The sequence below is a fragment of the Thamnophis elegans genome, chromosome 10, assembly GCF_009769535.1.
Source record: "Thamnophis elegans isolate rThaEle1 chromosome 10, rThaEle1.pri, whole genome shotgun sequence".
NCBI classification, from domain to species: Eukaryota; Metazoa; Chordata; class Lepidosauria; order Squamata; family Colubridae; genus Thamnophis; species Thamnophis elegans.
The window spans coordinates 54,069,438-54,133,361 of record NC_045550.1 but is presented as its reverse complement, the minus strand read 5'-3'; the positions used below and the strand labels follow the sequence as shown (position 1 = coordinate 54,133,361).

The 63,924-nt window shown below is 41.4% G+C and overlaps 1 protein-coding gene across 3 annotated transcripts; it reads right to left on the bottom strand.

The window, feature by feature from the left end:
• Positions 1-9,430: 9,430 nt before the first annotated feature.
• GPR160 (G protein-coupled receptor 160) lies at positions 9,431-45,673 on the bottom strand. Of its 3 annotated transcripts, none has more exons than XM_032225288.1 (3): positions 45,388-45,673; positions 43,313-43,409; positions 9,431-10,716 (listed from the first exon to the last, which is right to left on the bottom strand). In XM_032225288.1, the coding sequence occupies exons 2-3, from the start codon at positions 43,395-43,397 to the stop codon at positions 9,656-9,658; spliced, it is 1,146 nt and encodes a 381-aa protein (XP_032081179.1). In that variant the 5' UTR covers positions 43,398-43,409; positions 45,388-45,673; the 3' UTR covers positions 9,431-9,655. The 3 variants fall into 3 exon arrangements, with proteins under 3 accessions (XP_032081179.1, XP_032081180.1, XP_032081181.1); XM_032225289.1 differs by lacking the exon at positions 45,388-45,673 and adding an exon at positions 44,650-44,726; XM_032225290.1 differs by lacking the exons at positions 43,313-43,409; positions 45,388-45,673 and adding an exon at positions 26,283-26,586.
• Between the last annotated feature and the right edge of the window lie 18,251 nt (positions 45,674-63,924).

Here is a 63,924-nt window from a genome sequence, read left to right as displayed (position 1 = left end):
TTCAGAAATAAAATAGCAACCAAGTCTGTTGTTCAGTTCAGTATACGTTCCGCCTTAGGAACTTCAACAGTGAGCTCAAATCATTTACAGTAATCCAGAATTTTAAGAGACCTGATAAATGTAAATACATTTAATAGTATTTTTTTCTCCCATAAAATTAATTTCTGTTGCTAAGCTGTGCGGTCACCTGATGTCAGGCTCTACAACCGCACCACTTAATGACAATTCTGGTCCCATCACTTTCTGTTATAATCAGGTGCTTACACAGATAAAGAAGTAGAGGCATCCCTATCAAATATCCTTACCATGCAAGCATCCTACATAGTCATCACTTTCCAATCTGCGGGGGGGGGGGATGCATGTTAGGGCTGTGATTGCTCAAGAGCTAAAACAAGACTACACCGAATCTATCTGAAATTTTTGGGGGGATGAAGTAGGCAGTAAAGGAATGTTTAAGAGTAATATTGGGTTAGACTCGTTGGGGGAAGCTTCCACAGGAAAAATAAATATCTGCAAGTAGTCCTTGTTTAGTGGCTGTCTCAGAACAGATGGTGATGAAAAACTTAAGAAACCAATCCTTGTATTTACAACTTTCACAGGTCTGTAAAGTAAGGAAATGTGACATAAGATGGTAAGCACAATCACAGTTTTACTTAACTCCTACTTCATTTAGTTACCAAGTTGCAGGTCCCAATTGTGATAGCTAAACGAGGACTACCTCTTTTAATGCTGAGTAAAAATGTAAGATACTTTAATGTAGATTCTTAGTAGAAGTTCTAGTAACTAGAAGTTCCAGATGCACTCAGACCAGTGGTGGGTTGCAGGCGGTATGCCCCGGTATGGGCGTACCAGAGCCAGCCCGGAACACCAGATACCATTCTGGTATGGTGCTCCGGAGGGCCCACCCACCCGCCGTGCTCCTTACTGGTGTTTAAAGGCTTTTGCCCTTCCACGCAGGCGCATGGTACATACAGCACCTACGTGATGCTCCGCAGAGCAGCTGGAACGTCGCAGAGGTGCTAAGATGCATGCGCGTGCTGCACACATCCATGAGGACACCACTGGCCCCGTTCCAACCGTACCGGTTGGAACGCAATTTGCAACCCACCACTGACTCAAACCAAGTGACATTTGAGGGGAGTGTGAGAGTTGATTTGATAAAGTCATACATTTGTTGGTGCGATCCCATTAGAGTTGCAATAAAGATCATGCTCGGTTCCCCAAACTGCCATGTTGCACAAAACATCTAGGCAACAATATTCCTTAGCCCTTATTTGGGTTTCCCCATTCACACCAACAATTTCTTAAACCTACATGGAATTCAGATAAAATGCAGTGATATGACCACCTGGTCTCAGCGGAATTGTCTTCCTTGGAGATTAAGGCTGAGAACTACTCATTCTAGAACAAAAAAATACGAATTCCTTCACTAAGCAAATGTTATCCCAAAAGTGCTTTTTCAAAAGGCAACTGGATTTCACTTTTTGTTTTTTTGAAGCTGTTTCTCTTCTCATCCAAGAAGCTTGGTTATAGCTGAAGAAGCTTCTTGGATGAGAAGCAAAATATGGTCAAGAACAAAACAAAGTCCAGTTTCCTTTTGAAAAAGCACTTTTGGTGTCACCTGGTCAAGTGTCAACTGTCACCTGGATGACTCCATAGAAATTAGCAATAGTTCGTTCTTCAGCCTCCTGGCTAGTACTAAAATTGGCAAAGTGTGGCTTTTTAAAGCACGTTTTCCAAAGAAGATTCAGGTCTGGGAACTCGAAGAGTTTTTCAGCATCCTCATTGTCCTGATAGATCCACCTGTATGAATCTGCTACGTGGGGAAGAGATGAGAGAGGCATAGGAAGGGAAACCTTGAGTTATAGCTAGAAAATGGGAATCCTTCACATGCCCATAGCTACTCATGATTCATATCCACAGCTACCTGCAGAATGCTAGGATTGTTTTAAACACTGTTTCTAACTGGGACTACCTTCTGTATATAGTTCGTGCTCTCATCTAAAACCTCCCAAATTAACTTGACGACAGCTAATGTGGTTGAAAACCCATAATTTAGGATGATTTCAATGCTGGCAATAATCCTTGTTCACATACGAAGTAATTGAATGTATAATTGATCCTCATGAAATCAACCCAGACATGGAAATGGCTTGACTAGGTGAGATGGCTTGCACTGAGATCTGTCAATTTGGTAATCAACCCTTGGGAAAATAGGCTGTCCCCACCAGTGTAGTGGCTGTAGAACTTGGATAGCAATGGCACTTAACACTTAGACTTATATACTACTTACTGAACAGTTTACAGAGTCAGCATATTGCCCCCAACATTTTGAGTCCTCATTTTACCAACCTTCAAAGGATGGAAGGCTAGTCAACCTTGAGGTAGTCAGAATCGAACTGCTGGCAGTCAGCAGAATTAGCCTGCAATACTGCATTCTAACCACTGTGCCACCACAGCTCTTCCCTAAAAATACAGGTGAAACTCGAAAAATCAGAATATCGTGCAAAAGTTCATTTATTCCAGTAATGCAACTTAAAAGGTGAAACAAATATATGAAATAGACTCATTACATGCAAAGCAAGATAGTTCAAGCCACGATTTGTCATAATTGTGATGATTATGACTTGCAGCTCATGAAAACCCCAAATCCACAAACTCAGAAAATTGTGAAAAAGTGCAATATTCTAGGCTCAAAGTGTCCCACTCTAATCAGCTAATTAAGCCATAACACCTGCAAAGGGTTCCTGAGCCTTTAAATGTTCTCTCAGTCTGGTTCAGTAGGAATCACAATCATGGGAAAGACTGCTGACCTAACAGTTGTGCAGAAAACCATCATTGACACCTTCATAAGGAGGGAAAGTCTCAAAAGGTAATTGCAAAAGAAGTTGGATGTTCCCAAACTGCTGAATCAAAGCACATTAATAGAAAGTTATGTGGAAGGGAAAAGTGTGGAAGAAAAAGGTGCACAAGCAGCAGGGATGACCGCAGCCTGGAGTGGATTGTCAGGAAAAGGCCACTCAAAAGTGTTGGGGACTTTCACAAGGAGTGGACTGAGGCTGGAGTCAGTGCATCAAGAGCCACCACACACAGACGGATCCTAGACATGGGCTTCAAATGTCGTATTCCTCTTGTCAAGCCACTCCTGGACAACAAACGTCAGAAGCGTTTTACCTGGGCTAAAGAAAAACAGACTTGATCTGTTGCTCAGTGGGCCAAAGTCCTCTTTTCTGATGAGAGCAACTTTTGCATCTCATTTGAAAACCAAGGACCAAATATGGTGTATGGAGGAAGAATGGAGAGGCACACACTGCAAGATGCTTGAAGTCCAGTGTGAAGTTTCCAGTTTGGGTTGATTTGGTGTCATCTGCTGGTGTTGGTCCACTGTGTTTCATTAAGTCCAGGGTCAACGCAGCCGTCTACCAGGAGATTTTGGAGCACTTCATGCTTCCTTCCCCAGACAAGCTTTATGGGGATGCTGACTTCATTTTCCAGCAGGACTTGACACCTGCCCACACTGCCAAAAGCACCAAAACCTGGTTCAATGATCGTGGGATTACTGTGCTTGTTTAGCCAGCAAACTCGCCTGACCTGAACCCCATAGAGAATCTATGGGGCATTGCCAAGAGAAAGATGAGAGACATGAGACTGAACAATGCAGAAGAGCTGAAGGCTGCTATTGAAGCATCCTGGTCTTCCATAACACCTCAGCAGTGGCACAAGCTGATAGCTTCCATGCCACGCCACATTGAGGCAGTAACTACTGCAAAAAGGGCCCAAACCAAGTACTGAGTACATATGCATGCTTATATTTTTCAGAGGTCCAATATTGTTCTATGTACAATCCTTGTTTTATTGACTGCATGTAATATTCTAATTTTCTGAGATTGCAGATTTGGGGTTTTCATGAGCTTTAAGAGATAATCATCACAATTATGACAAATCACGGCTTGAACTATCTTGCTTCGCATGTAATGAGTCTCATATATTAGTTTCACCTTTTAAGTTGCATTACTGAAATAAATGAACTTTTGCACGATATTCTAATTTTTTGAGTTTCACCTGTAAGAGACAGCATAGAAAAGCACAGGAATAAGTTAAAGCTTATCCCTTGTGGAAGGTAATATCATGTTGCTTCTGCATCAGTTACACCAGTGGTTCCCAAACTTGGCAACTTTAAGCAGAGCTGGCTGGAGAATTCTGGGAGTTGAAGTCCACAAGTCTTAAAGTTGCCAAGTTTGGGAACCACTGAGTTACACCATTAGTCACGCCAGGCTAACCTTTAAAGAATGCACTCAGAAGCTGATGTGGCTAAAAGTAACACAGGAAAAGGTGAAAAGCTGGATGGACAGGAAGCTTCTGCAGCTTGTGCATAGCTTAACCACAGTAGTTTATAGAAAAAAGATTATATAGAGTAAGAGCATTATCAGGTAACCTTATCTTCTTAAGTTTATGCAAATAGTTCATAGGAAATTCTAACCAAAGCAACCAAAGCTAGATGTAGTGAAAAGTTGTTACAACTGCCAAAGATTAAGCAGAATTTATTCTAAAAAAAAGAAGAAAGAAATAATAAATAAATAAATAAATAAATAAATAAATAAGGGGAAGGGGCACTTAAAGCATGGTAGGGGGAGATGTAAACAGGCCAAGATTCACGTAGGGCTATAGGCAGCTTGGATAGGTTGTAAACCTTGTAGTACCCAGCCAATGGGGAGGCCAGGGAGGGACTAATTAGGGAATAAAATACTACTGAAATTTATCATAACGTGTGCCTACTTTGCTAGCTATTCACTCTTGCAAGAATGTATTTCACAATAAACTGTTTGCTGCTTCACTTAATGACTCCGTCCAATTTCTGAAGGGGTTATGACCCAATTCCCAACTATTCCCTAGAAGAAAACGGGATTTAGAAAACCATCAATCTTGGCCCCATTCCTCCATTCAGCCAATCTGCTTGAATATTAACCTTTTCCTTAATAATGTACAAGTATGAAAATTAGATTTCTGTCCATCCATAGCACAGGTAAGGCACCTTGCAATCATATTTGCAAAGCAAATTATTGGTGAAGCCAAGCTACTGATCAAATACCCTTCCTGCTGCTTCCAGGATCTGAATTTTCAGCTATTGCTTTTAAAATAGGTGGTAGTTCCACCATTATATTTTCCTCTCTGCTTTGTATCTGGTCTGGAAGTGAACCTGGATTTTAACTAAATTCAGTTTAAAAAAAAAAAAAAACATGGCTAAAGAAACTCTAGTTCGCCTAATGAGATAGTTGCTTTATAGGAAATAGCAAAACTGACCCACTTGGTCAGGAGTAAAAGTACTTTTATAAAAACAAACGGGAAGCCTTTTGGTCAAAATGGGGTGGGGGCAGTGGTGGGTTCCTTCCCAGCAGGCACCAGTACCACCCACCCGTGTTCCTTACCTATATTTGATCCGACTGGGCCATTTGTGCATGCGCATGCAGAGTATGGTGCCTGCGCGATGCTCCACCGAGCAGCTGGAGCACTGAGGGGGGTGGGTGCGCATGCATGCGCAGCGTGGGTGCCCGTGGTGTATGCTCGGCCCCATCACTGTGTACCAGTTGTGACGGGATCCAGAACCCACCACTGGATAGGGGGATGGTTATTTGTGGATTTGCTGATTAAAAAATAAGCTGAATATTTAAAAAAAGACATCTTTCATGTAATTTATAAAACGGATAAGGGATGCCTATTTGTATTAGCTGCAAAGAATATTAAATCTGTAACTATTCCTTTTTTTCTTTTAATTGTACTGCTTTCTTTTATCTTTTTACTTCATGTATTTTCATGTTTATCTTTTATCCATCTGAATATTTTCAATAACAATTTTATAAAAAGAGAAATTGTAGCTTTATGGTAGAAATGCTTCCATTAATGAAGAGTATTGCAGCTTGGGCCTGCAATGAGCTTACTCTAGGGCAGCCTTGGCAACTTTAAAGACTGGTGGACTTTAACTCCTAGAATTCTTCATCCATGACAATGGCCTCTTGTAGTAAAAAATGGCCACGTACTTTTCAATTCTTTGGGTGGGAGAGACTCACCTCTTCTCTTATCGTTTTCAGGGGTGAGTTCCGGCAGAGATTACTGATGGTTTGGTCAGGGACATGCTGTGTGCTTGCGCAGTACAACTAAAATTGCTCTGTGCATGTGCAGAAGCAATAAGCAAATGGCGGTGCCTATGCCTCCGCCAGGAGAACCAGTTCATGGGCGTGGCAGGCCTGGGTCCTAATATTTTCCTAATCACATTCCCTTCAGTAGGGATCTCTCCATTTTTCCAGTTTTGTGCAAATACATTTCTAGCTGTGGTTCATACGTGTGTAATTAAATATGCATTCCCTTTACTACACACTTGCTTCTCAAAGGACGACGTAAAGCATAGTGGTAGAGTATATCTGCAACACTTTAAATCACCTGAATATTTTACCGAATATTGCACCGTGTCTCACATCTGTTATGTAGTCATAGCAAAGGACAATGGCCTTAAAACATCTCATAGATACTTCATTCACTGCCCTCTGTGCTTCGGAGTACTTTTTGGAGATCAGAAAGAAAGGAGGACACTGTTCTATTTCCACACCTGTCCCAACATTGTGAAGGTGGTGGTGGTACTTTTCCATTTGTGAGAATTTGTTTTCTTCAATCCTTTGGAGAGATTTTTCCTTCTCTGACCACAAAACAGACTGAATGCCAATTTTCCAACATCCCCACTGGTCCTCTGGATGGTGTTTCTTCTCCGTCCTTCATCTACCATGTTTCCCCGAAAATAAGACAGGGTCTTATTTTCTTTTGACCCCTAAAGTAAGCACTTGGCCTTATTTTCGGGGAGGTCTTATTTTTGAGGTACAGGAGGCAGCGAGCGTAGTCACCTCATGACTGCTGCTGTGTTGCAATATTTTCAGAGAGGGATTATTTTGGGGGGATTATTTCAGCGCATGCGCTCAAACGTCCAATTGGGCTTATTATCCGGGAAGGTCTTATTTTCAGGGAAACAGGGAATCTAAGCCACAGGAAAAGGTAATGAAGTCTGTGGAAATCTACAGCATGAAATAAAACATGAAGCCAATGGCTGTGTGGCAGGTCTTAAGTCTCTGCCATGCAATATATAATGATGGTGGAGGAAATGAAGGAAGGTCCTTCACAGACTTCAATACAGGTAGTCCTAGACTTAGGACCACAAATGACCCCAGAATTTCTGTTGCCAAGAGAAACCATTGTTAACTGAGTCTTGCCCAATTGTATGACCTTTCTTGGCACAGTTAAGTGTATCACAGCAGTTGTTAAATTAGTAACAGGGTTATTAAATGAATCCCCACTGACTTTGCTTGTCAGGTCACAAAAGGGGATCAATGACCTCAGGACAGTGCAACCCTCATAAATACGAACCTGTTACCAGGCATAAGAATTTTGATCATGTGACCATGGGGATGCTGCAACAGTCATAAGTGTGAAAAATGATCTGGTTATTTTTTTCAGTACTGTTGTGGCTAAGATGCTGAGCATGTCAATCAGCATATCAAGGTCAGCAGTTCAGCAGTTTGAATCCCTAGCGCCGTGTAACGGAGTGAGCTCCCGTTACTTGTCCCAGCTTCTGCCAACCTAGCAGTTCAAAAGCATGTAAAAAATGCAAGTAGAAAAATAGGAACCACCGTTGGTGGGAAGGCAACAGCGTTCTGTGCTCCTTCAGTGCTTAGTCATGCTGGTCACATGACCACGGAGACATCTTCACTGGCTCTTCAGCTTTAAAATGGAGATGAGCACCGCCCCCTAGAGTTGGGAACGACAAGCACATATGTGTGAGGGGAACCTTTACCTTTACCTTATCGGTATCCATTTGTTGTGGTGGACCTAGACAGATAAAGGTGTTAAATTTTATCCATTAACCCTTAAAGGATAGGAAAATACATAATGCCATATAATTTGTGGTCCTGACTGTCAATATGTGTTCTGCTATAGTAGTGAGGCCAAAAATTGGTGACTGGTGCTGTCCTTCCTTTTTTAATGAGACAAGTTGTTTTTTTTTAAAGGCTTTGGAGTATTCCTCTGGCTCAGTTTCTCCTCATACTGAGTGTCACCTGCCAGTGGGAAGAACAAATATAATTGCCTGTAGTATGGGTAGGCTGAATTAGGTGAGGGTAGATGGGTGCTTGGAACGACATGTTTAGCTGCCTATTAAGTTGTCTAACAATTCACAGCCATGGAATATCTGTGAATGGGTAGTTGGGCTATTTCAGAACATGGGTCTATCTGGTGCAGAGTTAGGCAGCTATGCACAACTTTACGACCCGTGAACTTCAACTCCCAGAATTCCTGAGCCAGTGTGTACCTTTTTAATGCAAGCAGCAGCAAAAATGGATTAATGTCTGATATGCATTTGCATATCAGAAGATTCCTGTTCTGCTTTTTTAATTAATTAGAAACTGCTGTCTTGTTGTTATTTAGTTTTACCCTTTGAAAGACTCCATCAGAGTTGGCTGGCTAATAAATTCAGAATAAATAAATTCTACGGTACATTTAAATCATCATATAGTGAAAATACAGCACACCCCAAACCTACCTACTAACCTTCCTTCTTTCCTTCCTTCTTTATATGGGGATCTCCATTTTTATTTGTACAACAGCAACCTTATGAGGTAATTATTCTCATAGAAGGACTTGATACTTGTTGGGTTACATCTGTTGGACAAAATGTCCATCTGGTTCAGTTCCTAGTCAGGAAAAAGACACTGGAAACATAAGGCTGGAGGCTGATTGGAAAGAGGGTTTAATGGTGAAACAGAACCACCAAGCACATGGTCCTGGCGCAGCTGACCACATGGAGTTGGGAGAGAGGGTTATTTATACCCTTTCTTCGGCTTTGCACTTGAACTTCCTGTTCCTGTGCAAGAACATGTATTCTATTAGCTATTTTAGGGGTCATAGCTAACTTTGTAGGTTGTCTGAGTCCCAGATTTGGTTGAAGCTCGCTAGGTGATGCAATGTCCCCAGGTGATTGTGCCATGTGGTGAGCTCTGCTGCTAGATGGATTAATCCTATTATGTCCTGGATGTCCCTGTCTTAATCCCATCACCCGAGAGCTGGAGGCCTTTTGTCTTGTAGATAGGCTGGCCCAGTCTTTCTTAACAGGCAACAAATATCTGCTGGGGACTATTAAGAAATTAGGAGTTGCCCTCGGTCTCCAAGAGCATGTTTCTCAATGTCTCATCCAGGGAATTATAATATTCTGCCTTTTTAAATATTTACTAAAATATTTCATTCTTCAAGGAGAGGGGTGGCTGCTAACTTTCTACACATCATTGGTTAATGTTGAAATATTATAGTAACATGATTCATGAAGAAATCTGTTTGTGGTTGATAGGAATCGAAAACTACTTGATGGCACATAATTCATCAATCAATTGCAACACAGTAAAAACTCCCTTACACTTTATTTTGAAATAACAATATTGGAAATTCAACTTGGAAAACACATACTATTCTTTTATACAGCCATGTTCCTACACACGCAGCAGAATTTGAGAAAATGTTCAACCGATATCTCATTTGATATTCCTCCTCTCCTGTAGTTCGTCAACTTAACTTGCAGCCTTCTCCATTGACTGCAACCCAGTCTATATTATCCTATGGTAGTTCATTAACAGATTGTGATTTCGCTGTCTGGTTTTATAGCTTTTTCGGTGTTTGGAAAGCTGAAAGGTATAAAGCAAAATTTCCAGCTGACAAATGGATCCACATCCCAAGAATCTTCAGGAAACACAATGTCTTGGCCTCTCACCCAACATGCAATCCCAATAAGGAAGCTGTTGACAAAATAAAGCCAGGGGACGTTCATCTCAATGTGGGCAGGAATCTTTGCATTAAGTAACACAATCAGCATTTGGAGTATAACGAATGGTGTCCAAGTGCCCATGAAGCTGATCAGAAGTCTTGCCAAAAGACATTTTGAATGACCTCTGGAGCTGCCCTCAAGCTCATAAGGAAATAACAGAACACTGTCTCCCTCAAAAGAAATAAGCTTAGTGGACTGCACCATGTTTAGAATTTCTGACCAACAGAAAACAAGAACCAAGCATATTATGGTCAACATACCAAGTGAGAGCCAGTAAGTTTGGCTGCTGATGTAGAAAGGACATTGATGCCCATAATTGTCGTTATTTATATTCAGCCATAAAGAACTGTTCCGAAGATTCAGAATGTAACCAAGGGCAGAAATCCATGTGAGTATCACAGCAATTGTGTACAGTGCTTTCCAGCATTTGTTCTTATAGTTGGAAGTGTGGGCTATTGTAAAGCAATAATCCAAGCCAGCTATCAAAAAAACTGGGTAATGTAAAATTCCATAGACAAGGGAGATAATCTGAGGCAAAAGACAGATGTGATACTCGGTAAATCTAATCTCTCCAATCAAAATATTCCGATTGCAGAAAATTAGAGTCATCATCCCCAGAAGCAGCAAGTCAAAGATAGCTAGTGAAATGCAGAAATAGCTCATGAAACTCTGATGATGATTGTTTTTTCTGGCTTGCAACAGAAAAAAATTGAGAGATACTTTCCCCAACATGACAAGCAGCAAGGCTCCATTCGCTTCGGAAGGCAGGACATCATGACCATCTTTAAAATTCAAAAATAAAGAACTGATGATTGCAGCCATGATTATTTGGAGTGATGACAGCTGTTTCCAGAAATAGATCATACCTAAAACATCAAGAAAATATATTAATTAATCTTAAATTCTTGAAAAAATAAGATGAATTTTCCAAAGAGTGAGCTATCTACCTACCTTCCCTTTCAACCTTACCAGTCTTCATACATACTTACCTATCTCTATCATCATCTTATCTCTCTCTCTCTCTCTCTCTCCCTCCCTCCCTCCCTCCCTCCTTCCCTCTACCTACCTACCTACCTACCTACCTAATTTATATTGCCACCTATCTACAAATGTAACTCCGGGCAGTGTGTAATAAAGCCAACAATTAAAATATTGTTCATAAACCAGTAAAAACAATTAAACATAAATAGAAGCAAGATCACAATAGAATATATCAGGTTTGGGATTTTTCGTTTGTTTGACTCCTGGTGATTACCTTGACAAGTGCCTGCAGTTCGTTTATCAAGATTTTTCAGAGGTGGTTTGCACCTATGTCTTCTTCCTAGAGCTGAGGAAAAGTGACTGGCCCAGGTTCACACAGCTGGCTTTGCACCTAAGGCAATCGCCCAGTTGCTCGTCAAGAGGTTCAAACTACTCCCAGATAACAGGACAAGACTATGGTCAAGGCATCTCCGCGGGATGTACACCAATGCTGGCATTTAATTGGGCACACATCTGAGCTATTTTGTCCAACAGATGCTGTGAAAATTCTTCAGCATGGCCTTGCAGACAAATCTCGAAAGTCCTCCTTCCCCAACGGATCACCCTAAACAAGGCCACCGAATGGCATGCCATACGGATTGAGAAGCAATTTCTGGAACTCTTCTGGATTCATCAGTTGCTGGAAAATTGGACTTGCCTCCCTACATCAGGAATAGTGCCAGGGAATCTCATGGATACATAGCTTGATCTGACCATGACAGAGGAACCGTAGAGAGCTGTCACCAATTCCAGATCACACTGCCAGTTTTTGACGGTAAAACCAAATGAGACTTGTGACGGCTGCTGCGTGTTGAGGATGGGTGACCTGGGATAGGCCCATGGCTGCCGTAATGGCTCAGTTAAGCCACCTCAGACCCCACGCCTAAGGAAGGAAGATTAAAGTTCTCCAGGACCATCAACTCAAGGAACTCTACCGCCTATCCCCGAGACAGACTTGAGGCAGGCAGATTGATACACAGTAGGCAAAGTGGTATAACAGTCCCAACTAATCTGTAGAGCCCAACGTAAGGAACAGGGTCTTATTTACGGGGTGTATGAAATATGAAACCAACAAATAAATGAATGTATATAAGCACACAACTTTGGGAACTTGGTTTGGAGCAGTGTTTCTCAACCTTGGCAACTTGAAGATGTCCGGACTTCAACTCCCAGAATTCCCCAGCCAGCGAATGCATTCGCTGGCTGGGGAATTCTGGGAGTTGAAGTCCGGACATCTTCAAGTTGCCAAGGTTGAGAAACACTGGTTTAGAGGCAAGATTCAAACTTTTAAAAAGGAGCTTGAGAAGATGTAATTAAAAGTTGGGTTATATATTGGGTTTAGATTAATCCTGACAGGGGCAGGTTTAGGATATGTGTCAATTAAAACAAATTATACCCCCTTTTTAAACATTTTTTTTTTAAAAAGAATCTCATTTCTCATAGGATGAATAATACGAGAGAATTTCTCACTCATACAAGAAGGGAGATAACACTCATTGTACAAAAGAAACAAACAGAAATAATATTTCCCTTAAACAAAGCTCTGAACTGCAGATTTTTCTTTTTCTTTCCTTTCCTTTCCTCGCCTGTTCTCCTTTCCTCTCCTCTCCTGGAATGCTTCTTGGTTCAGCACCGTTAACAAACAAAAACAACAATGTGTCATTGCAAGCTAGTGCTTCACTTTGCTTGATGGTCCACTCCAATTTAAACAAAAATTTAAAAAAATAAAGATGAGAGGGAGCCTAGAGGTACAAGAGAAGATATCTTATAGTTGCCTGGTGGATAATACGCCTTTTTACCTCGCATGAAAAGAATATAAAAATTATACACTTGCTAAAACATAAACTCAGACAAAAAGAGCAGACCAGAACCAAATAGTATCTTGAGTTTATAAATGCAAATTAAGATTAATAGCCTGTAAAATACATCTGTTTATATACACAAGTGATCTCTGATATGCATCTGCCAAGTACCCCTCTCACGCACTGTATAAACTACTTTCTCAAACAAGCACATACATTCTCCTTCCTCTTTCTAGCAGAAACCACAAAAAACGAGAGCTGGAGGCAGGATGCAGATGGAGTAAAGGAAAGAGGGATTTGGGGGGAAAAAGAGAAGGGAAAACAAAAATGGGTGAGGATGACCTCCGACAAATGGCAGTCCAATCTCTTCCTGAAACCCTCCAGTGATGAAGCTCCTACAACTTCAGAAGGCAAGCTGTTCCATTGGTTGATTGTTCTCTCTGTCAGAAAATTTCTCCTTATTTCTAGGTTGAATTTCTCCTTGATCAGTTTCCATCCATTGTTCCTTGTCTGGCCTTTGGGTGCCTTGGAAAATAGCTTGATCCCTTCTTCTTTATGGCAGCCCCTGAGATATTGGAACACTGCTATCATGTCTCCCCTGGTCCTTCTCGTCATTAGACTATCCATGCCCAGTTCCTGTAACCGCTCTTCATATGTTTTAGTCTCCAGTCCCCTAATCATCCTGGTTGCTCTCCTCTGCACTTTTTCTGGAGTCTCAACATCTTTTTTATAGTGACCAAAACTGGATGCAGTATTCTAGGTGTGGTCTTACTAAGGCTTTATAGAGTGGTAGTAGTATCTCACTTGATCTTGATTGTATCCCTCTGTTAATACAGATTAGGATTGTATTGGATTTTTTGGCTGCTGCTGCGCATGGATACCTCATATTTAGTTGGTTGTCCACTAAGACTCCAAGATCCTCTCACACTTACTGCTATTAAGTCTGGTTTCACCCAATTTGTATGTGTACTTTTGATTTTCTTTGCCTAAGTGTAAGACTTTACATTTCCCTACATAGAATTTTATTTTGTTAGATAGGGCCCAATGTTCAAGACTGTCAAGATCCATCTGGATCTTGAGCCCATCTTCTATTCCTGTCAGCTTAATATCATCTGCAAATTTCCCCTTATATTCTTTCATCTAAGTCGTTTATGAAGATATTGAAGAGTACGCGGCCTAAGACGGAACCTTGTGGTACCTCACTGCTTACTTTCCTCCATATAGACGTAGACCGATTAAGGACTAATTATTGGGTACGGATTGTAAGCCAGTTATGAATCCATCTGGTGTTGATGTTATCTATCCACTTTTTTCTAGCTACCAAGAAATAGATTGTGGTCTACTTTGCGAACGCTTTGCTAAAGTCTATGTATATTATTTCCACACTATATTGCTGGCCTACTAATTTAGTCATTATGTTGAAGAATGAAATATTGATCAAGGCAGGGGTGAAATTCAGCAGGTTCTGGACAACCGGTAGCGGAAACTTTTGAGTAGTTAGAAGAACTGGCAAATACCACTGGTCTCAGAGTGGGGTGGGAATGGAGATTTTGTAATATCCTTTTCCTCAGGAGTGGAGAGGGAATGGAGATTTTGCAGTATCCTTCCCCTGCCACGCCCACCAAGCCACACCCACAGAACCGGTAGTAAAAACATTTGAATTTCACCACTGGGTTAAGGGTTATCAGCCAGCACAGTCCCACAGATTGTCCATATTCTGAACCAGTATGATTTGCAAACATCTAAAATTAGGGACAAATGCAGAGGTGCTGGATTAGGTAGTGGCCTGACTCAAGAAGTAATTTCTTTCATTGTCAAGGTTGGATTGTTGTAATTTGCATAGTTGCAAATCTGCTATTTGGAACTGAATTATAATCTTCCCATAAAAAAAGATCCTATTAATTGGGCCTATTAATTAAGTGGCATGATAGTGCACAATCCACCCTCAACTAAAATACATTTTGATGTAGTTCCTATAGACCAGTACAGCCAATATTGAAAGAAACCATTCATTTGGATAGATGCAGCCTTATTTATTCATCCAGACAGACTCTGCAGTCAGCAGAAATCAGCATTATTTCTGGAATAATGCAGCCTTTATCCATAGAAAGAGCTAGTCCCCATCATACATGGCTTAGAGAGTTGCATTTTACTACTCTGGAATCAGTGTATTTATTATTACCCTCTTTTTTTGTTCCTATTCTGATCCACACTCTTACCCTTTCAAATGTTATGACTCAGCTTTAAAAGACTCTACCTACAATGTCCAAGCACAAAAACCATTCTGTTTGCTTAATTTGTGGCCACAAAAATAGTGCAAAAATAATTATCATCAGATATTTGGGATCAGTGCTTAGTCCTGTGCACTCAGCTACATCATTACTTTTTATTCAAGATGACTTTCACATTTTTAAAGGAAGATTTTAATTTTCCAGGCCCAAAAAACCACTACAAGAAATGGGCTAGTTATAAAAGCAGAGATATCAGTCAATCTGATTATTGGGGTTTTTCTGAAAATGGTACAGACCTCACAAAAAGACTTATATTTGTTTTCCCCACGCAAAACTGTTGTGTTTTGCAAAACTAAACTCCTATCTTATTCTGCTATCATTACCGTAACCTTATACAATGTAGATTTTGCCATATTTTCTGGCTGCAACAAATAAAAAATAAATATTTGCAACTTATACATTGGTAATCTTCCTGTTAAGATGTCAGAGTTTATGTTCTATGTTTTGTATTTTACCTGTGTTCCTTTTTACTGAAATATGATGTGAATGTGCTGTACTGTTGCAGAAAATGACAGGCTTTAGACTTCTCAGGATACAGGAAAGGTTTATTTGGCAGCCAGGTTCAGAAAGTTAGTGAAATAGCTAACATTGCAAATTCTGAACCACCTTCATCCTCAAAGCACATGTTCTTATACATTCTCAAAGGCAGCATAACACGGAAACACTTAACTCATTTCTTATTGGTTACTTTGAGGAGAAAGCCTTATAAGGAGATGGGGTCTTACTTCTCCTTTTGTCATAGGTACTGAGTACGTGTCTCTAAACAAACTTTAGCTGACCCTTGTGGTCTTGTGAGACTATTGAACTCTGCAGTTAGGCACTTGCTTCCTGTTCTTTTGCAAGCTGCAACTCTGTCTATGTGGCTTTTTAATATAGAAGTAAAGGTGCCCCGAGAGGCTGTCCAGCCTGACCCAGTAAGTTTCACACTTAATGTTCAAATCTCACTTTACGTCCTACTTTAGTACGATAAATAAAATAAGCAATACTTTACTATTATTCTGTCTCTATTCTTCTTTAAGTTAGACCTATCTCGATATTGTTTTTATGTATTTTTAGGTTAACACTACGTTTTTATGATTTTAACTATTTCGCCTTTAAATCTTTCCTTTTCCATCCCAGGTCTCCAGCTCTGTAGCCAATTCAGTCCCTTTGGACATGAAATCCCTTGGTACTGTTGCTAAGTGAAACAGTTATTAAATGCATTTCGCTCATTTTACGACCTTTCTTGCCCCTCTTGTTAAGTGAATCACTACAGTTGTTAAGTTAGCAACATGGTTGTTAAGGGAATCTGGCTTCTCCACTGACTTTGCCTGCCAGAAGAACACATGCCCCGGGATACGGCAACTGTCATAAATATGAGCCAGTTGCCAAGCATTCAAATTTTGATCACGTGAAGATGGGAATGCTATAACGGTCATAAGTGTGAAAAACAATCACATCACTTTTTTCAGTTTTGTAACTTCAACAAAAAGTTGCAAGTCAAGGACACTCTGTATTACTTTTTATACTAAAGACTAGTCAAATTATAATAGTAAAATTTATTTAATTTGATTAGGGGGCTGGATGCTAAAACATATGGAGTACGGTTGCAGGAACTGGGTATGTCTAGTTCAGTGATGGCTAACTTTTTTGTCTTCGCGTGCCAAAAGTTTGGGTGTGCACACAACAGCGCGTGCCCACACTAATGCAAATATGCACACCCCCCCGAGTCCCCTGCGCATGCACACGGCCCCCTCCCCATTTTGGGCCCAGCAGTCCTCCCTGAAGCTTCCTGGGTCCAAAAAAAGAGGAGCAGGGGGGGGCACATCCCCTCCGCGCTACCATCGTGCATGCCTACACTGTTACAAGAGTTATGTCAGCCTTGTATGTAGCTTTATTCCTCTCTAGCATTCATCTCCATTGTTCAATTATGCATTTCCTGCCTCTCTAGGATTTACCTCTATATGCTCCTATGAATCACCTCCTGTTCCCGTTGGGTGTATACTGATGGCCTGTATAGTGTTTTGCAGAGACCCTAAAATCAGCTGGCCGGTGGCACATGCTTGGTGGAGCTCAGCTGAGGCTCGCGTGCCGGCAGAGAGGTCTCCGTGTGCCACCTGTGGCACGCGTGCCATAGGTTTGCCATCATGAGTCTAGTTCATGGGTTCCCAAACTTGGCAACTTTAAGACTTGTGGACTTCAACTCCCAGAATTCTCCAGCTAGCTCTTCTGGCTGGAGAACTCTGGGAGTTGAAGTCCACAAGTCTTAAAGTTGCCAAGTTTGGGAAACACTGGCTCTAGTTTAATGAAAAGAAGGACTAGGGGTGACATGATAACAGTAGTCCAGTATCTCAGGGGTTGCCACAAAGAAGAGGGAGTCAAGCTATTCTCCAAAGCACCTGAGGGTGGGACAAGAAGCAATGGGTGGAAACTAATCAAAGAGAGAAGCAACTTAGAACTGAGGAGAAATTTCCTGACCGTTAGAACAATTAATCAGTGCAACAACTTGCCTCCAGAGATTGTGAATGTTCCAACACCGAAAGTTTTAAAGAAGAGGTTGGATATCCATTTGTCTGAAGTGGTGTGGGATTTTCTGCCTAAGCAGAGGGTTGGAATAGAAGACCTCCAAGGTCCCTTCCAACTCTGTTATTCTATTCTATTCTATTCTATTCTTGAACCTCCTACGAAGGAGAAATTTGAACAATGCATGTTATCTCCCAAATCAGACAAAGAACACAAGAGTTCATTCTATCTCTCTGTCACCTTTCAAATTTTGAAGTTTGAATTTTAGAAATCCTTTTCTGACAGACTGAATTATAATCCCCTGAAGAACATTCTGGGCCTGCTAATGTCACAATGATCCAATAAAATCTGGATTAATTTCATCTTGATTGTAAAAAGGCAGACACAGTTACGTAAACAGATTTTTTTAAAAAAAGCCAAAAATTAGAAACTACAAACTGGTTCTTAAAGAGCTTCCTGAGCAGATTGAAGCTCTCAGTTCTTATATTCCAGCAAATACTTCCTTGCTTAAAACACAATTAATTTTTATTTAAGAAATCATTTCCTCAAAAGCTAAATAAAAAAACAGATGCCTGTACAAGAGACTTCACAATACTGAGGAAGAACTACATCCACTATTTTTGTAGGAACTGAATTGACCATACTAGTAAAGAGAAAATAAATTGTTGGTTTATTTTTTTTTTGTTGGTTTCTTTTCTTTTTTTTCTTTTGTAGAAGCTGCTGTGGTATTAAATGCATTACTGCTATTAACCCTTAACTTCTTATGTTTCAGATATTTGGAACACTATATAAGAAAAATACAAACAAAATTAACCATAGCCCATTTACAAAATAAAATTAGATTTTCAATTATGACAAGCCTTTCGTGCACAGGTAGTCCTCACAACCACAATTGAGCACAAAATTTATGTTACTAAGTGAGAAATTTCTTAAGTGAGTTTTGCTCTATCTTATGACTTTTCTTCCCACATTTGTTAAGTAAATCATGGCAGTTGTTAAGTTGGTTAAGTCAATCTGGCTTCTCCATTGACTTTGCTGGTCAGGTGGCAAAATGGAATCCCCTCAACTTTAGATGATTTCAATATCAATTCTACTATTTTTGTTCAGATGCATCTTCCATGTATGTGAAAGCATAGAAAGAACTACCAGTACAAGAAGGCAATTTGATTTTACATTTTAATAGGGAAGTCTGAACTAAATTATTCCATGACCATTGAGACCATTGTTTTCTTATTCAGAGACTAATTACTATAAGTTGTGCAATGGATCAGTGGTTAAAGATGCTGAGCTTGTTAGCTGGAAAGCTAACAATCCATGTTTGAGAACTGAGCACTGCGTGACGGGGTAAACTCCCTTTACTCACCCCAGCTCATTGGTTCAAAAGCATGCAAATGCAAGTAGATAATAGGTACCACTTTAGCGGGAAGGTAACAGCGTTTTGTGTGCCTTAGCATATAGGTATGCTGCTCATATTAAAGTAGGACGTAAAGTAAGATTTGGACATTAAGTGTGAAACCTACTGGGTCAGGCTGGACAGCCTCTCGGGGCACCTTTACTTCTATATTAAAAAGCCACATAGTCAGAGTTGCAGCTTGCAAAAGAACAGGAAGCAAGTGCCTAACTGCAGAGTTCAATAGTCTCACAAGACCACAAGGGTCAGCTAAAGTTTGTTTAGAGACACGTACTCAGTATCTATGACAAAAGGAGAAGTAAGACCCCATCTCCTTATAAGGCTTTCTCCACAAGGTAACCAATAAGGAATGAGTTAAGTTAAGTTATAAAAGCAGAGATATGAGTCAATCTGATTATTGGGGTTTTACATTTGTTTTTCCCACACAAAACTGTTGTGTTTTGCAAAACTAAACTCCTATCTTATTCTGCTATCATTGTCGTAACCTCATACAATGTAGATTTTGCCATATTTTCTGGCTGCAACAAATAAAAAATAAATATTTGCAACTTATACATTTGTAATCTTCCTGTTAAGATGTCAGAGTTTATGTTCTATGTTTTGTATTTTACCTGTGTTCCTTTTTACTGAAATATGATGTGAATGTGCTGTACGGTTGCAGAAAATGACATGCTTTAGACTTCTCAGGATACAGGAAAGGTTTATTTGGCAGCCAGGTTCAGAAAGTTAGAAAGTGTTTCTGTCTTACGCTGCCTTTGAGAATGTATAAGAATGCATGCTTCGATTATGAAGGTTGTTCAGAACTTGCAATGCTAGCCATGGGCTAGCTTTCTGAACCTGGCTGCCAAATAAACTTTTCCTGTATCCTGAGAAGTCTAAAGCCTGTCATTTTCTGCAACAATATGACCATGGAAAATGACTTCAGACAATGCTGGCTCCTTTGCCCAAGAAACAGAAATGAGCATCTCTAAAACAACTGGAGAGGGGAAACTTTTACCTTTACTTAATTGCTTTAATTCTTCCTATATAAAGAATTATACCCACCTACGTTTTTATCATATGCCACACTTAAAATATATATCTAATAATATATATCTAAAAAGTAGGAGGATATGCAAGAGTTTTGCAAATACAATATTAAACATTAACGATCTAATTTGCAAGTGGATTATTGGCTGGAAGAATATGATGCAACAGTAATAAATGTGAGGATGCGAAGTGGGTGCTAAAAAGAGTTAATTTTATATCTCAGCCTTGTTTTTCTTAATTTTGTAACTATTTTCTTTCATTCTAAAAGCTACTGGTAAGTTGAGAAACTGCTCTTTAGCATTAGTCACTGAAAGATTATAGACAGCTGGTCTAGTGTATATAATGATAAAATGAGGACCCAAATTTTTGGGGACAATATGCCGATGCTGTAAATGGTTTAAGAGAAGGCTGTGAAGCACTGTGAAGCAGTATATAAGTCTAAATGCTATTGCTATTGCTATTAAGATACCAGGCTAGAAACTGAGGGACCAGGAGTTCGAGCCCAACGTTAGGCACAAAGCCATCTGGATGACTTTGGACCAGTCACTGTCTCTCAGCCCTAAGAACATGGCAATGGCAAACCACATTCAAAAACCCTTGTCAAAGGAGCTGTACTGACTTGGCTAGCAGTCGCCAGATGTGAAGGATGACTTGGCATCCTTCCTTGGCATCAAGACAACCACTGCTACAAAAGCACTTAGCCAGATCACATAAGGATACAGCAAATCCATTCATGCAACAAACTGTTTGGTATTAATCTTGGCTAGGTTTTTATGGTTAAGTTTGCCGTTGGTATCTAGCTCATTTGGTTACCTTTGACTGAATATATTGCCCTAGAGCCACGGTGGCGTAGTGATTAGAATACAGAACTGCAGGCTAACTCTGCCCACAATCTGGAGTTCGATCCTGATAGGCTCAACATTGACTCAGCCTTCCAGTCTTGCGAGGTCGGTAAAATGAGCATCCAGATTGTTATGGGCAATATGCTGACATTGTATGCTACTCAGAAAGTATTGTAAAGCACTATGAAGCAATATATAAGTCTACGTCCTATTGTGATATTGCTAATAAGTGCTATTGCTGTATTGCTATTATCCAAACCCAGAAATGTTTAATCCAATAACCAGCTAAAAACATGTTGAGTGATGTTAGCCAAGCATAGGGAAATTTTTTAACTTCTGATCTCACATGAGCACATCTTACATCCTGAGGAATATTAAATGATTGTAAATAGGCAGGCTCGGGGGCGCCTGTTTAAATTCAGATGCTTTATTTAAATCAACAAAGCAAGATGACCATTAAGGAAATAGCAAAAGCCAGGTGTTCTTTCCTCAAATGAACTTTTATTAAATCCCTGGTGCTTCAATACTTCTATTTAAATTCCCAACACATGCAGTTTAGAAAAGGGTCATATCGAGGAAATGTGAGCATAGGTAGAGTGCAGCTAACCGTGAAAGTTAACAAGAGATGTGTATTATTTTCAGCGTCCCCTTGTGTAAGGCAAAGAAATTCCCAGATGTATCCAATGCCAGCTCAGACAAAGAAAAGGTGTGAATTGCAGTGGCAGACAATTACTGCTACCACTGTAGCTAACACTGTGTTTAGCGATTTGTATTTGTTATCTAGGTAACAAGTGATTTTTCCATCACAGTGGACTTCTCCTTTCTAATAAAGGAACGAATGCATCATCACCTCCTGTTAAAAATGTGTTGCTATAAATTGGGCTGTGCAGGCTTCATCTTCAAGATTTGCCTATACAGGTAGTCCTCGACTTACAACAGTGACTGTTTAGTGACCATTCAACAGCATTGGGGAAAAACCCTGACTTATGACTATTTTTTATATTTATGATTGTTACCGTATCCTCACAGTCAGGTGTTCAAGTTGGAAGTTACAACGGCACAGAAAAAAAGGGACTTATGACCTTTTTTCACACTTACGACTGTTGCAGCATCCCCATGCAGTCGCTATAATTTTATATGTATTTCGCTAAAACCTATGATTGCAAATAGTAGTAGCAGTAGTAGTGTTAACCAAAACCATGGTTTATTCAGTCAGCCACATTGTTTGCACAATGGTTTGCACAACACAGTGAATTGTAAACTAATGAGCTGGGCTGGATTTGGACGGATGCTACAGTAGGCTATGATGCATTTGACTGGTTTATAATTGAGTGCCTAGTGTTGTATAAACACAGTCTTATTTGAATAAGAAAAGCAAGATTTTTTTCAAAGTGATACTACAGCTGACACCATTATTAACCAAAATTATTCACACTGTTTCTACATTCGACACACTATTTGCAATAGAATCATGGTCAATAGGTGGTCAACTTGTATCTGAAAGCAGTGCAATCGATTTGTAGATGAGAGCTAGTATGATTTACAATGATTATTTGTGCAAAATAATTTTCCAGATCTAAGAAATTAGATCTCAAAGGAAAAGATCCCGGTCTTGCTTTCAACAGCGCTATTTTCTACACATAGATGATATCTTTTAAAAAAAATACATAAGACTTGCATCATTTATCTGAAATAGTGCAAATCAGACAAAAAGCATAACTTCCAGTCAAGCCATAATATTTTGTCCATTCAATAAACCCTGCCACCGTCTTCCTAAATCATGATAGCAACAGCTAAGGGGCAGCATTGAGCGATCCTAGCTAATTTTGAAAACCAAAATAGGATTCATTGGACCAAGTAGGTTCTCAGATAAAAAGGCACGGCAGCCTGGGTAAATAATAACAACAAAACAATAACAACAATATACTTTATTCATTAAGCATGAAACTCAGTTGACTTAAGTTTCATGTTTAAATAATAAACTAATAATAATACTAATAATACTAATACTAATAATACTAATAATACTGATAATACTGATAATACTGATAATCATCATCATCATCCTACGAAACATAAAACTGGGATACCAAATCGCAAGCCAACATGGCAAGATAAACCATCTACTATAGGTGACTTAAAAATGTGTGCGAAAAGCCCCACTGAACTTAAATCAATACTCAACACAGTTCAACTGTTCAGCAGTGACATCAAAATGAAACTTTGGGCTTGAAAAATGTGCTATATTATCCCTGCGGCGAGGAAAAATGGAAAAAAAACAGAAGGAATAGAACTGGGAAATGGAAATATAGTGAAAGCATTAGCAAAGGATGATGTTTACAATTACCTAGGCATATTGGAAGCAGATAACATCTTGAATGGAAAAGTCAAAGAGTCAATGCAAAAGGAATACATCAGGAGGGTCCCCAAAATATTAAAATCAAAGCTGAATGCTGGAAACATAATTAAAGTCATTAATACATGGGCAGTCCCAGTGATACGCTACTCAGCTGGAATCATCAACTGGACTCTGGCTGAACTGGAAAACGTGGACCAGAAAACACGCAAACTTTTGAATATGTAGCACGCTTTACACCACGAAGTGACATCGACAGGTTGTACCTGCCAAGAAAAATAAGGAGCAGGGGGCTATTGCAAATCCCTCAAACTGTAGAAGAAGAAAAACAAAGTTTGAATGATTATGTGAACCAAAGTACAGAAAAATTGCTGCAGGCTGTGAAAACGGAGAACAGCATAAAAACAACAGAAACAAAGGCGGAATATAAGGAGAAACAGCTGGATGACAAATTAAATAGATGGAAAACCAAAGCTTTGCATGGACAGCATTTGAAAAACATTGAAGGGAAATGTGATGACAACTTGACATGGACATGGCTTAAGATGGGAACTATCAGGAAAGAAATAGAAGGTTTAATACTGGCTGCTCAAGAACAAGCACTACAAACTAATGCCATGAAAGCGAAGATTCAAAAATCCACTGACAACCCAACTGTCGACTTTGCAATAACAAAGTCGAAACTGTTTCCCATTTAATATGTGAATGCAGCAAAACTGCACAAACTGATTACAAAGCTAGACATGACCAAGTTGCTAAATTAATCCACTGGTCATTATGTAAAAATATGATTTACCTGTATCCAGAAAGTCACGGGAACATAAAGTGGAAAAAAGTAATCGAAAATGAAAGGTGAAGATCTTGTGGGACTTTGGAATACAAACGGATCGTCATTTGGAGCACAACACGCCAGATATCACGGTTGTAGAGGGCAAAGTGTACAGTTTATTGATATCGCTGTTCCTGGAGATGCCAGAGTCGAAGAAAAAGAATTAGAAAAAATAATGAAATATTGCGACCTGGCCATCGAAACTACATGGCTATGGATGAAGCATGTAACAGTGATACCCATTGTCATCGGAGCACTTGGCACCAAGAATTTTACAAGATACATCAACAAATTGCAGCTTCCCGCAATAACACCAGCGGAACTGCAAAAAACTGCACTACTCGGAACATCTTATATTTTAAGAAGGTACTTGGTTCATACCTAGGACACTGGCAGCAAACCGTATCATCCATTAACACCAGTCACTGGTATTTGTAATGCATTTTTGAATGTTCAGTTGGCTGAGTTTCATGCCAACTTCATCATGTTTAATGAATAAATAATAATAATTGAAGTTGAGCAACTGTGGAAAAAGAAATCGTGTGTTGTCCCGATTGTAATTGGAGCCCTTGGAGCAATACCTAAAGGTCTACCTCGCTATTTGGAAATTCTAAATTTATCAGACTTTAACATTCTGATTCTACAAAAAACCACCCTACTTGGAACAACTTATATTCTCCAACGTTACCTTAATAGTTCCTAAGTCCTTGGTTAGGACTCGAGCTGTTGAGCTACCAACCAGCCCCAAAGGCTGTGAATCTCACCAAAGATTAACCACATAATAATAACAACAATAACAACAATAATACACTTTATTCATTAAACATGAAACTCAGTTGACTGAGTTTCACATTTAATGAATAAAATAAATTAATAATAATAACAACAACAACTTATGACAATGAATCATGCTTTGCACCCTAAAAGTGATGTTGACCGATTGTATCTACCAAGAGCAGAGGGTGGTCGAGGACTCCTACAAGTAAAGCAGACTGTGGAAGAAGAAAGACACAGCTTGAATGATTACATCCAGAAAAGTGAAGAACCAATGATTAAGGAAGTAAATAAAGGACGTCTTTTGAAGACAACAAGTTAAAAGCTGAATATAAAAAAGAAGTAATTGAGAAGCGAGCTGAAAATTGGAAAAGCAAAGCTATGCATGGCCAATACTTGAAAAGTATTGAAGGCAAAGCTGACCAAAAACTAACTTGGAACTGGTTAAGATCAGGAGTACTGGGGGGGGAAACAAAACCAGAAGACTTTATTTTGGCAGCTCAAGAACAAGCCGTAGCCACAAACTTAATGAAGGCAAAAATTCAACATATTACCTCCAACAGGAAATGTCGCCTCTGTAATGAGAAAGATTAGACAGTCAACCACTTTGTCAGTGGCCAAATTTCACAAACTGACTATCTACAACACCATGACTGCGTTGCTAAGATTATTCACTGGAAATTTTGCCCAAAGTTTGGAGTACAGCAAAAACGACTAGGACCATCAGGTTGAGAAGGTTTTAGAGAATGAGAAAGGCAAGATCTTGTGGGACTTCAGAATTCAGACTGACAGGCACTTGGCCTACAACACACCTGTCATAACAATAGTTGAAAAGAAAAAAGTATGAAAAAAGTATACCTGGTGATGCATGATTTGAAGATAAACAGCAAGAAAAAAAATCACAAAATACAGGGACTTGCAAATTGAGGTTGAGTGACTGTGGAAAAAGAAATCATGTGTTGTCCCAATTGTAATTGGAGCCCTTGGAGCAATACCTAAAGGGCTACCTCGCTATTTGAAAATTCTAAATTTACCTGACTTGAACATTCTGACTCTACAAAAAGCCACCCTACTTGAGACAGCTTATATCCTCCGACATTACCTTAACAGTTCCTAGGTCCTTGGTTAGGACTCGAGCTGTTGAGCTACCAACCAGCCCCAAAGGCTGTGAATCTAACCAAAGATCATCATCATCATCAAACAATAACAACAATAATATACTTTATTCATTAAACATGAAACTCAGTTGACTGAGTTTCATGTTTAATGAATAAAGTAAACAACAACAACAATAGCAAAGACAACGGCCACATTTGATTGTCATATATCTCATCCAAGTTACACCTAGGTGTGGTAGGAGAGCCGTATTAGTGCAACTGGAAAAGGGGTTTACCGGATCCTTCCCGATTGTTGTTGCTTCTTCTGTGTTTGGGATCTCTCGGGCGCCGGTAGGATTGCTCAAGTGGTTGCCCTTACTAACCTGTAAGCGTCCACCAGACTCTCTCCTTCCAAAGTCGGGCGGCTACATTTCTCCCTGCTGCAAAGAGGAATGAAACCGCACGAAGTGGAAACTCACCTGTCCTTAAGCCGAGTTCAATCGGGAGGCAAGACAAGGCGCTTACAAAAAGAACAGGCGGGGAACAAATAGGGCATCTCCCCGCGCCATCTGTTGCGCGCAGCTAACTCAGACCTGGATTAAGGGATGATGGGGGAACGACGGGACCTTACGTAGTTCCAGGCAGCCGCTCGGAGAAAAGCCAAAGGCGCTCTGCAGGAGCTCAGAGGCATCCGCCTCTCCCCGCACCCGTAGCGTAGCCCCGGTCTCCCAAACAAATCACCGCCGCCTCTCCTCCCTCTCTTGCAACCAAAGGAAGCCGCTTGCCTTATCTCGACAGGGCGCCACCCCAGGGCGGCGGTGGGAGAGGCTCCGCCTGGTAGTACTGGCTCGGCGAAAGGGCGGGGGAGAGGGGAAGCGAGCGAAGGCTCCGTCCCGCCGTAGTGTGGGAAAGCAGACAGGCCCCTTTTCGTCTGCCCGCGCCGGCATTCATTGATTCGCTTTACGGCGGGAGGAGCCGTCCTGGAGCTATGGCTATAACAGTCTGTGGAGATTCTCAGTCATCCAGGTCATGGTTGTCCTAAAGGTGCTTTTTCAGGAGGCAACTGGACTTTCTTGTTTTTGAAGCTTCTTGGATGAGAAGCGAAACGTGTTCGGAAGAAAAAAAAAAACAAGGAAATCCATTTGCCTCCTGAAAAAGCACCTTTGGGACAACCATGACCTGGATGACTAAGGATCTCTGCAGATTTTTAGCTATACAATTTGGGATGAACACCCTTTGAATGGTGTGGGCAGTAGGGATGGGTTTCCAGAGGAAAAATTGCAGACTACATGAACTAGAAGCACTGCTCGTGTGACCCTGAGGACAGAGATAAACCTCCAAGTCCTCCAAGTGCTTTCCTCTAAAAGGATGCAAATGACCAGCTGTCTGCAAGGAATATAAATCCTTCCAGACTATCCAGTCAGAGCTGAAGAAGCTTCTTGGATGAGAAGCGAAATGCCTTCAAAGAAAAAAAGAGAAAAGTCCAGTTGCCTCCTGAAAAAGACCTTTTGTTTCTCATCCAAGAAGCTTCTTCGGCTATATAGGGTTGTGGGAAGTTATCATCCAGCCCTTTCCCAGAAAAATGAAATATCCTAGGAAATATTGAAAAGGCAGAATATTTCTCTGGATGTGAAAAGAAGCATGTTTTAAAAGACAGAATAGTTGCCTGTAGCTTCTTGCCCACCCCCACTTTGTCAATAGGCCCATTAAGACTAGCCAGGCTAGCCCACTTTACATAATAAAGACTTCAGCAGCAGCTACAGAAAGGCATGATTGGCCTTTTACTCAACTCTCCACATGGCATCTGAGAACTCATCTATGGATTCAAAACAGCCTAGAGAGTAGCCCCCTGCATGGCACCATGGGAGTCTGACAACCACCCAGAATACATTTCTTACACAGGAACAGGAAACAGAGAGGTGGGACTAAACAGGGTATAAAAAGCCTAGCAAGCCCCTTCCTCAGCCTTTGTCTTCTTCTCCATCAACATTGAAACATGTGATCTCCTTTTCTGTTCAGGGCTCAAGCCACATGGCCCTGTCCAACAATAAACCATCTTTCCAAGCAGCCTCCATGTCTCCAGTGTCTTTTTCCCCACTTGGAGCTGAACCCAAAAGGACATTTCTTTCAACAGGGTTATCTGACTTTATTGAACCACATGATTTTACTTAACCATACCCATATAACTGATGATATGGCTATACAGGGACGCAGTGGCTCCGTGGCAAAGACACTGTCGATTAGAAAGTTTGGCGGTTTGAATCCCTAGCGCTGCATAACGGAGTGAGCTCCCGTTACTTGTCCCAGCTTCAGCCAACCTAGCAGTTCGAAAGCACGTTTAAAAAAAATGCAAGCAGAAAAATAGGAGCCACCTTTGTAGGAAGGTAACAGCGTCCATTGCCCCTTCGGTGTTTAGTCATGCCAGCCACATGAACACGGCCATGTCTTCGGACAGCACTGGCTCTTCGCCTTTGAAACAGAGATGAGCACCGCCCCCTAGAGTCGGGAACAACTAGCACATATGTGCAAGGGGAACCTTTACCTTTACCTTAGTTCCAGGAGTTCCAATAGAAGTGAGTCTCATAGTGCAGGGTTGAACTGGAGTCCTTGGTGCTTTGCTTGCAGAAGTCTTGTGACTCAACTGGGTAACATTAGAGCAGTGTTTCTCAACCTTGGCAACTTGAATGCTGGCTGGGGAATTCTGGGAGTTGAAGTCCAGACATCTTCAAGTTGCCAAGGTTGAGAAACACTGCATTAGAGCCTAACTCGGGTTATGAAACGTCTGAAAGCAAAACACCCAATTCCCAGAGCACCAAGGACTCACAATGTAACCAGGAGTTGCTGTTTGATATGAAGCCACCTGCTTAGTAGTAACCCTGTGCTGCTGAGTCCAGTTGCAGTAATCCATGGATTGCCTCATTTTTTTAAAAGGAAGCAGCTTTCTCGATCTTGGCGTGCTCTCTAACCTACCATCTTCCCTCCAGAAATCACCTGAAGTGGCCCTCCTGGCTCCTTCCCATGGGCCTGTCTGTCAGCAGGGGGCAACCCAAACTAAACTAGGCCAAATGTGGTTACTCCTTGGAGGAGAGACCACTAGGAAGGCGAAATAAATGAAACCCAGTCAAAAACAGTGGTAAAACCACTCTGTTAGAGAGAAGTTTCCTGAAGATGGGCTCCAGCATGAGTTCAAAAGCTCTGAAAGCCAAATCTGGCCTTAGGTTCTGCCTCAGTTTACCTTCCCAATAAGCAACTGAGTCGGATGATCATTTAAAAACAGGTTTTTAGGGTACCCTGATAAAGCGGGATGTCATTGTGGAAAGGTATCACCCAGTCCTCTCCCAGAAAAATGAAATATCCTAGGAAATATTGAAAAGGCAGAATATTATATTTCCCTGGATGTGAAAAGGAGAAATGTTTTAAAGAGAAACTTCCTGCAGCTTCCTGCCTCCCCCACATTTTGTCAATGGGCCATTAAGAAGGCCAAGCTAGTCCCTTTACATAATAAAGAGTTCTCCACTTCAGCTCCAGTGGGATGGGATTAAGGCATGATAATATTGGCCCTTTACCCAACTCACCACATGGCATCTGAGAACTCAACCAAACCTGGATTCAAAACGCAACCTAGAGAGTTGCCCCATGGGAGTCTGACAACCAATCAGAATACAAGCTCACGATCAAAGGCCAGAGAGGGCATAAAACCAGGGACTCAGCATCTCAGTCCTTCCTTCTCTCTTCTCCACCAACATTGAAGCATGTGATCACCTTTTCTGTTCAGGGCTCAAGCCATGTGGTCCTGTCCACCAATAAACCATCTTTCCAAGCAGCCTCCATGTCTCCAGTCTCTTTTCCCCCACTTAGAGCTGAACCCAGAAGGCATTTCTTTCAACATCTCAATAAAAAAGGAGAGAAAGAACTTCAAGATCCATGTTTCATTCCTTTTTATAGTTAACAGCACAAAGAAAATGTGAGAGGAAATAAAATGTGAGAGGAAAGTTTATAGGTCAGGATAAAAGTAACCTCCCCTTTGCATAGGAAAATCACTTATATGTAGTCAATGATGTTACTTATTTGCATGTTCATTAAAAGGAGGTTGAAGATCAGAAGGGATATAACTTGTAAGGAAAAAGGCTATTTGGAGTTCACAAAAGAAATAAACCAGACCAATTTGTACTAACAACTTTTTTCTTATCTGGAGCTCCAGCCTGTTTATCTGCTTAGGAATGTTAAAAGCCAATAAACGTGAATATTTTAAAGGAGATAAAATAAATAATATTAAAATGCAAAGTAACTATGTGAGTTAAAGGTAAAAGTTCCCCTTGCACATATATGCTAGTCGTTCCTGACTCTAGGGGGGGGGGCGCTCATCTCCGTTTCTAAGCCGAAGAGCCAGCGCTGTCCGAAGACGTCTCCCTGGTCATATGGCTGGCATGACTAAACAGCGAAAGTGCACGGAATGCTGTTACCTTCCCACCAAAGTGGTTCCTATTTTTCTACTTGCATTTTTTACATGCTTTCGAACTGCTAGGTTGGCAGAAGCTGGGGCAAGTAACGGGAGCTCAGTCTCTTAACACGGCACTAGGGATTCGAACCGCCAAACTGCCGATCTTCTGATCAACAAGCTCAGCATCGTAGCCACTGAGCCACAGTTTCCCCTATGTAACTAACTACGTTAGTAGTTACATAAAAAATCCATGCCATGTGCCCCTCAGCTTGGAAAACTAAACCTCTGGCCCCAGTGACCAACCCAGATCCTGCAACATTATCCTGGGACACATATAATGACCTTCATCAGTGGTAAATCCCTTCATTATTCACAGATCTGCTTGTACAGACTCTAACAGGAGAGCTGGTTTCAAGGGAGACCATACAGTTATTAGTTCTGAGTTGTTGGAAACAGAGTAGGAACAACTTGGGAATGATAAATAAATAGGCCCAGAATTCCATACGGTTAGGTTTTGGGTAGCCTGGGTGAGCGGTTTATTTATTTTGACTAGTTGTTTATTATATCTTCTTTTTCTGTCAGGAATGAGGGAGAGGTTTATGGCTTTTTACCTCACATGGAAATATAATTGTTTGGTTTGGTTATTCTTTGCTCAACTGAAATGGGTGTTGGTAGGAGGATGAGGCTTCGTTCTGTGCTCCAGCTTAGAGGAGAAAATGTGTTGGCCACATCTGGCCTTCCCTCGTTCACAATCTCTTAAATAAGAAAGAGATTTGATCTCTTTCTTATTTGATCCCCCTGTGTTTATCTACCACATTATTTCTTTTGATTTTTTTAAAAGGAATTTGCAGAGTTCGTTGCCAACTCGGTTCACCCACATAACACCTATCCTCCGCGAGCTGCGCTGGCTACCTGTTGATCTCCGGGTGCGCTTCAAGGTGCTACTTGTCACTCATAAAGCCCTTCATGGTAGTGGGTCTGCGTACTTGAGAGACCGCCTTCTGCCAATTACCTCCCTGCGACCAATTAGATCTCATAGATTAGGCCTCCTCCGAGTTCCATCTGCCAGTCAGTGCCGGCTGGCAACTACAAGGAGGAGAGCCTTTTCAGTAGTAGCTCCGACCCTTTGGAACGATCTCCCCGTGGAGATTCGTACCCTCACCACCGTCCAGGCCTTCCGCACAGCCCTTAAGACCTGGCTAGCCCGTCAGGCCTGGGGACAAAGATAACTGCCCCCACCCGAATGATGAATGAATGTTGCTTATTATTTTACTTTATGTTTTGTATGTGTTATTGTTTGTATATCCCTTCCCCTCATTTTATGTAAGCCGCCCTGAGTCCCCTCAGGGAAAAGGGCGGCCTATAAGTGTTAATAAAACCAAACCAAACCAAACCAAGAGGAAATCTCACTGAACTGTTGACCAAAACTGACGTTATACTCTGAGTCAAACTTCTCTGGGGAATGCCATCTTTATGGAAATCAGTTTTTGCGATTCATGTAAAACAGAGATAGGAGAATGGAATAGCTATGAAATGCAATCGATCCAGGCATAATTATTTCCTCAACTGTCACTTTGTTTCACCAGTACACGCCTTCTAAATGCTGCAGGGCCATACCCTGAAACCGTGGTAAGAATATGCTTTTCTTGGCTTGTAGCCACTTCTTCTTTCTTCACCTCAGTGCAAAACTTCCTCTGTGCTGACTTTATGCAGCCGGTAACCTGGTCAGATCGCAAACAATCCCATACTACAATGTGGAAGTGACAGACTCTTCAGTTGCTAAAACAGCACTGTGGTTTGAGGCAGGGTTTTAGACTTTCGAAACCTCAGGCTGATAAGATTAGCGAGATATAAATATGTATCAAACAATAGAAATGTTCAATAGTAGAAATAGAAGCTCTTCTGAACAGCTAATTGTGATCTAGAATAAACCTATGTTCCAGTTTTTGTTGCTACAGAACAGGCATGATGATGATTATTATTTAATTACATTACCCAATAGTCAATTCTCTGAATAAGATGCACCAAGGCCTCCTGGTGATTCTTAAGCATCACCTGTCTAAAAGTCTCTCTACATCTTCAGTCATCCAGGTCATGGTTGTCCCAAAGGTGCTTTTTCAGGAGGCAACTAGACTTTATTTTTTCTTTGAAGACGTTTTGCTTCTCATCCAAGAAGCTTCTTCAACTCTGACAGATTAGGCCTCCTCCGAGTTCCATCTGCCGGTCAATGTCGACTGGCAACCACGCGGAGGAGAGCCTTCTTGGTGGCAGCTCCGACCCTATGGAACGATCTCCCCGTGGAGATTCGTACCCTCACCACCCTCCAGACCTTCCACATAGCCCTTAAAACCTGGCTGTCCCATCAGGCCTGGGGTTAAAGACCGCAACCCACCCGAATTGTATGAATGTTGTGCTTTTTAATGATGTACTGTCTTATGTGTTTAATCTGTTTGTCCTCCCTTCCTTCCGAATTGTGAGCCGCCCTGAGTCCCCCCAGGGAAAAGGGCGGCATATAAATAAACTACTCATACTCATACTCATTCATACTGACAGGACAGTGGGGAATGGAAGCATTTATATCCCTTGCAGACGGCTGGTCATTGGCATCCTTTTTGACGATTGTTGAAGCACTTGGATATTTATCTGTGTCCTCAGGGTCACCTGGGTAGTGCTAATGGTTCTTATGGTCTGCATTTTTTTTCTGGAAATCTGTTCGTACTCGCCCACGATTCAAGGAGTGTTCATCCCAAATTGCATAGCTGAAGGTCTTTACCATCCAGTCAGAGCTGAAGAAGCTTTTTGGATGAGAAGCAAAATGCCTTCAAAGAAAAAACAAGGAAGTCCAGTTGCCTCCTGAAAAAGCACCTTTGGGACATAGCAATAGCAGTAGCAGTTAGACTTATATACTGCTTCATAGGGCTTTCAGCCCTCTCTAAGCGGTTTACAGAGTCAGCATATTGCCCCCAACAACAATCCGGGTCCTCATTTTACCCACCTCGGAAGGATGGAAGGCTGAGTCAACCCTGAGCCGGTGAGATTTGAACAGCCGAACTGCAGTCAGCTGAAGTAGCCTGCAGTGTTGCATTTAACCACTGCGCCACCTCGGCTCATCACCTGTCTACAGTAGTTCCTTGCACAAGGGATCCCCACAGAATGAAGTGTAAAAGGTGATCACATAATCCCGAGTCACAACTGCAAGCATCATAAATATGAACCAGTTGCCAAGCATCTGAATTTTGATACATGACCATGGGGATGCTTCAATGATCATAAGTATGAAAAATGACTTTATTTCAGTGCCGTTGTAAGTTTGAACAGTTACAAAATGATCTGTTTTAAGTTGAAGGATATCTCTACTCTATTTTGGTTGCCATAAATCAACTCTGATCTCTGGAAATTCCTCTGAACCAGTGGTGTGTTCCAGATCCCAGTGCAACTGGTACAGTGCAACAGGCCATGAAATCCCATGATGGCCCTATTAAGACACCTTCTGCATGAACAATGAAGTCCTGGGGTTCTTCAGTACCACATTGATACATGCTGGGAGGCTACTGGGAAGCAGTGTGAATGTTGCATAACTGTATCCCCAATTTGTTGACCTCATCCTGGTTAAGAGATTTGTACTCTATCCAGTTTGAACCATTATCTGGAGAGCAATATGGTGTTCCTATGGACCACAGTGACTTCTGTGACCTGGGTTGATGCTTCAGGTTGATGTAAGGCCAACCTGGACTACTGCACCCAGTTTTGATTACCACACTATAAAAAAAGATGTTGAGACTCTAGAAAGAGTGCAGAGAATAGCCGTAAAGATGATTATGGCAATGGAAACTAAAATATGAAGAACGGTTGCAGGAACTGGGCATGGCTAGTCTAGTGAAGAAAAGGACCAAGGGCAACATGATAGCAATGTTCTAATATTTGAAGGGCTGTAACCGAGAAGAGAGGGTCACCCTATTTTTCAAAGCACCCAAAGGCCAGACAAGGAACAATGAATGGAAACTGATCAAGGAGAGATTCAATCTAGAAATAAGGAGAAATTTTCTGACAGTGAGAACAATCAACCAATGGAACAGAAGTTGCCTTTGGAAGTTGTGGGTGCTTCGTCGCTGGAGGCTTTCAAGAAGAGATTGGACAGCCACTTATCAGAAATGGTGTAGGGTCTCCTGCTTGAGCCAAGGTTGGACTAAGTGATCTATATACGGTCTCTTCCAACTCTGTCTTTCTGTTATTGATTGAGAAACCAAGTCAGAAGAGCACAGTTGAGTCATCTCTAAATTACCCAACTCACTCAGATTTCCAGAGTTCCTCTTGGCACCAATTCATCAACCCAACCGTCCCCCATCCCAAACTTACAGAGTGTGAATGGAAGGAAGGAATTTAGCTATCTTCTGTCCTGCTGTTTCTCAGGTCGACTGGCGACTACGCGGAGGAGAGCCTTCTCAGTTGCAGCTCCGACGCTATGGAACAATCTCCCCGTGGAGATCCACACCCTCACCACCGTCCAGGCCTTCCGCACAGCCCTCAAGATCTGGCTATCCCGTCAGGCCTGGGGATAAGACTTTACTCTCGCCCCTCCCGAATGCTGAGTGAATGTTGTGTTTTTACCGCTAATTATTTTTACTCACATTTTCTTTTTGTGTTTTGTCCTGCACTCCCCTCCCCTATTATTGTAAGCCGCCCTGAGTCCCCTCAGGGAAAAGGCGGCCTATAAATGTTTAATAAAAGTAAAGTAAAAGTAAAAAAGGTCTCTTCATTTTCTGCAACAATATGACCATGGAAAATGACTTCAGACAATGCTGGCTCCTTTGCCCAAGAAACAGAAATGAGCATCTCTAAAACAACTGGAGAGGGGAAACTTTTACCTTTACTTAATTGCTTTGATTCTTCCTATATAAAGAATTATACCCACCTATGTTTTTATCATATGCCACACTTAAAATATATATCTAATAATATATATCTAAAAAGTAGGAGGATATGCAAGAGTTTTGCAAATACAGTACCAGAAAAATATTAAACATTAACGATCTAATTTGCCTTTGGAAGTTGTGGGTGCTTCGTCGCTGGAGGCTTTCAAGAAGAGATTGGACAGCCACTTATCAGAAATGGTGTAGGGTCTCCTGCTTGAGCCAAGGTTGGACTAAGTGATCTATATACGGTCTCTTCCAACTCTGTCTTTCTGTTATTGATTGAGAAACCAAGTCAGAAGAGCACAGTTGAGTCATCTCTAAATTACCCAACTCACTCAGATTTCCAGAGTTCCTCTTGGCACCAATTCATCAACCCAACCGTCCCCCATCCCAAACTTACAGAGTGTGAATGGAAGGAAGGAATTTAGCTATCTTCTGTCCTGCTGTTTCTCAGGTCTCTTCACAACAAGGTTGGGAACCAATTCTTGGGAAAGCTCCAGTTATCATGTGGGTCATTTTTTTGGTGGTGGGGGGCTGTGTAACATATTTTATGAGAAAGAAATGAAAATCTCAAAGATGATGGCATTTACATACATCATTGTAGCTGTCCGAAGCATCCACATGGTGCACCCAAAAAACCCACAATGGTGTTATAGAAGTTTGTACTGCAGACACTACTGCTGCTTTAAGTGGTTCCCTTGGAGGGTCACCCTTTGAAGGAGTTACTGCTCACACCGGTCTTCTTGAAATATACAGGTAGTCCCCGACTTACAAAAGTTCATTTAGTGACCGTTTGAAGCTGCAACAGCACTGCAAAAAGTGACTTATGAACGTTTTTCACATTTACGACCGTTGCAGCATCTTCATGCTCATATGATCAAAATTCAGACACTTGGCAACTGACTCATATCACATGAATGACCTCCTTTTGCAACCTTGTGACAAGCAAAATCAATCCGAAAACCAGATTCACGTAACAACGGGGGCAGGAAAGATCGTGAAAATGGAGCAAAACTCGCTTAACAAATGTTTCACTGCGCAACAGAAAAGCTGGGCTCTATTGGGGGTCATAAATAGAGGCCTACCTGTACCTTGTGCTGAAGAGAGACTGGAGAGCCAGACGCAGCAAATGCCACAGAAGAACCTCAGTGGAATCAGGGAAACTGGCAGTGGCTGAAAGCTGTCTTGCCTCATTCTTCTTCCAGGTCAGTTCAGCAGATGTTAAATATGTATTGTATTCCCTTTGAAATCCTCAACCAAATGTTACTGGTTTTAAATCCATATCTTGCTTTACCATTGCTTCTAACCATGACACCACTAACTCTTGAATAGCTACTTGGTCTGTCCTAAGTACTGAACCTAATTCATATATTCCTGTTTTTTGAACGGAGGAATAAATTTCAGAAGAAGAAATCTGTATCGCTCTGTGAATCTACCTATGACATTCATTCTTGATCTAACTTCTTAGATGAAAAACTATATTTTTCCTGTTTGTTGGGGGACATCCTTCCTGAAAAGACCGTACATTGTTGGGTGAAAACAGAGGTCCCTTCTGTTACCTGTAGTGTAGTCCTCAGGTTACAACCACAATTGAGTCCAATATTGTTTTATTTCTTCTGCAGTTAGTATTATTTAGCAGGATGAAGAGGCAACAGAGTATGACCGCTAGGACAGTCATCTTTTTTATGTAGGTAGCTGTTTTATTGCTTTGTGTGCTTGTTTCATCCTTAATATAGTAGTGCAAGCAATTAAAGTCTTCCTTTCTGTATCTCTTTGTGCAGGCCATTGATTGGAGCAAGGTGGTCAGTGGGTGACTTCAACACACAAAAGGGCAGTAATCTTCCTTTTCTATTATTTTGTATGCTGGTTTCATCCTAATGCAGTTCAAAGAGTTCATTTCTGTGTCTCTTCTTTGTGCAGGCCATTCACTGGAGTCAGTGATATTGAAGACTGACAAGACAGTCATCTTCCTTCTGTAAGTAGCTCTTTTATTGTTTTGTGTACTTATTTTAATCTTATTTAAGTAGTAAGTACACAAAATAATAAATTTCCTTTTTTATATCTTTTTGTAGCTCACCCATTGGGGCAAAGAATTCAGTGGCATCATCTTGACCACTCCCACCCGGTCACATGACTGCCAAGCCACTCCTATCCGGTCACATGACTGCCAAACCACTCCCACCCAGTCACATGGCCAGCAAGCCATTCCCACCCGGTTGCATGGCTGGCAAGCCACTCTCACAAAGCAGGTCACACCTACAGAAGAGGTTCCAAAAAATGTTGAAACCCACCACTGGGCCCCTCCCATAGGAAACAAAAGAGGAACAAATGGGGAGTGGGTCTTTGCAGGAAACAATTTGTTCATTCAGTCGTTTCAAGAGTGGGAAGTTCTGTTTGTGACTTAAGAGACACTGTGCCAAGTTTGTCTTGTCCTGCATTTGGAAACTAGAATAAGTGGTGTCAAGCTGGCCACTCCCACCCAGTCAATCACACCCAGTGAGTGCCGTCAAGCTGGCCATGCCCACACAGTTGGCCACACTCACGGTTGGCCACACCTGCTCCCCCTCCAAAGACCACAGCCCTGATGTGGCCCTCAATGAATTGAATTGAGTTTGGCACCCTTGCTATATATTATGTAAATGTGGCTCAAATAGCTAGTTTAAGACTCAGTGTATTGTATTGCAGGAAGTCTTTGACTTATAATGGCGATTGGGATTGGATTTTCCATCATTAAGCAATGCAATTGTAAAACAAGATAGCATCCTTTACCCCTGCAATTCCAGTTGCTGTCATCACCGAATCGTTAGGTGAGGCAACTTCTGCCAGCTTTCAACATTCAATACATCATAGTTAACCCTATAATCACCTATCCTAGTATCTTAATCTAATTCTACTATTATGAAGACCAATGGCTAAGGTGCATCTGTGAGGGAACGACTTGGATGCATTCAGAGATATTTGTTGTAGAAGAAACGTGTAAATCCTGAAATGCAATTCCATGCATACTTAAGTTGGGACTAAGTTCCACCAAACAAGGTCAGTCCTCTTGTCTGAATAAACATTGATCCTCTTCTATTCTAAACAGGACAAATCCTAGTTTTCTAACCCTGCGTTTCTCCTCAAGGAAAGCTAAACATTATCTTCAAGCACTGCGTTTTTTAACCATTAACCATTATCCTGAGGTACTGTGCCTCAAACTACAGATAAAGATAAAGTAGCAGCCAGTTCAAAAAGCTTCTATAGTCTCCTAAAAGTTGAATGAGTAGGCCTCCACACAGTTTATACTGATCTTCTTGGATCTATCTAGATAAATTACTGGAACAACTTTCTCAGAGCTAGATCAAGCCTAAGCTTAAATAGCTGCAGAAGAGGCTTTTTCACAACTGAAGGACAACTAGAAGTTGAACTGTGGAAGTTTTCCTCACTGCCATGTAGCCTAAGGGGTGGAGGAGTAAAAATTTATGATGCTTTATAAGCCATGATCGAAAGCTTAGCGTACTGAGTGAGCTCAAGCCACTCTACAATCATGATATACTAGACTAACATAGTTGAGACCTGGATGGAACATTAAGTTGTGTAAATGCTCTGTATGTTTTTTAACCTAGCTAGAGTAACAGTCACAGTTTCCTTGCCTTTTGATATGAGAGTCCAGCATTAAAAGAATGATATAGAAATTGGAAATGAATAATTAGTTCTTAATAGCGTCAAGAGGATTGGGGGGGGGAGGTGAGTGTATTTCCAGTTCATTGTAATTTGGTGATACCAAAATGTCAATCTGTAATGGATTTATTTCAGTTTCCCCATGTTTATAGAGGTTCTACTTTAGGCACATCATAAAGACAATATCGTTTGCGTTATTGATTTATTAATCAAAACATGCGTTCTGCTCTGAAAGAGCCTCTGCCTTCCCTCAGCCTGTTGAGTACCATCTCGTTTGAAGAGAGCAATTTTTAGCACTGCACTAAGAGTTGTTCAATCTTGTATTTCCATGTGGTTTTCTTGGTGAAATCACATGAGTGGTTTACCATTGCCCCCTCCGTGCAGTATTAACTGATGCCTTTGTGGTTGTTACTGAAGTCATCATCTGGCGTCTTCCAATGTCGCTACTGCGCAATGTAGGGCCCTGCTTACTTTACCTGGGCAGCTGGGATAATCTACTTGCTCTAACACATTCTTGGTATACATTGTTGGTGTGAAAGTCACTCTCTCTTTCCCAGCACAGTGAACTAGCCCAGTAGGGGATGGGAATATTGCAAGATGCTTGCATGGTGATGAGTGGTGGGCTTCAAAAATTTTGGCAAAGGGTTCTCTACCCGGTTGCTGGGTGGGAGTTGCCATGGTGGGCATGGCCTAGTCGACCTCCTGCACCACAGTGAGGGGTGGGTGTTTCTGCCCTCCCCGGGCTCCGGAGGCTTTCCTTGAGCCTCCGGGAGGGCAAAAACGGCCTCCCCAGGCTCTGGAGGCCCTCTGGAGGCCCTCTGGAGGCCGGAAACAAACTTTCCAAACTTCCAGTAGGCCCATTTTTTGCCCTCCCCGAGTCTCCGTGCATGCCCTGCACTTACCTGCATACAAAATGGGCCATGTGGGGACTCCCAGGAGGGGAGGAGTAGGCGGGACCAGCCAGGAGTAGGATTTGGGGGTTCTCCAAACTGCACAGAATCTTAGCTAGAAGTTCTCCTGAACTCCTGTGAACCCCCAGCAGCCCACCCCTGATAGTGATACAGAATACAGGTAGTCCTTGAGTTACGACCACAATTGAGCCCAACATTTATGTTGCTAAGCGAAACATTTGTTAAATGAGTTTTGCTCATTTTACGACTTTTCTTCCCACTTTTGTCAAGTGAATCCCTGCAGCTGATAAGTTAATAACATGGTTGGTAAGTGAATTTGGCTTCCCCATGGACTTCGCTTGTCAGAAGATCACACAAGGGAATCACATAATCCAGGGACACTGCAACCCTCATAAATATAAGTCAGTTGCCAAGCACTTGAATATTGACCACGTGACCATGGGGATGCTGCCAACGGCTGTAAGTGGGAAAAAGAGTCATAAGTCTCTTTTTTCACTGCTGTTCTAACTTTGAACTGTCACTAAATGAACTGTTGTAAGTCGAGGACTACCTGTAATTCCGTCTGCAACAGTGGTGGGTTCCGGATCCCGATGCAACCAGTACAGTGCAACAGGGCTGGGCGTCCACCACATGCATGCGGGCAGCACGTGCGCAGCACGCGCATGCTTACTTACCACCCGCAACGCTCTGCGACGCTCCAGCTGCTTGTTATCATAGCTTACCTAAAGTATAGCACTGAAAATGCTAAGACGGTTATACCTGATCAACACAAGGTCTTGGTCTTAAACCTACTATTACCTAAACCCTCTAATTATACATGCAAGCCTCACCACAACAGTGAAATAACCCACCACAATTAACACAGGAGTTGGTATCAGGCATCCGCCCATAACACCAAGCAACACAAGCCACACCCCCACGGACCAGCAGCAGTAGCTAATATTAGGCCATAAGCACCAAAGCTTGACCTAATATTAGGCCATAAGCAACAAAGCTTGACTCCGACAGCGAGGGGCCCTATGAGTAGGCTCTGGAGGATGTGGAGGACCCTGGACAGGGTTCCGACTCCGAGCAGGGCACAGAGAGACTGGTTGGCCACCAGGTGGCGCCTGAGCCTTGGACCAGTGGGGAGGAGACAAGGGAGAGTGATCCAGAAGCCAGCAGTGAGTTGTTCCTGGATGCACACCATCGAAGAGCTACTCGGTGTCAAGAACAATTACACAATTACAGGAGGTAATTGCGCTCAGCTGGTGGTCATTAGGCTCCTCTCCAGAGTATAAAAGCTACTTGTGCACATGGCCCTCTTTGTAGAAGTTACCGCAGAATTGAATGTCGGAGGACATTACTGCAGGATTGAATGTCGGAGGACATTACTGTAGGATTGAATGACAGAGGACATCACTGTGAGCTTGGCAGGCTAAATTGCTGCCAAGCCTTATCTGTGTTTATTGCTGCCTGAGTTTGTCTGAGTTGCTGCCAAAGTCCTTATTTGTTTGGTATGCTTGGCTTTCAGCCACCGAGGTTTTGGTCTTGCTATTAAGCTTGTCTCGGCATTGGTTACTGGACGGAGGAGGAAGTCAGAACACCTTACTATGCCTAACCTAACACACAATAAAATCACCAATTGTTCGCCAAATAACTAGAAGTAAAAACATAAAATTTAAAAGGCTTGACGCTACTTCACATCATCCTAGAGGAGCCTGTCTAATAACCAATACCCCACAATTAACCCCCCCCCTAGCCCAACAGTCTATATACCGCCATCGCCAGCTTACCTTGTGAAAGAAACAAAGTGAGCGCAAAAGCCACCACTAGTACAATAGGTCAAGGTGTAACTAGTGAGGGAGGAAAAGATGGGCTACATTTTCTAACACAGAAAACACGAATAGACTATGAAAATAGAAACCGAAGGCGGATTTAGCAGTACATTAAGGACAAAATGCTTAACCAAAATAAATGCAATGAAGTGCGTACACACCACCCATGATCCCTGTCAAAATTAATAAAAACTTCATAAACACATTAAACCCGCGCAGAAGCCCCAATCGGCTCAAATACAGATAAGGAGGGCGAGCGGGCGGGTGGGCCCTCTGTAGCACCATACCGGAACGGTACCCGGTGCTCCCAGCAGGCACCAGTACGCCCATCCTGGGGTGTACCGGTTGTATCCCACCACCTGTCTGCAATTATATTGGGCCGAACAGAAATAAGTGTAAACAGCAAATTTCTTCAGCTTTAAAGGGCGCATCTAAAACAACCTCAATTTTACTTTCTTAGTCTGCGTTTTCGAGGAAAATGTTTTTAATGGCATTTGTACCCAACTAGGCCGTTTGATGAGCAACTGAGTGCACTGAATTTCTGATATATAAATAGCTCTGGGTTTCTGTGCTGTAATCACCACATGCAAAAATTCCACATTAAGCTCACAATAATCGCTTGCAAGAAAATAATGTTTTTATAAAGAAGAAAATCATCATTAAAGCAGACAACTCTTATGGAAGATGGCTGTGTTTCAAAACTATATGTTTATAATAAAATATAGCAGTTTGGGCAATATTAGGCCCAGTATAGACCACTTTGCCTCTGAGAATGCTAGCTACAGTTTTCTAGTGAAACATCAGGAAATGTGTTGTCTAGACCACAAGCATTAAATCCTGAAGCCAGACACTGCCCAACAGACACGAGCAATGGACTACATTAGTATAATACAGATAGTACCTAACTTACAACAGTTCATTTAGTGATTGCTCAAAGTTACAATGGCACTGAAAAATGACCATTTTTCAAATTAATGAATGTTGCAACATCCCCATGGTCACATGATCAAATTCCAATGCTTGGCAACTAACTCATATCTGTGACGGTTGCAATGGCTTTAGGTCAACTTTTTTGACCTGGCAAGCAAAGTCAATGGGGAAGCCAGATTCACTTAACAACCATATTATTTAACTTAACAACTGCAGTGATTCACTTAATAACTGCAGCAAGAAAAGTCGTAAAATAGGGCAAAGCTCACTTAACAAATGTCTCACTTAGCAGCAGAAATGTTGGGCTCAGTTATGTTTGTAGGTTGAGGAGTACTTGTATAGCAGTTTATTTGAGGCTATAGCAGATTATCTGAGGCCGACTTTATAAAAGGCAAGTAACAGCTGCAACACTGTGTTTGTGTGTGTACATACACATACAGTATATATTGTAGATGATGTATCTTTTTGGGTGCCTATACACATTCTCTATTATGTAATATGTATGTACACATATGGCATATATACATAGGATTAAATAGTATATTTTGGATGTTCAGAAGTAGTAAATAAATAGACAGAGAAATTGTATCTCATTGAGGCCTTTGAAGCGAGGAGAGGCCAGGGAAGGTGCCCCTTGACCTGAGTGACATCAAGTTGGTTACGCCCACCCAGTCCCATGACCAACCAGTCCCATGACCATGAAGCCATTCCCGCTATCACATGACCAACAAGCCTCACCCACCAAATAAGCCATACCCACAGAACCGGTAGTAAAAAAAATTGAAACCCACCCCTGAACACGATGTAAAAATAAATCCAAAATGCATAAAAACATACCTTTTAATTTGCACTGACATTTTTTCCTCCTTTTACATAGAGTGAATCCACCACGTTCCTTTTTGTCGGCTTGTCTGGTGGTCATATTGGCTAGCAGCTAAAATTATGAAGAATACAATTTTACAAAAGTCTGCTCAGAAATTCCTCTGAATTGGTATGGGGTTTACCCCAGAAAAGTGGATATAAGATAACAGCCTGAATCTATCATCTCCTAGCTTTCTTATTTCTTTCTACAGGCTATGTGCTTTTAACTTCTAGCAACTGCCTGGCCTAGATTCTGCAGTTTAATCTTGGCAGGGTTTTTCAGAAGCAGTTTGCCATTGCCTTCTTCCTAGGGCTGAGACAGAGTGACTGGCCCAAGATCACTCAGCTGGCTTTGTGCCTAACAAGGCAAGGCTAGAATTCGCTGCCTCCTGTTTTCTCAGTCTAATGCCTTCATCACCACACAAAACTTGTTCTCTGTTTAAGATTGATGGATGGGATAATAAGGCGTTTGGCGGTAACAAACCAGATGGTTCATGCGCTTTTTTCTTGAAAAAACTTGCTATCGTCCTAGCTGAACCTTTGTGTAGAATTTCCGAAGTATTGTTTCCAACTATTCTCTGCCTGTTCTATGGTCATCGGCTCTAGTTATACCAATTTTTAAAAAGGATGACCCTAGTTTAGCTGAAAATTATAGACCGATCTCTTTGTGTTGTGTTATGTGCAAAGTTATGGAATCAATTATAAACCAATCTATTGTTCACCACTTAGAGACAAACGACATGCTATCCGACAGTTTGGCTTCAGGAAAAACCTGTCCTGTAATCTACAACCTTTGCACTGTCAAAACATCTGCACTACATGTCTTGATCAAGGCAAAGCTGTAGATGCAATTTCCATAGATTTTTGTAAGGGTTTTGATACAGTAGTACATGATAAACAGCCGTTTCTGATCCTTTGCACAAATGGATTGCTGCTTTCCTGTATAATAATGTACACTGCAGAAAGTGAAAATAGGGAACTCGCTATCTAAATCTGCACCAGTTAACAGTGGTGTTCCACAACTATCTTACGTCCCACATTTTCTTGCGCTATATCAACGATTTATGTGAGCAACTTAAAAGCAATTGTGTCCTTTTTGCCGATGACATAAAATTATTCAATACTACAGATGATTTTGTTGTTTTCAAAATGATCTCAACTATGTATCTGAATGGTCTTCTATTCTATTTGGCAACTTCAAATTTCGATCAATAAATGCTCTGTCTTACATATTGGAAAAGGTAATCACAATTTCAAGTATAAGCTAGATGGCATTGAAGTAGATGATGACCCTCACTTTCTCAAGGACCTACCGTGTTTCCTCGAAAACAAGTTAGGGCTTGGCCTTATTTTCGGGGAGATCTTATTATTTTTGAGGTGCAGAAGGCAGCGAGTGTGGTCACCTCATGGCTGCGGCTGCTGCATTGCAATATTTTTGGGGAGGGCTTATTTTAGGGGGAGGGCTTATTTTAGTGCATGTGTTCAAAAGCCCAATTGGGCTTATTATAAGGGGAGGTCTTATTTTGGGAAAAACAGGGTAGGTGTACTTATCTCTGATGAGCTATGCTCCAAAGTTCACTAATAAAAGTGTTGCTAAAACAGCGTTAAGAGTTGTAAATTTAATTTTGCACAGTTTTTTTTCTGGAAACATTGTATTGCTAGTTAGAGCTTATAAAACATATGCTAGACCAAGAGTTTTGTTCAACTGTTTAAAATCACCACCATATATCTGACATCAGTACAATTGAGCAAGTTCAGAACTATATCTCAAGAAAACGCTTGCACTCTTCTATGCATAATAGAATTCCCTATGCTACCAGCTCGAAATTCTCAGTTTGGATAACTTAGAAGAACTGTATCACTTGCTGTTAGACTTGGGTATTGCATACAAAAGTATACATAGTAATGTTTTACCTGTAAATAACTTTTTTGTTTTAATCACAATAATCCACACGCTAACAAACACTTTAAACTTAATGTAAATCGTTCTAAAATTGACTGTAAAAAATATAATTTCTCTAATAGAGTTGTCAAAGTCTGAAATGTCCTACCTGATTCAGTTGTTTCAGCTACAAATTTTCACAGTTTCAGTCACGAATTGATTTCCGTGGACCTCACATCATACTTAAGTGATTAGTAGAGGGGGCGGGCATAAGTGCACTAAGATCCCTGCCTATCATCGCTGTCACTGTCACTTTTATTCTTTTATTCTTGTTCTTGTTTTTGTTTGACAAACTCAAACAAACAAATGAATAAACTCAAGAGAAGTTTGTGTAATGCATGTTGTGTGGGCAAAGCACAACTACAACCTCCTTTGCATTACCTACAAAGGATCTATAGAAAGGGAGAATTTTTTATTTAGTTATTTTTCAGTAACGCTTTTCAAACATCCAACTTTATAGGTAACCTATAAAGTTGGATGTTTGAAAAGCCTTACTGAAAAATAACTAAATGTGCACAATAACTAAATATTGCACAACAGAGCAATAACCAAGTAGAAAGAAAGATAAATAAAATTAACAGCAAAAGAACAATAAAAGTAGGCCGAACAGGTTATATTTAAATAAAAATGTAAACTATATTTTTTTAAAGTTATTTTTATGTCCTGTCTATTGCCCAGAATGTATCCATGTTTATTGCTTTTTAAATGGAGTGTGATTCATATACGTGTAAGCAATTTTTACTTTTTTTCAGAGAATGTCAATAAGCTACTTTGAAGTAGCAGCCTTTTGGAAGTCAGCAAATTTTAATCCAACAATTTATCACCACCAAGAGAATTCTTATATTTTCAAGCTCTTGGTGAGAGTTTAACCAGACAAGCTAGCTGTTCAAGTCTGGAACAGGTTTAGAATTATTGCAAAATTGTGGAAAGGTATATTTTCCCTTCACTTTAATTAGATTCTTCTGTGCACTAAACAAACAGATTAAAATGAATCTTTTACCATATTTATATAGGTATACAGCAAGGGTGGGTTCCAGCAGTTGCTACTGCCAGTTCGCTCGAGGTCATGCTGTGTGTGCGTGCGTGCTTCGCACGCATGCGCAGTGCAATAAAAATTGTTTGGACATCTGCAGAAGCAAAAAAACCCCAAGATGGTGGCACCATAGACGCCGCTGGGAGAATCGGTTCTGGGTCATGGCAGGCCTGGGTCAAACCTGTATACCACTGGTATACGGGTAGTCCTCGACTTACGACCATAATTGAACATTTCTGTTGCTAAAGCAAAACATTTGTTAAGTGAGTTTTGCCCTATTTTACAACCTTTCTTGCCATTGTTGTTAAGTGAATCACTGCAGTTGTTAGCCGCATGGTTGCAAAATCAATCTGGTTTTCCAATTGACTCTGCTTGTCAGAAGGTCCCAAAAGGTTATCACATGACCCCAGGATACTGCAATTGTTGTAAATATAAGCCAGTTGCTACCTGTCTGAATCTTTATCACATGACCATGGGGATGGTGCAATGGCCATAAGCATGAAAAAGGGTCATAAGTCACTTTTCACTATAACTTCAAACAGTCACTAAACAAATGGTTGCAAGTCAAGGTATACTTGTAATCCTCTTTCCTTATTGTTCTGACCTAGGCTTCACCAAATCATTAAAAAGACTCCTTGTCCTGAAAAAAAACACTTTTTATTTGGCTAATGTGAATTCCTAGCCTTCACTTCCAGCAAAGTCCCGGCAAACAGTCTTTCAAAGGTGAATTGCAAACACAGACCTTATCAGTCCCTGGATAGTTGCCAGGTCGATAGCTTCCAGATGCAACCCTGTACAGAGAGTCTCTCAGATAGGCAAATCTTCACACTAACAAACTAATTGTCTCCTTCAAACATCACTCCTCTTTTTCTCCTATTTATTTCCTATGGAAGGGGCCATTCAGCATCCCCTTGTGCCTTTACTGCTGAGTCGCCTTTGTTCCTTAACTGTTCCCTTCCCCTGACCGTTCTGCGAATGCGCACATCGGGAACAGGCTCCAGCTGTATCAGCCCCACTTATCTCTGACTCCGAAGGTAGCTGATAACTGTCAGACGGCCTGGCCCCATCTCTGCCTCCAACACAGAGCCCTCATCAGAGTCTTTCCCAGATTCCAGGACTGGCCTATGTTCCTCCCCAGCCTCCTCACTGTCTGAGTCAGCTCCGCTGGCTGCTGGCAGGCTACAACACTTATGTTTCAGGAAATGCTGATCAACTTTTGTTTTATTTTTGCAGTTAAACTGCCTCAAGGACACTACATGTGCATAGGGATTCTTATTGGGTGCCCAAAATGCAGTGAAAATCGTCTGCTCCAAAACGTTGAAAGAAGAGTGGGTATGAGATGATTAAGTAGAGGTAAAGAAAGGAATGAGAACTGCTAATATTAATCATGTAATTGTGTCATGTACTTTGATTCTTGGAACAGGCCATAGAGAGCATTTGAGTTTGTATTGGGTAATTTATTCTGAAATGTTTATTAGTGAAATTGGAAGAGAAAGAGACTGTTGGTCCAAACTTCCTTCTTTTTGGTGATGTCGAAATGGCATTTTTATTTGCCCTGTAGCATCAAAGGGAGGATATGAGAGGCAGATGACATGGGTTTTGTAATTTGTTAACTAACTTAGTTACTTCCTATTTTAATTTGATTTATTTTCTCTCTTTTAAAAATGATGTTCAGGTTTCTTAGCTTTTAACATTCCTAAACTGATAAACAAGCAGGAGACTAAAACGAAAGAAAGAAAAAGTTTGTTACTACAAGTTGGGGTTTGGTTTACCTTTTTTGTGAACTCCAAACAACCTTTTTCCTTACAATTACACCCCCTTTGACATTAGACCTCATTTTAATGAACATCTGTGATATTATGGGATGCAAATATGTAACATGTTCGACTACATGAAACTGATTGCCTATGCAAAGGGAAGGTTACTTTTACAATGTCCAATCAACTTTCCTCTTGCATTTTCTTTGTTGTATATAAAAGGGAGTGAAATATCAGTGTTCTCTCTCTCCTTTTTCATTGAGAGATCCCACTTTATTAAGGTTACCCTAAGTAAACTGCTTTTACATGATCTTCCGAGTCACTTGCTTATTGGGAAGGTAAACTGAGGCAGAACCTACGGCCAGATTTGGCTTTCAACATGCTTTGATTACTATTGGCTGGATTTCTAGAACTGTATTGGTATCCTCACTACTTTCAAGCTAGTAAAAGTGTTAGAATTTCAGTGGAAATTATATATATATATATATATATATATATATATATATATATATATATATATATATATATATATATATATATATATATATATATATATAAATAAAGCTGATAAAGGAGGAGAGCCTGTGGCTTAGTGGCTAATACAACTGCCTGATACATAATACAGCCCAGGTTTGATTCCCAGTAAGGGTATGGCTAGCTCATGAGAGCTAAATAGCTTGAAATAGATCTATACTAGTCTCCCTTTATTTATCAGCACAAATGCAACACACACACACACACACACATACATACGTACATACATATATTAGTTTTCGTCTACACACACACATATACATACATACACATACACATATTTCAACTTTTATAGCAACAGCAATAGCAATAGCAGTTAGACTTATATACCGCTTCATAGGGCTTTCAGCCCTCTCTAAGCAGTTTACAGAGTCAGCATATCGCCCCCACAGTCTGGGTCCTCATTTCACCCACCTCGGAAGGATGGAAGGCTGAGTCAACCTTGAGCTGGTGAGATTTGAACCGCTGAACTGCAGATAACAGTCAGCTGAAGTGGCCTGCAGTACTGCACCCTAACCACTGCGCCACCTCGGCTCATGTTTTATACCACATTTCCACTCTTAACAGTGTTCCAGTATCGATATCGCTCAAATTTACATCACTATTTCACTTTTCTTCCTTCCAATTACATACATCACTATTCTATATATTGTATAAATATTCATATATGTACATAATACCTTTTAGTTTTAACTTGTATCAATATTTACAAATATATACAATATCTTTCCTTTTTAATATACCTCTTAAGTAATATTTATGTATGTTCTTTACATCTACTTTCTAGCCAATTCTATAGTGGAATCAAATGGTTGAATACTGTGCTAGTAAAATAAGCTCCTGAGCTTGTAAAATTTATTATCCTGGGCAGTAAGCCTAGGTTGATGATCTCTTTTCATAATGCATAGAAAAACATTCCAAACAGTCTTTGAGTTATGCTGCACCTTCCCCGCCCCCCATTATGCTGGATCAGTGTTTCCCAAACTTGGCAACTTTAAGACTTGTGGACTTCAACTCCCAGAATTCTCCAGCTAGCTCTTCTGGCTGGAGAACTCTGGGAGTTGAAGTCCACAAGTCTTAAAGTTGCCAAGTTTGGGAAACACTGTGCTAGATGATATATTTATTTTTTTCTTTCCCTAACTTAACATACCTATATATCTTTCAGAGCAGTAAATTCATGATGAAAAATGCCTAAAGATATTTAAGTGAACAACCAAAGAAAAGTAATATAATTAAAATGCTTTGTGGAATGCTATCTCTTTTGGAATGTGGATGGCCCCAATCCTGTTAGTGTTTCGTAAGGCTCTGGAAACCTACCGTAGTTGTTTCCTTAGGATGGAGGCAAGGAGGCTAGGCAACCTAATTTGATAATGAGATATTATGACTGGAATGTTTTGTGTCTCTTGGGCACCCTGGCATTTAAGTGTTGAGCTTTTAATCTTTGTACACCATTGATTGATTATGTGCCATCATGTGGTTTTGGATACCTTGTGACCATACATGGGTCTTCTCCATGATGATCTATCCCTAACCTGGTCTTCCAGGTCTTGCAATGGTGCTCATAAATATTATAACTGAGCCCATCTACACTTCATGGCTAGTAGTTTCCCTTTTCTCTTTCTTTCCACCTTTTCCTGCTTTGGACTCTTTTCTAGAGAATGTTATCTTTGCATAATGTGTCCAAAATAGCATAATTTGAGCTTGGTGCATTTGTATTTCAGGCAACAATTCTGGGTTGATTTGTTAGATAATCCATTGGTTTGCTTTCTTGGTTGCCCATGGTATTTTTCGGAATCTTCTCCATCATCGAAGTTCAAAGGCTTAAATTCCTAATCCTGCTTTCTTCCAAATCCAACTTTCACTTCCCTAGACTGTCACGGGGCATATTTTGGCTTGCACAATTCTATTGAAGGAGATAGAATGAATCAATATTGGCTCTTTGCTTTTATTATGAATTGCTTATGTTACTATATAATTGTTACTGATTAAACCAATATGTGCTGTTTGCTTCTGATAGGATATACTGCTAGAAATGATTTATTAAGAATTAAGCTTTGTTATTAGCTTTTGCTTATATTATTGTATACTGTCAGGAAATTAGTTGTTTTCTAGCCTAGCAAATTGTACTGGACTACAAATGTTATCTCACTGCTGCATCTTGTTTCTATTCTTGGCTTCAAAGCTAGGCACATTCTTGAAAACATAGGAGAAATTGTTACACGGGAATATGAGGCTGCATAGATAAAGGAACCAAACTAAGGAGTTTTCCTGGCTTATAAATCCTTAAAGCATTCTGCGGCGGGGGTGGGGGGAAACTTGGCAAAGGAGGGCTGCCACCTCCTACACAAGGCTATAGGAATACTCCACAGATAAGGTAGACAGAGACAGGAGCTTGAACAAAAGAACGCTCTAAAGATCACGTTGGTAACGAATCTTTGTCTCTGATTGGATAAACTTTGTTTCTATCTGCCTAAAATGTATATAATACTCTGAGCCCCTCTTGCAGTGTGTGGTTGTTCCTTACATGCATTTGTTTGTATGCTTTGGATATAGTTTTGTCACCCAGATTTTGCTACGGCCATAAATAAAAGCTGATATATTTGCAAGCCTCGTTTCGAGTCTCACTCTCTTTGGCATTTCAGTGACTTGGGGAAACTGCTGGAACCTAACACTATCTTTATAGGCATAGATACATCATGGCATTTCAATATCTTTTCCGTGGCCTTCATGGCTTTTTATGTAATATATAACAATAACAGAGTTGGAAGGTACCTTGGAGGTCTGTTAGTTGAACCCCCTGCTCAAGCAGGAGCCCCTATACCATTTCAAATAAATGGCTATCCAAACTCTTCTTTAAAACCTCCAGTAATGGAGCACCACAACTTCTGAAGGCAAGCCATACTGATGGATCGTTCTAACGGTTCCTTGTTCCTACTGTAATTCTATCTTTGCAGCTTCAAATTTACTTTTCCTGTCTGGCATCATTGGCAACCAGACATCCCAAAGGCTTTCATCTAGCAACATTATAAGTATCATTAGAACTCTGAAGGAGCTTCAGCATTTCCCCAGTAGCTTGTTGAATACCATTTTACCTGAGGGGCTCATCAGCCAGCACTATATTGTGAATCATTTTATATTTTCTATCCATGTAGTTTTCTTGGTAAAAATACAGACGGGGCTTACTATCGCCTTCTCCTGCCCAGTTTGAATTGATGCCTTTGCCATTGTCACCAAAGGAACCATCTGCCTCCAGCATCTTCCAATATCGCAGCTGTCCAATATAGGTTCCTGTTCACTCTAGCTGGGTAGCAGGGATGACTTCGACACCTTGGGTAAATCTGTACTCTTTTTTTTTTTTAAATTAAAAAAAATTTTAATTTTTAATTTAAAACCAGTACAACATCCTTTTTTACATGCTATAGAAATTGTATCAGTCGGTCACAAATAAACTTTGGTACATCTCCTCCACAGTCAACGAACATAACTCCTGTTAACTCAAGTGTTTTAACTCAGATATTCATACATATCACCATCGTCATATATCCATTTTCATTTGACTGTAATTATTATTTTAAAATATTAATATTAATATTATTATTATTATTATTAATAATAATAATAATACTCTTAAAGAATACATGCCCACACTAGTGGGAAAAAAGAAAATCCAAAAAAAAACACCCCAACAAAAAGAAAAAACAAAAAGGACAAAGGAACAAAAAAAAAAAAAAACAAGGCAGGGAAGAAAAAACAAAAAACAAAACAAAACAAAGAAAAGACAACAACACAGGTATATATTATATATATATATATAAATGTATTTCAGCTGGTTACAACATGTTTTGGTGCATCTCTTCCATTAATTCATATTAATTCAAAAATCTTAACTCAAATGTTTACCATATTACCATCATTATACCTCCACTTTTAGTTAACTGCAATTATTCAAACATCCTTCAACCTTAACTATGCCAAAGATTTAGTCCATAACCACATGCTGACATTTCATTTACTTGTTTGTAAAATCCTCTATTAACATCAAATCCTCATATCCTATTTTAGCTGAGCATCCATAATATTTAATACCAAAAAGTCCATCTTCCATGCAGTATATTCTATTATCACTTGACATACATATGTACTCTTGACATATACTCCCGAGGTTCTTCATTTATTCCTCCCAGGAATGCTTACTCATACACACATGTACAAACTGCCCGTCAGCCTGAGCGTCTTAGCTTCCCTTCAAGCTTGCTGCCAGCTGTCATGGAAACAGAGGGGGGGAGCAATGGGTATTTGGGAGGGGAAGCGTGCAGAAGATGTAACAATGGATTTTTGGAGAAGTGATGGGGAGACCTGGCCTCAGATAGGCCAGCTGGGGTTGTTTATCATCTTCAAGGCCAGCCATCCTGGGAAAGCCATGCATGAGGGAGGACTGGTGTACCTGGACCAGAGATGTTTTTAAACATCTTCCTGGCTGATGATTAAACTCTGGTTGCTTGGGTACTGGGTTCTGGGATTATTTTCAATTTGTCTTTTCACATGCATTGGCTTCAGAACTTGCCTGGCTTTTGCTGCAATCAATTCTTTCCTAGTAAAAGTATCTTTTCTCTGAATCTTTGGAGTCAAGGGTTTCCTTTCCTGGGGATTGATCGGAGGCAGCCCTGACATTGCCATGATGATGTAGCATAGCAATACTCTTGAAGGAATGAGCAGCCATACCAATGAGATCAGAATAGAGTTCCTTGGGACCTTGGAGGTCTTTTAATCCAGGTTTCTGCTCAAGCAGGAGACCCTCTACCGGAGGTGTCAAACTCGCATCGTCACGGCGGTGTCACGTAACGTATTGGGACTTTCCCCCCCTTTGCTAAACTGGGCGGGGTTGGGGCCAGCACATGATACATCTGGCTTGCAGGCCGCGAGTTTGACACCCCTGCCCTATACCATTTCAGACAAGTGACTTCCAGTCTCTTCTTAAAAACCTCCAGTGATAAAGCAAGCTCCTCCACTGGTTAATTGTTCTCACAGTAGGTAGTTAGGTAGGAGGGAACGAGGGAACGAGGGAGGGGAGAGAGAGAGATGCAGAGTATATAGTACTGCTAAATCTTTATATTGAAAGTTGTTTCTCTTTAATAAATCAATAATTTTTAAATGTTGATCTGTGAATTTTGAACATTATTTTGATAATGATTTAGAATCACCTGACCTTTTAAAGCAGCCATAAAGTGAGATTTGGACATTAAGTGTGAAACCTACTGGGTCAGGCTGGACAACCTCTTAGAACCTCTTTACTTTTATATTAAAAGTCACATAGACAAAGAGTTGGAACTTGCAATAGAATAGGGACAGTTAGAAGTTACTTAAAGGAAGTGTCCCCATTCACTAACCACAGGATGTTCTTGCCAACGTCCCTACTTGTGTTAAGAGTCCAAACCACAAAGTTCAATTAAAGTTAATTAATAACACGTAAGCCATACTTGAAACAAAAGGGGAAATAAGACCCTCATCTCCTTATAAGGTTTTCTCCTCAAGGTAACCACTAAGAAATGTGTTAAAAATTTCCGTGTTGCAGTGCTTTTGGGAATGTATAAAAATGCGTGCTTCGCTAATGAAGGTTGTTCAGAACTTGCAATGTAAGCCATGGGCTAGCTTTCTGAACCTGGCTGCCAAATAAACTTTTCCTGTATCCTGAGATGTCTAACGCCTGTCATTTTCTGCAACACTTTAGTGAGTCAGAATATCACATAAGAAAGCTTTCCCACGATTAAATGTACTCAATGCTTCCAAACCCAAAGCTTAATACATTATTTTTTTACATTGGGTCAGATTGTTCTTTCTTTCCTTCTAAAAGATGCAAAATGTACTCCCTATCCATAGGAAGAATGGATTGCTTGAGTAGTTCCCAGAGTTGCAATAATGGAGATTTGTTGATAGATGATTTGCTTATTTTGCAATCTTTAAAAAAAAAAAAAAAAAAAAAAAATCTGCTCCAAAATACTTGCTATCAAAGATCTCTCCTGACACTTAATTGAAAAACTTTGGTGCCTTGAAAACATAATGAGACCACAAGATAGTACTTTGAAGGCAAATTCCCTTGTCACATTTCGGTCAGAAATAGGCCCCATTTTGGGCCTAGTAGGCCTCCCCGGAGCCTCATGGGAGCAAAAACTGGCGTGGGAGGAGCACACTGCACCCCACACCCCCACACCCCATCCCAAAAAGGCCATTCGGCGTATTCTTTTATTGCTGTGTGTTACATTTTTCAGTTATTAGTTTGTGTAACTTGAATATTATTGTTTTTAACTAATCAGATTTATCAGAGAATCACAATTAACTAGTAGGCGGTTATCTCTACCAACCTCGACAGTTGTCTACAAAACAGGATAGAGCTCATGAAGTATTGTAGGAAGTTATCACCCAGCCCTCTCCCAGAAAAATGAAATATCCTAGGAAATATTGAAAAGGCAGAATATTTCTCTGGATGTGAAAAGAAAGAAACATGTTTTAAAAGCTAGAATAGCTGCCTGTAGCTTGCTGCCCATCCCCACTTTGTCAATAGGCTAATAAGAAGGCCAAGCTAGTCCCTTTACATAATAAAGAGTTCTCCACTGCAGCCCCAGGGGGGATGGGATTAAAGTATGATAGTATTGGTCCCAGCTCACCACATGGCATCTGAGAACTCAACCAAACCTGGATTCAAAACACAGCCTAGAGAGTTGCCCCTGCATGGCCCCATGGGAGTCTGACAACCAATCAGAATACATTTCTTACACAGGAACAGGAAACAGAGAGGTGGGACTGAACAGGTTATAAAAAGCCTAGAAAGCCCCTTCCTCAGCCCTTCTCTTCTTCTCCACCAACATTGAAGCATGTGATCACCTTTTCTGTTCAGGGCTCAAGCCATGTGGTCCTGTCCACCAATAAACCATCTTTCCAAGTAGCCCCCATGTCTCCAATGTCTTTTTCCCCACTTGGAGCCTAACCCAGAAGGACATTTCTTTCACCAGTATCTTCTAATTTCTATTTCCTCTCAGCCACAAATATACAACCATGAATTATGAATAAGGTTCCAAATTAATGGAATATTGAAGAGGTGCCCAGATCAACAATGCTCTTTTCCCTTCCAATGTAACTGCCTCTTAGGACATCGTTGAAATATACAGTTAGCAAACCCTCTCAGCTCTAAGCAGTTTTTTACATGCCAGGATCTGCATTGTTGCACATCCAAAGCTTATTGTTTCAAGCTCTCCCATTTTACCTAGAAGTTAGTGCCAATCAACCCCATGTGACATATTTCTGAGTAGATCCACATACGAACATTTGCAATATTCCAAGTGTGGTCTAACCAAGGCATTATAAAGTACCACTTTATAATACCTTGGTAAGACCGTACTTGGTACATTGCACCCAGGATTGATTGCCATGCTATCAAATAAGATGTTGAGATTCTAGAGATCTAGTTTGAAAATAGTGATTCATGATATTCTCATTGCACTTGATTCTATTCACCTCTGTATGCTCAATTCAGCATAGTATATTACAGTAAATGAACTGGATAATTCCACCTTAAGGTTGCTCAACATATTTTATATGATATCTACCAGATGTACTTGCAGATAAGCTGAAAATGTTAGGTGCCAAAATACAGCTTCAAAATCAGGATTCTATTATCCAAGGTTGGCCTTAACTACAATAATATATGTTAATATTGTACTTTCCTAAAAGTGGCAGGCCAGCTTGAACACACAAGTACATGCAGCTCAACTTGCGGAAGTGCATGCGCACTGGCCAACCTGCCATTCACCCAATTCAAGCTGTGTGCATCTGTGCCAGCCCGCCACTCGTGCAGTCCAGTTCCAAATAACCCATGGCCTATTAGTGGACTGCGGCCCGGGGATTGGGTACCCTTGGCATATGGGAAACCATTTATGCCCATGATGGCGAACCTACGGCACGCATGCCACAGGTGGCATGCAGAGCCCTCTGTGGACATGCAAGCCATTGCCCCAGCTCAGCTCCACTGTACATGCGTGCGCGCCTCCAGCCAACCAGCAGGTTTTTGGGTCTCTGCCATGCTCATGCAGGGACGGGACACATGCAGGAGATGCATGCGCATCGGCTGGGGGTCGCCTGCGGGGGGGGGGGTGCAGTGCCTCCCATGACCTCTTTTTAGTCCCAGGAGGCTGCAGCGCTTTTCTCAGCATGGGGAGACAGATGGTGCAAACTACTGTGTGTCTCCCCGTGTTCAGAAAAGCAATTCCGTTTAAGTCCTTTGCTGACAGGCAGGTTCTAGGACACCTGCCCGCCATTAAGGGACCTCCACGCACAGCGCTTTTCTCAGCATGGGGAGACAGATGGCACACACTACTGTGTGTCTCCCCGTGCTCAGAAAAGTGATTCCATTTAAGTCCTTTGCTGGCAGGCAGGTTCTAGGACGCCTGCCCACCAGTAAGGGACCTCCACGCACAGCGCTTTTCTGAGCATGGGGAGACGGATGGGGCAGGCGTTCCGGAACTTACTTCCAGGTCCACCAGTGGAACCTCCTCTCACCGGATCGGTAAATTACACCATCCGGTTCTCCCAATCTGATGCGAAATGGCAGAAACCCACCACTGTGATAGATCCATGAAAATGCAGGTTAGCTTACCTTCAGATCATACATTTTTTATGGTACAGTATTATTTATGGCTAAAAGTTTGAGAGGTAGCTTACCTGCAGATGGGCTGGTATGTGTTTACAGTTAATTAAATTTGATAACAAATACATAAGTTCATATTGATAGTTTTTATATTATGGTTTTATTTGATTATTGTATGCCACCCAGAATAACTTCTGGCAACTATCTATATCTATATCTATATCTATATCTATATCTATATCTATATCTATATCTATATCTATATCTATATCTATATCTATATCTATATCTATATCTATCTATCTATCTATCTATCTATCTATCTATCTATCTATCTATCTATCTATCTAATTTAAAGTCACAACCCCTGGTATGCCCAAATATGGGAGGGAGATCACTACTTCCATTCTCTGTCCTTCGGCTCGTCACAAGAGACCATCCAGACAGAAACCCAATATTTTTTACTGTTGCCTTTTTGTTACATTTGTTATATTTGTGCTGATAAATAAATAAAGGGAGACTAGTATAGATCTATTTCAAGCTATTTAGCTCGATTCCCAAGCTATTTAGCTTGATTCCCAGTAAGGGTAAGGCTAGCTGATGAGAGCTAAATAGCTTGAAATAGATCTATACTAGTCTCCCTTTATTTATTTATCAGCACAAATATAACATTATATATATATATATATATATATATATATATATATATATATATATATATATGTATGTATGTATGTATGTATGTATGTATGTATGTATGTATGTATGTGTGTATATATATATATATATATATATATATATATATATATATATATATATATATATATATATATATATATATATATATATATATATATATTAGATTTTTTACAACCCCTGGTAAGCCCCAATTATGGGAGGAAGCTAACTGCTTCCATCATCTGTCCTTCGGCTCGTCACAAGAGTCCATCACGACAGAAACTATTTTTACTGTTGCCTTTGTTATATTTGTGTTTTTTTATTTGTGCTGATAAATAAATAAAGGGAGACTAGTATAGATCTATTTCAAGCTATTTAGCTCTCATCAGCTAGCCATACCCTTACTGGGATTTGATCTCTGCCTAGTATGCCTAGTGTGCAATATAGCCCAGGTTCAAATCCCAGTAAGGGTATGGCTAGCTGATGAGAGCTAAATAGCTTGAAATAGATCTATACTAGTCTCCCTTTATTTATTTATCAGCACAAATAAAAAACATATATATATATATATATATATATATATATATATATATATATATATATATATATATATACACACACACACACACACACACACACACACACACACACACACACACATACACACTCACACACATACCTGAAAAGAAATTAAGAAAAATGTTTTCCTTTAAAATAAAAATAAAAATAAAGAAATTGCGACAGTAGCATGGCTAACTATTTATTCAATCTCATGTTGCTGTAAGTGAAACAAAGAACTGTGCCAACACTTTCAATCCCACTTGAAGGCTTTCAAAAACTGTGGCATAAGAAATGAGCAGAGTATTTAAATGGGGTGAGTGTGGAGGTTAACAAATGCTTATTTTTATTTAGGTAGAATAAAATATGAACACTTCAGCTGAGAACTGAACTCCAATTGCAATCTAAGTATTTTCCTAAGGAGGTGGCCAACACCCTAGAAAGCCCTTCAGTCCACTCGATGTGTTTTCTTAGGTGGAAACAACTGAATTCCAAATCTCCCTGGGAGTGGAGGGTGGATTTGGTCCAGGCTCCAGGACAATCATTGGCTATCTCCCCATTACTGTGGAAATTGTACCAATACTTTATCTTTTTATTGCCTTTTTATTTAAGCAAGAGAGAACAGCAGCACTAAAAGAACCTAGACCAGGGGTGAAATGTTACCGGTTTGGACCATTTCACCCCAATCGGTAGTAAAAAAAAAAAATGCTTTCAGTTCAGGCAAACCGGTATTTCCAACAATCAGTTGTGACGCACAATTTATATTAACTAGGAAGCAGGATTTCCTGCTTTCCAGCTAATCTAAATAGCGTGGCACAGCAGATTTCCACCCTCCCATCGCTGTTCTACTTACCTTTCAGGCACGCTCAGTAGCAGGCTCTGCCCACCTACCCAGACATCATCATGTCCATTTTTGAAGCTTTTTGCATGCGCCGAAGATCCTGCGTATGCACAGTGGTGGCACGTGCAAGTGGAGCATACGGCCACTCACATTTCTGAACCGGTAGCGAAGGAAAGTAGATTTCACCCTTGACGTAGACAATAATGAAGAAAAATATTTATAGTCTTCAACACAAAGGCCAGCATTTTAAATATCAATACTGAATACCGCTATTTCCAAAGAGAATTCATTTTGCAGAGAAAATATTACCTATTACAAATAATGTTTTAAGACAGCCGAGAAATGGTAAGCTGTCTTTAATAAATCAATCTTTAATTGTAAGGTTCCTCCAAGATACTACACGTTTATATCATTCTGGTTGTAAAAATGCCCTGATCATTTTTCAGTGTTGTCATGCAGTATTTGTCAGTTAACAAAAGGAATTAAAGTAATTCCTAATTCACCTTCCGCAGCGTGCTAATGACCAGATGACTACAAACAATATAAATCCTTATCCTTCCATTCCCCACCATTCAGTCAGAACTGAAGAAGCGTCTTGGATGAGAAGTGAAATATTTTCAAGGAAAAACCCAAGAAAGTCCAGTTGCCTTTTGGAGAAGCACCTTTGAGACAGCCATGACCTGGATGAGTGACAATTTCCATAGACAATCCCTAAAATAATAATACGATACACTGTGATATAAAATCTAGAGAACTGGACTATAAATTCTTAAATGCATGCCAAATTTACTGATAATTTCCTAAATAGGAGTTTTACATGCTAGTGCTATTAACATAATTTCGAGTTCTCTTACTGTTTCCATAAATTCTGTCTAAAACTACTCTTACAACATTTTTGAACCCAAGAATTTGAGGATGTCAAACTGAACTAGATTATTCCTTAGGAACAAGCATAATAACGTCCAAGGCTTATGAAATTCCCCGGGGTCTCTGAAATAGTTTCCGAAGCTAAAATAACCCTCAGAAAATGAAAAGAAACAACAAAAAGACTTTAGAAACACATATATTGTATACAGACTTCACATATGTACACACAGAATGATTAATTGACTGAAGTTTTAATTACCATGAGGTCTTGGATCATGTGAAATTCACCAGCATCTGATTATCAGAGCTCAGAATAATTATACTCTGGCTTAAGTAAATATACCCTAAGTATTAATGTTGTGGCTTTTTTGCTAATAGAATCCTGAGCTATATTTTTTCTTTCAAGTTTGTGGAAGTTTGGTTCTCACTTGAGGGCTGTCTGTTTGATATAAGATTGTATAACTTTAGCTTTGACAAAAAGTGTTCTCCTGTGGTTTCTTTTAAAAATGGCAGAGATAAATTCTCAAAATAATATTTACATTTGGGGAAAAAACATGTCAGGACACTTAATTAATTATGATGATGGGTTTTTATATACCACTCAATGACCAAGTAAGTACTCTTGAGAAGAATTTCTCATCTTGGGACCTTAAACCTGTTGATCTACAACTCCCATCATCCCCAGCCAGTACAGCCAGTAACTGTACTAAAGTGATGGGAACTACAGTCTAATAACAATAGCAATAGCACTTAGACTGATATACCACTTCATAGTGCTCTACAGCATTCACTACAGAGGTGGTATTCAGCCAGTTCTGACCGGTTCTGGCGAACCGGTAGTGGAAATTTTGAGTAGTTTGGAGAACCGGCAAACACCACCTCTGGCTGGCTCCGCCCCCATCTATTTGCTGCCTCCTGAGTCCAAGCTGATTGGCTGGGTCTTCTTCTGTTGCCCTGCACAGGAGAAGGGGCCTGGAAAGCAGGTTAGTGGGGTGGAGAGGGAATGGGGATGTTACATTATCCTTGCCCTGGAGTGGGGTGGGAAGGGAATGGGGCTTTTGCAGTATCCTTCCCCTGCCATGCCCACCAAGCCATGCCCACCAAACTATGCCCATCAAGCCACGGCCACAGAACTGGTAGTAAAGTACACTGATTCACTGTACAGTTTACAATGTCAATATATTGCCCCCAACATTCTGTGTCCTCATTTAGCAACCTCAGAAAGATGGAAGGCTAAGTCAGCTTTGGGTCCCATCAGGATCGAACTCCAGGCTGTGAACAGAGTTTGCCTGCAATACTGCATTCTAACCACTGCACCACCGGGGCTCCTTTTTGAGGACTGTAAGGAGGGACGCGACCACAGGGTGAACGCAAACAGTCTTTATTAACTAAGTAAGTATGACAGCGATTCAAGGCAACTCAGAGCGCGCCAAACTATATATACTGGGGCTTCAGCCAATAGGAGCTCGGGACTTGGACAGCAACAGCTGTCAAGCTCCCGAGTCCAATTAGAACTAACGCTCAGCCAGCAACAGCCTCCCTCGCGTCCTAACCAATCAGGACGGAGGAGGCTGTTGCTGACCTACAGAATGGTGCTGAAGTAACTTTAACTAACGCAGGCCATTTGCATGGCCTTATGAATATTCAATACCCCTTCCCCCCAGTCCCGCGCATGCTCCCCGGGTGGAGCATGCGTAGTCCTGTAAATAGGCGGGGCGGTGCCGGACCCGCCCAGATCTACGCAGTTCCCCCAGAGTCGTCGGCGGAGGAGGACCTCCTTGTGGTAGCTCCTCCCGGAAGGGGGTGTAGCTCCAAGGCACGCCTTCTCGGGATGGCCCAGAAGGAGGGCTCAACGGCAATGGTGAGCAGGGGCGTGGTGGCGTGTCCAGGACGACAGAGTCAGGTCTGGGAGGCGTGTCAGGGGGAAAGGACATAGGCAGAGGTGGGGACCGTTCTGCAGCGGCTTGAGATGTCGGTTGGAGTCCCCTGCAGGGGGCGCTTGGGTAGGCTGGGCCTGGTGTGGTGAAGGCCCAAGGCTTTTCGTCTCCGGATTGAGTTCCAGGTCTTTGGTAGGAGAGGCCTGGTGTGGCGAAGGCCTCAAACTGCATTTCTGGCCTGGCGGTGCTGACATCGGTTGGGTCCGGGCTGTCGGCTGGTGGCGGGAGGCGCCTCCTTAATTGATCCAGGTGGCGCCTCCATTGGGATCCGTCAGCCAATCCGACCCTAAAAGAACACGGGCCTGTCAGGGCAGTAACGGTGGCTGGAAACCGTTTTGTAGGCCCCGAAAATGCTCGGGCCCATACCGTGTCCCCCAGTTTGAATGAACGGGGAGGAATAACCCCCAGGTTGCTCGGCTGATCCCCTGAGTACAACGGGTGTAGCCGGTCCAGGGGAGTCCGCAGACGCCGGCCCATCAAGAGCTCCGAGGGGCTTCGGTTGGTTGTTGGGCAGGGAGTGGAATGTTGGCTTAGCAGGTAAGCCGCCACTTTCTCCTGCCAGTCGCCCCGGTCCATGCGGCCCAGGGCCTCCTTCGCTGAGCGGACCGCCCGCTCCGCCCGGCCATTGCTGGCCGGGTGGTACGGGGCTATGGGCGCATGTCGAATCCCTTGCCCGGCCAGAAATTCTTGAAACGTGGTGGACATAAATTGGGGCCCATTATCCGAAACTACCAGGTCCGGCAACCCATGGGTCGCGAATAGCCTCCTTAAGGCCCGGACCGTACTCTCAGCTGTGGTGGAGCCCATCAGGACCAGCTCCACCCAGCGGGAGTAGGCGTCCACCACAATCAAGAAATTCTGACCGTGGAAGGGGCCGGCAAAATCCAGGTGGAGGCGGGACCACGGGCCTCTCGGAGCCTCCCACTCACGAGCAGGCCCAGCTGGGGGGTTTGGCCTAGATTGTTGACATGGTGTGCAGCGGCCAACATAGGCCGCTATCTCTGAATCCAGTAAGGGCCACCAGACATAGCTACGGGCTAATGCCTTCATTCGTGCTATGCCCGGGTGATCCTTATGGAGCAGGGACAGGACTTGTGGCCGTAGCGCCGTGGGGATCACCACTCAATCCCCCCAAACGAGGCATCCCTCGTGGAGGGAGAGCTCCGCCTGCCGGATTTTAAAGGGCTTGAAGCCCTCTGCCACCTTGTCCATGGGCCATCCCCTCAAGACCCAGGAAGCGACCTGGGAGAGGATAGGATCGGCCTTAGTGCAGGCCGCGACATCTGCGGCCGAAATAGGGAAACCGGAAGACGCGATGGACAGAATGGAGAGACTGGGCACCTGGGTGGTATCGGTCTCCGGCAATGGGCAGCGGCTTAGGGCATCGGCGTGCCCCAGCTGCTTGCCCGGACGGTACTGCAGCGTATATGAATACGCTGCAAGGAATTCCGTCCATCTTGTCATGCGGGGTGAGAGGATGGGGGGGGTCGGCTTGTCGCCTGCCAGAAGCCCAAGGAGTGGCTTGTGGTCGGTGACAAGAGTGAAAGGCCGACCATAGAGGTAGTCGTGGAACCTCTTGATCCCGGACACTGCAGCCAGAGCCTCCTTGTCGATCTGGCTGTAATTACGCTCCGCCGAGGAGAGTGTCCGAGAGTAATAGGCCACAGGGGCCTCCAAGCCGTTGGGGAGGACATGGCTTAGGACGGCCCCGACTCCATAGGGGGAGGCGTCACACGCCAACGTCAGTGGCATCCTGTCATTATACTGAATCAGGACTGCCGCTGACGTCAGAGTTTCTTTGAC

What these genes read in the sequence shown, in the direction of transcription:
- GPR160 (XM_032225288.1), bottom strand. Translation starts at nt 43,397, where the DNA reads ATGACCACCAGACAAGCCGACAAAAAGGAACGTGGTGGATTCACTCTA. An exon ending in ATGTCAGTGCAAATTAAAAG is followed by an intron (nt 10,717 to 43,312) that starts GTATGTTTTTAT and finishes TTGATGTTTTAG; the next exon opens with GTATGATCTATTTCTGGAAA.